Source organism: Myxocyprinus asiaticus, chromosome 38 (genome assembly GCF_019703515.2).
Source record: "Myxocyprinus asiaticus isolate MX2 ecotype Aquarium Trade chromosome 38, UBuf_Myxa_2, whole genome shotgun sequence".
NCBI classification, from domain to species: Eukaryota; Metazoa; Chordata; class Actinopteri; order Cypriniformes; family Catostomidae; genus Myxocyprinus; species Myxocyprinus asiaticus.
Window position 1 is genome coordinate 32,231,084 of NC_059381.1, and position 72,089 is coordinate 32,303,172.

Consider the following 72,089-nt stretch of genomic DNA (forward strand, 5'->3'; position numbering starts at 1 on the left):
CACAACCTCTCCCTCAACATCAGCAAGACAAAGGAGCTTGTGGTGGACTTCAGGAGAAGAGAAAGAGAACACAGCCCCATCACCATCAATGGAGCACCAGTGGAGAGAGTCAGCAGCTTCAAGTTCCTCGGTGTTCACATCACTGAGGAACTCACATGGTCTGTCCACACATTGTGAAGAAGGCTCATCAGCACCTCTTCTTCCTGAAACGGCTGAGGAAGTTTGGAATGAACCGCCACATCCTCACACGGTTCTACACCAGCACTGTAGAGAGCATCCTGACTGGCTGCATCACTGCCTGGTACGGCAATAGCACCGCCCACAACCGCAAAGCCCTGCAAAGGGTGGTGAGAACTGCCAGACGCATCATCGGAGGTGAGCTTCCCTCCCTCCAGGACATATACACCAGGCGGTGTGTGAAAAAAGCTCGGAGGATCATCAGAGACTCCAGCCACCCGAGCCATGGGCTGCTCTCACTGCTACCATCAGGCAGGTGGTATCGCAGCATCATGACCCGCACCAGCCGACTTCATGACAGCTTCTTCCCCCAAGCAATCAGACTTTTGAACTCTTGATCTCTCACGATCAAAATACATCAGCACTGCACTTTATTAATCTCACACTGGACTGTCATAAATTATATTCTCTTTTAAAAACACACTGGCAACTGACTATCAACCGACAGCCTGAATGTCAATACAGTACAATACAACCTACTGTACATTTTATATATACTATATATACTATTTTTTATTGTATAATGTGTATTCTATATTGTGTGTATTGTATACTGTACATTGTATGTTATTATTTGTATATTGTGTTGTGTGTAATTATGTGTATATTAGATATGTAAATTGTGATGTGTCAATCTAAAGTTTATTGTAAACTGGTATATGTCACATCACTGTCATGACTGCTATGTTGCTCGGAACTGCACCCAAGAATTTCACACACTATTGCACTTGTGTATATGGTTGTGTGACAATAAAAGTGATTTGATTTAATCCCTAATACTCCAGTGGTCAAATCAATATCTTCAGAAGTGATATGATAGGTGTGGGAGGGGAACAAAATTTAAGTCCTTTTTTACTATCAATTTCCACTTTCACTTTCAGATGTGAAAGTGAAACTACACAGGCACCACATGTGGCTTTCAGATGTGAAAGTGGAGATTTAGTGTAAAAAAAGTAAAAAAAAGAACTTACATTTTGTTAATCTGTTTCTCACCCACACCTATCATATCACTTCAGAAAACATGGATTTAACCACTGGAGTCATATGTATAACATTTATGTTTCCTTTATGTGGTTTTTGGAGTTTCAAAGTTCTGATCACCATTCACTTGCATTGTATGGACCAACAGAGCTGAAATATTCTTCTAAAAATCTTTGTTTGCGTTCAGCAGAAGAAATGAAGTCCTACAAATGGCATGAGGGTGAGTAAATGATGAGAAATTTTTCATTTTTGGGTGAACTATCCATAACTATCTCCTTTGAAAATTCATACTCTACATGGCTGACTGCATAGTGTATATTGGAAGTGCATAGTGTATAGTGCGTCATTTGGGACAAAGCTCCGCCTGCCGAATGAACTTACTTATAGAAAACTACATTACCCACAGAGCACAGCGCGTCTTCCGGCGGTGTTTCTTGACTGTGTCGTCAGGCGAGTGCGGTGCGTGGATCTTCTCCACGCTTTAGGAATTCCTGCTAAAGTTGCGATTATATCAGGATGACGGTAAATTTGACCTTCATTAATTTAATTGGATTTTTTGCAAAGTCACTTATTTTACTGCACTGCCAGTTTCATTAGATCAAATCATAAAAAACATTAAAGCTGTTGTGCAGCAGCATGGGTTATCTTTAGCTGCTAGCTTCATGAATGTATAGCTGCATTCATAGTCATAATGGGCTTATTACTCTTTTTCACTTGGTGCTCAGCAGAGAGTCAGAGCAAATCTGATCTACACAGTTAACAAACTACACACTTAGTAAATTGGTGTCAGGGTGACATGAGTAGAGAGGTGACAGCTGTCAATCACTGCTGCTGATGTGTCCTCTTTTATTGCTTGTATGATTACTGGTACTAAGGCATTGTTTAGCAAATAAACCAGCACATGTTCTGGTAGCACTTTTCAATAAGTTTAACTAATTAGTAAATAACAAAAATATAATGCTTAACAGATTACTAGTTTATGTACATGAATATATGTGGATTCAAGTGTCATCACATTTCTAACTATTGAAATATACTTGAATTTAAACATGTCTGTAAAGAATGAAATATAATATTGGTATGAAATGTAATGTAGTAATATTTTAGATATAAAATAGATATTTTGGTATGCTAGCGTTTAAATATTTTCTGTTTCATGAATTGTTTTGTTTCATAATTAATTATTATTATTTTTTTTTACTGTTTAAATTTAGCTGAAATAAAAGGTTCCACTGTGACAACTTACCCCATCACAAAAGGCCCATATAGTTGTCATAAAGTGTAACAGATAGTCTTCATATTCTTCCAAGTGTTGCACTTCTCTGTTTGTAGTCTTTCTATATGGAAATTTAGTTTAAAAGACTGATTATTCTTGTTTAATATTTTCCACGGGTGTTATTTGTCATCTCAGGAGCGTAAGGGAACAGCAAAGCTTGACTTTTTGAAAAAGATCGAGGAGGAGGTCCGGCAGAAATGGGAGAAGGAGAAAGTTTTTGAGAATGATGCTCCAACCCCCATTGGGGAAAGTTCAAAGTGAGTCTGTATTCATGTATTGAAGAATTATTCCTGATTGCTTCTGATTATTTTCATGACTAATTATTTATTATTCTCCGTCTGTCTAGTAAGAACAAGTACTTTGTTACGTTTCCCTACCCGTACATGAATGGGAGACTGCATCTTGGTCACACATTCTGCCTGTCTAAGTGTGAGGTGAGTCCTTCTAGGTTTTTCTTCAAAAGGAAATGAATACAGATGAATCTCACGAAACCTGTCAAGAAGAAGTCTGGGTCCTATTTCAATCCAAAATGAAAAGGGGAAAAAAAATAATAATACTTGGCTTAAAGAGAATGCTTATACAGGAGCCCTTAGAGGACAGGGCAGGAATATTTGTTCTGAAGTAGTTTTGCGTTCCCTTGCAATAAATGTACTATTATTTTCATATATTTTAACCATGATATTCATTGTGAAACCATAGTGATAATACAGGAAAACAAAAACTATGGTAATAAAAATGATAATTTTGTGGTTATGGTTTTACTATATAAATACCATAGTTTACTGATGGTTACTGTTGTAAAACCATGGTTTTACCATATGTAACCATGACAGTTCCATGTTTTTTTTTTTTTTTTTTTTTTTGCAGAAACATGTTTTTAGTATAGTAATACTCTAGTAATCGTGACTGTAGTAACTGTATTTTTTTTGGCGCCAACCTTGGTTTTACTATAGTAATATTGTAGACTGTAGTAACAATAGTTTTCAGGGTTCCCGCAGATCCTTAAAAAGTCTTAAAATGTCTTAAATTCAGTTTTCCACAATTTAAGGTCATAAAAAGTCTTAAATATCTTAAATGATACAACAAAAGTCTTAATTATCACTTAAAGAGGTCTTAAATTGGGGGCGGAACAACAGGAATCGTGATATGACCTAATGTGTTAAACTTTAAAAGAATACAGTTTAATTAAATAAATGCATGCGCTGCGTCCTTCAAAGTGAAAACGTGACTGTTGTATTTTCTCCAAGCATGTGGGGGCTTGTGAGTGTTTCCTGCTGTTGCAAAGCTGTTCACAATCACTAAGCCATATCTGAAATTTATGACAAGCTATCACTAAAGATCAACTGATGATGATGATGATGATGTAGTGTTGATGAAATATGACAGTGTTTACTTTTAATTGTTTATATTGTAATACGTTGTAGATTATTGTAGGGGTGCACATTTTATTTCCCTTATCTGTTTGAATGAGCAGCTAGAAGCAGTGAAGTGCATGCATTTCAAAATAAGAGTCCCCGGTGTATTTCAGCCTTTAAAGTTCCGCGCTATGAGTCAAATCTTTTATTTATTTATTTTTTATTTTTTATTGGTTATTGGTATATGTGTTGCACTATAAACTGCATCTGGAATTTAATTCAGTTTAGACTCTTGTAGTCTCTGTCTGGCCCTCCCCATCACAGGAAGGAAAGACTAAGAACATTTAATATAGGCTACCAATTTTAAAAACTATTGGCAGATTAATTGCCTTTGAACACATTGTCATATCAGAGAAATACAATACTGGTCGACCTCCTATTTGTATTTATTTATATAATGGTACATAAACCAACTTTAATGTGCCAGATGGGCTGGTTTGTGTATTTCTGTAACTGCTGATCTCCTGGGATTTTTACAAACAACAGTCTCTAGAATGATGCCAAAACAAAAAACATCCAATGAGCTACAGTTCTGTTGACGGAAATGCCTTGTTGATGAGAGAGGTCAACAGAGAATGGCCAGACTGGTTCAAACTGACAAAGTCTACAGTAACTCAGATAACCCCTCTGTACAACTGTGGTGAGAAGAATATCATCTCTGAATTCTATTCCGAGATGCGGGTTGGCGCTGTTTTGGCGGCACGAGGGGGACCTACACAATATTAGACAGGTGGTTTTAATGTTGTGGCTGATCGGTGTATGTGGACAACATGTCTTGAGTATTTTAAACTTGCATAAAGCCTACCCTGCTTTTCTGATAAGTAATGTTAAGGCCATGTTGAATGTGTGCCCCTGCCTGTTTAAGTAAGTGTCTGTGATACATGATTTATTCTTTGAGGTTGTGTTGGTTTGTTTTGGTATGGGGATATGGTATTAATTTATTTGTTCAGGTCTTAAAAAAGGTCTTAAAAGTCTTAAATTTGATTTTAGCAACTCTGCACGCCAAAGCAAAAGGTATTGCAAGGGAACGCGATACTTATTGAGAGGGAACACGGAATGTATTGCAAGGGAATGCAAAACTTATTGAGAGGGAACGCAAACTATAGCGAGGGAACGCAGAACTGTTTCAGGAAAAAAAATCCCGCCCTGTACTTTAAGGGGCTCTGTATGATTAAAAAGGGATCTTTAAGATTTATTTATTTTATTTATTTTTTCATTTATTATGATAGTTAAGCAGCCCCCCCCCATACTTATCATTGTAATTTAAATAAAAATAATAATAAAAAAACAACAATTAAATAAACAGTGTAACAATTTTTTTTTTTTTTTTTGTTCCTGGGTAGTAAGTGTTATTTCCTAATTGCTTATGCCTCAAAAGTATAGAAAATAGCTATTATTCCCCACAAACTTTGCTTTTGTGACCAGGACAGTGATATTTTGAAAGTGACCTATTTCCAATGAGAAAACGGGTGAATTTGTGTCTTTTTGTTCACAAAGTCAGAAAAAAACGACATATGAATCCAAATTAACATGTATTTATACTAAAGTAATATTCAAAGCCGTGCTGGTCCATAATGGTAACAAGTACCCATCTCTTTGCCTGGCTCACTCGGTGCACCTCAAAGAGGATTACAATAGCATCAAGACCTTGCTGGGCCTCTTGAAGTATGATAAGTACAGTTGGGAGGTCATAGGAGACTTCAAAATGTTGGCATTCCTGATGGGTCTCCAAGGCGGTTTTTCCAAGTTTCCCTGCTATCTTTGTCTTTGGGACAGCAGGGACACCAAGGCGCACTACCACAGGCGGGACTGGCCACAGCAGACCGAGTTCTCTGTGGGGAGGAACAACGTCAAGTGGGAGCCACTGTTGGACCCCCGGAAGTTGCTGATGCCACCACTGCACATCAAATTGGGCCTTATGAAACAATTTGTCAGAGCTCAAGATAAGGAGTCGGCAGCCTTCAAGTACCTTCAAGACTTCTTCCCTAAGCTGTCTGAGGCAAAGGTCAAAGCCTGTGTCTTCGTCGGCTCACTGATAAAGAAGGATTTTGGATTCATATGTTGTTTTTTTCTGACTTTGTGAACGAAAAGACATAAATTCGCCCATTTTCTCATTGGAAATAGGTCACTTTCAAAAATATCACTGTCCTGGTCACAAAAGCAAAGTTTGTGAGGAATAATAGCCATTTTCTGTACTTTTGAGGCATAAGCAATTAGGAAATAACACTTACTACCCAGGAACAAAAATTTTGTTACATAGTGATATTAATTAATTTGGAAAGCAATAATAGCATTACTTTTATCTCCTGCCTAATGCTGATTTAAAAAAAAAAAAAAAAAACCAGAAATGCACCATCTTATAATACAGTCAAAAATAAATTTCACAGTAAATGAAAATGAATTAAAAATTAAATATCTGAGCACATTACAGTAATAAGAATTTGGGGGGGAAATGTGCTTGATTGTCACGAATAATGTCACAATGCAAAAAATATTAATGGTCCTCCTAAATAGGCTTAATATTCTTGAAACAAAACATAATTTCACATTTCTTACCCTTAATTTGGGTAAAATATGACCCAGACATGTTTTCATGACATTCACCCATACAGTATCTTATATTTTAACTTCTGTGTGTTGCAGTTTGCAGTGGGTTACCAGCGGCTGAAAGGAAAACAATGTCTTTTTCCATTTGGACTGCACTGTACTGGAATGCCCATCAAAGTAAGTCATTTAAACTCCTCCCACACAATGAGTCGTGCACAATCAGATCCATACATGATTATTACTTGCGATATACTGCAGCAGTGAGGTAGTATGTCATTCCAAAAATAGCCATAATGTCCACAAATGCTTTGTGGCCATGTGTAACAGGCATGTGCAGACAAGCTGAAGAGAGAGATGGAGCTGTACGGTTACCCGCCCCAGTTCCCTGAGGAATATGAGGACGAGGAAGAGAAGCCAAAGACCACCGATGAGGTCATCATCAAGGACAAGGCAAAGGGCAAGAAGGTACAACTGCACTTTACAGCTACATTCTGGGCACCTGTTTAAGATATGAGCTAAACTTGAGTGTGAAGATCAAGGCATGCAACTGAAAGGTTGTAGGTTTGAACTCCCACCTCTCTTCCTACTGCCTTGAATCTCATGCAACTAATAGAGTAAAGCAGTGGCAAAGGCTGGCAGCTCCAAGTTCCAGTGGGACATCATGAGATCTCTGGGGCTGCGTGACGATGAGATCGTGAAGTTTGCTGAAGCAGAACATTGGCTGGATTATTTCCCTCCTCTTGCTATTGAAGACCTGAAGAAAATGGGCCTGAAGGTACAAGTGAAAGCTCACTAGAACTGTTTCTATTATAACCAATGCTGGTTAGAATGATTTGACATTATTAGAGTTTTGTTTCATGAATGTTGTAGGTTGATTGGCGTCGCTCCTTCATCACGACTGATGTAAACCCCTATTATGACTCCTTTGTAAGGTGGCAATACATCACTCTGAGAGAGAGAAAAAAGATCAAGTTTGGCAAGAGGTATGTCTTTTGATTAAACCATTTTAATAGGAGAATTCTGAATTCATGTGATGCAGGTCTGCTAATTAAAAATAAGATGATGATGATAATGATTTTTTTCCCCCATTAACTCTTTGACCCATTTTTAACACTTCTGACAGGTACTACATGCAAACCATGGCGTCAAAATAAGTAGCGTAGCCAGAAACTTTGTGTATTTGGTAGTGGTTGACCGATATATTGTGGAGGTTGATTAGTTTCTCAAGCCGCGAGCGTGCCCAGAATCACCTACTTGCATCTGAAGGAGCCATCTGAGACATGTAAATGACCAATCACAGTTCCTTTTTTTTGTTACTTGCCGTTGTGTTACAACAATTATAGACCACTTAATTTAAAGGGATCACTTCATTTGGGGTTCATTTGGGCAGGTCATCCCCGCCTCTTCAGACCTGGGAGGGTGACAAGGGGAGGGACAACAAAAAAAACAAGAGGGAAAGGCCAACACGGAGCGACAGCGGGAGAGAGAGAGAAAAAAAAAACGTACTCGCCGCTTCTCCGATACACCGTAGCTTGGTCCTTGGCCACTCCTCCACCGTCTAGTGGACGACAGCCGTGCTTCTCCGGGCGGATCGGAGGCAGTCCTCCGGCCCCTGGCGGACGGAACGCCCCACCGCGTTTTCGGTGGACGGAAGGGGTCTCCCCCACCCCTGGCAGTGGTCCTCCCGCTCCAGGCGGTCGGCCAGGATCCCCTCCTCCTCTCGCGGTTGGCGGCCATTCCTCCGCTCTCAGGCGGCTGGGCTCCTCCATCCCTGGGCAGATGGCCGTGGCTGCTCCATTGGGGTGGATGGTAGTGGCGAGGACTCTATTACGGCTCATCCCTCCTCCTTCCCGGGTTACGGCACCAATGTAACGAAGTTCAATGGAAAGGAGGAGGCCAGAACCGGCTTGACAATATAAATAATAGTTTAAGAATAAACTTAACCAAAAAGACACAAACATAAACAGGTGTCAGACAGCTGTCCGTAACACGCTCTCTGTCACACTGCTGTCACCGGTCGCCTTTATCCCTCTCGAGGGCTTGATTAGCCTGATTAGGGGCTGGGTGTGCAGCATCATGACCCGGCCCCGCCCTCCTCCCTCCCACACATGCACATCTTGGATGGCATCTTTTGGGTAAACTATCTCTTAAAACTGTCCTGCACATCAGAGCCGTGACAGACGTGCAGGAGATCATGATGTTTTAAGTGCTTGGGTGTTTCTTTCTCTTTTCAAAAGTTTCCTGTAACTTTTAAGTGTCTTGTCTAATGATACAAATATCAATAAAACTTCTACCAGTCTGCAAATATGTGGAGACCTATAACGGCCTGTCAGTCCAAGCAAAAAATAAATAAATAAAAAAACAGTAGTATACACTGTTCATTTGGACTCATTAGTGGAACATTTCTATAGTTAATGTGATGAACTCCACCTGTGGTTATTCTGCTATAACAACTGTGTGAACTGGAGGGGAACTGATTTCATACATCCACTAAAAATCAACTTTACACCAGTTGATTAAAAGTAATTGAAAAATGGTTCAGAAAAGTGAATTTAGTTCTGAGACATGGTTTAGCATTATTTGTTTGCAAATGTCACTAATAATCTGTCTATTTTGTGATCTAATGCACTGACGTTCATACATTTTTAAACGTGGTTTAAGTGTCCAAATACATTTTATGTATGCCACTTTATGTATTTTATGGTAAAATGATAGATTTTAGAATAATTTTTCTTCTTGGTATTTTACAGATATACCATTTACTCTCCCAAAGATGGGCAGCCCTGTATGGACCATGATAGACAGACGGGAGAGGTGGGCATGATTCTTAATTAATATTCCCCTTTTCTCATAAAATAGGACAAATAACTTTTCCTTAAAGTAATTATCGCTCTTTTACAGGGAGTCGGCCCTCAAGAGTACACCCTCATCAAAATGAAGATTGTTGAACCTTATCCAACAAAATTGAGGTAAAATCACTTACAAACAAATTCATATTTTGGTCCAAAGGTAACAGTTTTTTTTATTATTATTATTTTTCATGCAGCTTGCTGACCAGCTTATGACCATTTCAATTTATATTCATCAAGAGGCAACATGGAATATTTTTTATTTATGCATATTTATTTGTATTTATTTTTTTGTCACAATGCAAGGCCATTTCAAATGAACTAATTAAGCTAAAAAGATAAAATAAATAAATAAATAAATAAATAAATAAAGTGGTGACCAGTCAAAATATATGGCCTATTATAAAATACTTTACCTTATACAATCATACACATTTTTAACCTAAAGCCTAAAGTCCATGGACATGTTATGCATCAACTTACCCTGGTTTATAATGTTGATGTATGCATATCACACAAGTTTATGGTTTTCTAAATGTTTTCAGCACTCTTAAAGGCAAGAACGTCTTTCTGGTGGCTGCAACTCTGAGACCTGAAACCATGTTTGGTCAGACAAACTGCTGGATCCGTCCTGATATGAAGTACATTGTGTTTGAGGTGGCCAGCGGTGATCTGTTCATCAGTACACAGCGCTCAGCGAGAAACATGTCCTACCAGGGCTTTACCAAAGAGAACGGAGTGGTTCCTGTGATCATGCAGATTATGGGCCAGGTTTGTTTCTCTCCTACACGCACACACACACACACTGCACCTGTGCAGAAAACAATAAATCAAAGTGATAGTTCACCCAAAAATGCTAATTCTGTAATCATTTACTCACCTTCACGTTGTTACTAACCTGAACAACTTTATTTGTAATACAAAAGGACATGTTGGACATTATGTTAGCCTCGATCACTATTCACTTTCATTTATTGGGGAAAAAATACGTATTAAACTCTTTAAACTATGTGGACCGGCAGATCCAGTGGCCGTGGCCAGTAGTGTGTTATGTTTATGTTTAAATGTAAAAGTCCCTGGGTATGTAAATAGTCATATGTGGTGCCATTTAAAAGCTTAGAATCAGAAACTTTCACAGAACGCCATCATCTTTGCATTTTATGTTACATAAAATATATTAAATAAAAGCTCTCGTTCTCAGCAATGCGACTGTTATTTTGTTGTCATAACACCACAGTTCAAATGATTATCAAAAGAATCACAAAGTCAAATATGATCTCTCTAAGACAACAAAAACAAACGTATCATGTATTCTCCGATCACTTATTGCTTATGTCTCAAAATATGCAGTCCAGCAGAAAAAGTAATCTGCAAAATATGTTAATAATATGTTATATATTATTATGTGTCCTAAATTATTATATGTCTAATGATAAAATGATATCAATTATTTTATATATTATCATCACAAACCTGAGGATCTCAGCTTTCCAACAGAACACAGATTGAGCATCTAGTCCACTCAGAGGCCGAGATTTTTGACAAACAGTGTGAAATGTGTGTGGGATCACAAAATAGACTGAATGCTTATGGACGAGCACATGGCGAGTGCTCAGCTACATTAGAGCACCACCTGCATTTCAGATCTGTATATTGTGATGGAAGGTGATGGAGGAAGATTTATTTTTCTTAGTACTTGCTGCCATCTAGTGGAATGAAATAAGTATTTTTGCAGCAAACAGAGCCTGAACCACATGCTTACAAAGACATAGAAGAACATGCATAAAAAAAAATCTGTTTTTCTAAGATGTTAAACATAAGGTATATTTATGACTTATTGGAATCTTTTTTATTATTGTTATTATTTGGGGGTATTTGTGTAAAATTAGATATTTTGCAATTAGTCCAATGTTTGTGTGCAAGGTAAAGTTTCAAATTTGCGTATGAAAAATTGCAGGCGGAAGCCAAAATACAGTGCATCCGGAAAGTATTCACAGCACTTCACTTTTTCCACATTTTGTTATGTTACAGCCTTATTCCAAAATGGATTAAATTCATTATTTTCCTCAAAATTCTACAAGCAATACCCCATAATGACAACATGAAAGAAGTTTGTTTGAAATATTTGCAAATGTATTAAAAATAAAAAACGAATAAAATCACATGTACATAAGTTTTCACAGCCTTTGCCATGACACTCAAAATTGAGCTCAGGTGCATCCTGTTTCCACTGATCATCCTTGAGATGTTTCTACAACTTGATTGGAGTCCACCTGTGGTAAATTCAGTTGATTAGACATGATTTGGAAAGGCACACACCTGTCTATATAAGGTCCCACAGTTAACAGTGCATGTCAGAGCACAAACCAAGCCATGAAGTCCAAGGAATTGTCTGTAGACCTCCGAGACAGGATTGTATCGAGGCACAGATCTGGGGAAGGGTACAGAAAAATTCTGCAGCATTGAAGTTCCCAATGAGCACAGTGGCCTCCATCATCCGTAAATGGAATAAGTTTGGAACCACCAGGACTCTTCCTAGAGCTGACCGCCTGGCCAAACTGAGTGATCGTGGGAGAAGGGCCTTAGTCAGGGAGGTGACCAAGAACCCAATGGTCACTCTGACAGAGATCCAGCTTTTCTCTGTGGAGAGAGGAGAACCTTCCAGAAGAACAACCATCTCTGCAGCATTCCACCAATCAGGCCTGTATGGTAGAGTGGCCAGACGGAAGCCACTCCTCAGTAAAAGGCACATGACAGCCTGCCTGGAGTTTGCCAAAAGGCACCTGAAGGACTCTCAGGCCATGAGAAACAAAGTTTGAACTCTTTGGCCTGAATAGCAAGCGTCATGTCTGGAGGAAACCAGGCACCGCTCATCACCTGGCCAATACCATCCCTACAGTGAAGCATAGTGGTGGCAGCATCATGCTGTGGGGATGTTTTTCAGCGGCAGGAACTGGGAGACTAGTCAGGATCGAGGGAAAGATGAATGCAGCAATGTACAGAGACATCCTTGATGAAAACCTGCTCCAGAGCACTCTGGACCTCAGACTGGGGCGAAGGTTCATCTTCCAACAGGACAACGACCCTAAGCACACAGCCAAGATAACAAAGGAGTGGCTCCGGGACAACTCTGTGAATGTCCTTGAGTGGCCCAGCCAGAGCCCAGACTTGAACCCGATTGAACATCTCTGGAGAGATCTGAAAATGGTTGTGCACTGACGCTCCCCATCCAACCTGATGGAGCTTGAGAGGTCCTACAAAGAAGAATGGGAGAAACTGCCCAAAAATATGTGTGCCAAGCTTGTAGCATCATACTCAAAAAGACTTGAGGCTGTAATTGGTGCCAAAGGTGCTTCAACAAAGTATTGAGCAAAGGCTGTGAATACTTATGTACATGTGATTTTTTTTTTGTTTTTTTTTGTTTTTTATTTTTAATAAATTTTCAAAGATTTCAAAGAAACTTCTTTCACGTTGTCATTATGGGGTATTGTTTGTAGAATTTTGAGGAAAATAATGAATTTAATCCATTTTGGAATAAGGCTGTAACATAACATAAACTGTGGAAAAAGTGAAGCGCTGTGAATACTTTCTGGATGCACTGTATGCAGCAGAGTTTAAGAAGTTAATTAATCATAAGTTAATACTCATAAATATTCTCGTTAAAGCTCTGCGGATAAAAAATATGAAATCCAAAATAAAAATGAGAAACAATATAAGTAAAATAAGACGTTTTTGTTTCTCTCTCTCTCTCTCTCACCATTCCAGGACATCCTCGGCTGTGCGTTGAACGCCCCCCTCACATCATACAAAACCATCTACGCCCTGCCAATGCTCACCATTAAAGAAGACAAAGGTACCTGACACTGCCCTATAATATCATCTCATCACATTACCCTGCATAGACAAGACGCATCTCTTAACGGGCCCACGGGACAGTTTCTACGTTTGTAATGGCCAAAGTGAAAGCGGCGTTTGAAATGGAATATGGAAATGACTCATGTTAATAGATGTTCCACTCAGGCAGCGGGGGCCACATTACTGAACTGCTCGTCACTGGATGTGATTCGGCAATGTGAATTACTCTGTTTCTTTTGCCTTGGGCTCCCGTTTTCACAGTGAAAAGTGCCTTCACCAAATTGAATGTCAGAAATGTTAATATCGATCGTTGTTGCTCGCCTCAGCGGAGTTCCCACGATCCTGAAGTGCATGTGTTGGAACGTTGTTCTCTGAGAAATGTGCTGTTTCAAGTGCATTAACTCATTATGTAAGATTGCTGAAATCTAATTTGTCATTACAGGCACTGGAGTTGTCACCAGCGTGCCATCAGACGCGCCTGACGATATCGCTGCTCTCAGGGACATAAAAAAAAAACAGGTGTTGTATTTATTTTACGGCAGTTCATTTTTTTTCTTGTGGATTCAATTTTGTTTGTATTTTTTTTCATCAGCGAACTAGATTTCCAGAGAGATAACTGTATATCAGAGGATGAAGGTACCTTATACAAAAAGTCTTAATCTAGTCTGGGAAATGTGTTGTTTTAGGCTTTAAGAGAGAAGTATGGAATTCAAGATTATATGGTGCTGCCCTTTGAGCCGGTAAGAAGCTTTTCTGAACTCAAACACTTCTTTAACGAATCAATAATATAAAAATGTTTATTTGAGCAGCGTTCATTTTTTTTTTTTTTTATCATAATTTTTATCTTCTGATGAAAATGTCTTTTAAATTTAGTCAATATTTTGTCATGTCATATACAGTATCTTATTCAATTTGACTAATTTGACTAAAATGGCATGTAGTTTTAGTCGACAAAAATAACAAAAGTTACAAAAGGCTATCGGCCAGGGACCTTTGATAAGTTCTGCCCCAACTTTGTGTTTTAATTGGAAATAAAACTGCACCCATCAAGCCATTTCATTGGGTCTTTTAAGTCATCTCTCAGATGCTGTACATCTAAGGTGGTTCTGTTTTGTTCCAGGTGCCCATCATTGAAATTCCAGAATATGGGAACCTGTCAGCTCCTCGGGTTTGTGACGAGCTTAAGATCCAAAGCCAGAACGACAGAGAGAAACTGGCCGAGGCCAAGGAGAAGGTCTACCTCAAGGGCTTTTACGAAGGGGTGAGACCATCTGAACACCAACGTTCCTCAAATTCACCATTATATCTCCTTATATTGCTCTAAAGCGGATTGCATTTGGGACACTTAATGAAATATGCTCATTTTAAGCCAAACGAACACTACGAGACTAAAGTTTGTCACCCTAAGGACTATGTACAGTACATTACACAACTGATCGCAGACTATCTGCGTCAATTACGTGACTGTTGTCCTTACCGAATGTAGTTACGATCTCAAAATTCGTACATATCTGGACATCTGACCTGCGACTAAACATTCGTATCCGATTCTACTCGTATTTAAGACATTAAAATCCACTGAAACAGAATTTTCATTTAAATCTGTGCATGTATAACAACGTTCCTGTGGAGATACGAGATATCGAGCAGTTGTGAAAGATCAAGTACACATTGGCAGCGAGGAGACATTTCAAACATGAAAAGAGAGTGTAATTATTGTAAACGCAGTCAAAAAAATAAAAATGTTACAAATATGGATACTGATATGGTCAAAAGATTGAAGCTGTGAATTAAGACTTGCAGTGTAAATGACCGTTTACTATTAACTAGATATGCACATCTGATCAAGATTTGTTTTGATTTTGTTTTTGCTAGATCATGTTGGTTGAGGATTTCAAGGGGCAGAAGGTTCAGGATGTGAAGAAACCCATTCAGAAGATGATGGTGGAAAAAGTTGGTGGATTTTTTTTTTTTTTTTTTTCAGATCTCTTAGACTATGATCTGCCCTGTGACTGATGAGTTTGACTCAAATATACTCGGATTCAGAGAAAACTGAGTGAGACCATATTTGGCTGAACAGTCAGTTCAGTTTCAGTGTTGGAGTAGTTGATGTGTTTTGGCTTTGTACGGCAGTCTGTTTAAGATTGTAAATGTGTCTAACCCCAGTTTGTTGTGGTCTCCTTAGGGTGAAGCTCTGATCTACATGGAGCCAGAGAAGCATGTGTTGTCTCGCTCTGCAGACGAGTGTGTGGTGGCGCTGTGTGATCAATGGTTAGTGCAGAATTAACATGGTGCGTTCCATGAAATGGGTTAAAAAATAGGGCTTGAAACTCTTACAAATGTAGTTAAAAGTGAAAAGAATATGCTAAACCTTCAAATAAAATTCATGAAATAAAAAAAAAAAAAAATGCCAGACTGGGCAACAGGGTTACAGATTTAGCCTAAATTAAGCTAGGTAGGTGCTTGCTAGTTGGGGACCAAATGTTTGTTTGTTGTTATTGATAAATGCATTTCCCATAAATTAAAGAGAGACATTTGATCATTGTTCTTAAATAACTTTGGTAACAGGATTGAATGATTGAGAGTACAGTTAACACTGCAATGTACATTTTTTATTTCCCACCAAGGAACATCCAAATGATGTAACTTTCTGGGTGTTATAATTGTAAATGTTGAATTGTATTAATGGGGGAAAAATCATGCAAAAGACATTTGATGTGTTTTAAACGAGCTACTTTTCATGCTATGTGAATTTTAAGTTCGATAATAGTTTATCTAAAGCTTTGTTCACACATCATGACATCTTGCCACAGAGCTGGACTCACAAGAGAACATAAATGACAGTGGCATTACAGTAGTTACACATTTATGCAGATACTGTGTTTCATTCCCTACTTCACTATTCACTATGTAGTGAATGTTACACAGTTCACTAAATAACACAGTTACAGAAAACATTGCACACTGCACATTGCTATGGTGTTTTTTTTTACACATTGCAGTCTGAATGGTAGAAAAAAAACTACTTGAAGTTTTTTTTTTTTTTTTTTTTTTTTCCCTTTTTCTCCCAATTTGGAATGCCCAATTCCCAATGTGCTTTTAAGTCCTCGTGGTCGCGTAGTGATTCGCCTCAATCCGGGTGGCGGAGGACGAATCCCAGTTGCCTCCGTGTCTGAGGCCGTCAACCCACACATCTTATCACATGGCTTGTTGAGCGCATTGCCACCGAGACATAGCGCGTGTGGAGGCTTCATGCCATACACCACGGCAACCACGCTCAACTCACCACGCGCCCCACCGAGAACGAACCACATTATAGCGACCACGAGGAGGTTACCCCATGTGACTCTACCCTCCCTAGCAACCGGGCCAGTTTGGTTGCTTAGGAGACCTGGCTGGAGTCACTCAGCACGCCCTGGGATTTGAACTAGCGAACTCCAGGGGTGGTAGCCAGCGTATTTTACCACTGAGCTACCAAGGCCCCTCGAAAAAAAACAGTTTTTATTTGGTTGTAAAGCCACATATGCCAGTCTAACGTGTGTAAAAGTTTTCACTCCAAAGAACAGCTCTGGCTTTATTGCTTTTAAAAAAAATAAAATAAATGTGTACCCTATTTGTGGAAGGTGACTCTTATACTCTTCTCAAAATAAATGATAGCATCCAAGATTAGTGACCTACTGTCCTGTAGTATACTTCCTGTTCAATTAACTCACATCTTGTCCTTATTATTCTGTGGGGTTTGTCACTTGTCTTGTGCTGTCCCTAATCAATTTAACTTGTCAGACAGTGACTAGAGCTTCTATCTCACAGGTATCTGGATTACGGCAATGAGGAATGGAAAAAACAAGCCATGGGCGTCCTGGAGGATCTAGAGACGTAAATTTATCTCACTCACACTGTGGCAGAGGGGCGTCAGTCAAAGGCATGAACATTTTGTAAGAGAGCATGTGTGAATGTGAGAATGTTCATTGTATGCATTGCGCTTCAGGTTCTGCGATGAAACCAGGAAGAACTTTGAGGCAACTTTGAATTGGCTTCAGGAACATGCCTGCTCCAGAACATATGGGCTTGGTAAGATCAGAGCAATCTGTGAATCAGAGCAATTTTTGTTAACACGCTTTACCTGTGTCCTACTAGATTTTTCATTTTGGAGTAAATTGCTGCGTAATCATGCTTGGTATAGACAGAAGTTTTTGCACAACTTTTTGAATGCACCTTTGTGTAAAGCCTGTATTAATCAAAGGCATTAGGTGAGGACAAGGACCATCTTTATTTCTGTTTAATATTCTGTTGTTATTCTCCTCTCCTCCCTTGCCCCCAAACCACTCAGCGATACCATCAGCAATTTTCTTGTTGTTCCTTAGAGAGAACCTTTGATTTTGGACTTCTTTTATGTGTTTGGGTCCCATAGGAACCCGGTTGCCATGGGATGAGCAATGGCTCATTGAGTCCCTGTCGGACTCCACAATTTACATGGCCTTCTACACTGTAGCACATCTTCTGCAGGGAGGAACCCTCAATGGACAGGGACCCTCACCACTGGGAATCAGGTATTATTTGTGCTTTGGATCGACTCCTCCAGAAAGGCTAGAAAATGTAAAAACAGGAAACCATATAAAGGATAAAAGGAAATAGGGAATAAGAAATAAAAAATAAGAAAATCAGTCTAACATTTTGCATTTCATAAATCTATTGCAAGTTCACCTGAAAATTAACTTGCACTCATAGTTACATTTTCTTTCACCCCTTTCTTCTGTGGACCAATTTTTGTGTGAGCTATCCCTTTAAAGAATCTTGTAAAAATAATTAATTTTTTTTCTAAGAATACGAATATGTACAATTTAGTTTTAGGGGTGTAAAAAAATATCGTATTGTTTTGTATCGTACGATACAATGCTCTCCATTCAATATAATATGTATCGTATGATACATAAATAAATACCTAAGTGTGATTAAAACCAAGCAATGCAACATTGAGAGCTGTGAAACCGTCTCCTCCCTGGAGAGGCAACGCTGAGCGCTCACATGAAAACAGAGCAAATATTCTACATCGGCGAGCTGGCAAACGGCAAGTAGATTGTAGTGTTACAGCTTTTCGAATTTGCCAAACAATGGTGTCATGTCCTGGTGCTACAGTACATCAAATATGTCATTTTATTTACGCCGCCATCATCGCCCAAATCGGTGGATTTGTGAGGCAGAAACTGCAGCAGCAAGTTGCAATTAACAGTCACCCTTTCCCAGCTGACACTGAGCATGATCACATGCACAGCAAGGCGCTCATAACTATCAAAAACCAGCGTATTTTAAAAAAAAAAGAACAATGTAAATTAACAATTAGCAGGGGACAGGAAGTGCAAGTTGTACTGGCAGCAAATTGACGGCTTTTCAAAGGCACGATTAATTATATTAAAAAGAGATTATTAAAGATAAAGATAAAAAATAAAAAATGTATGCAGTTAAACATGCCTCCTGACTGTACGTACATTCCTTGATAAGGAATTTTCCAATCAACAGAGCTACGGATGTTAATGATTAATAAATAATCGATTAATCGTTTTTGAAAATTTGATCGATTAAGCTTATCGCTCATCGAATTATCAATTTCAGAAAAAATGTGTTCAGTAATCATGCTAACAGACAGTCTATACAGTCATCCGCCACTAGAGGGCGCACTGCCGCTTGTGAGTTGCATGTCAAGTCTTTTCCGCAACACAGAAAATAACCACACAGACGCACATCCATCACTTTTTCTCTAGTAAAGATGAAGCGAGCTCAATGTAATCAGTGTTGGGGCATTTTACCGTATTAGTGTGTTAAAGTACAACATGACAACAAGCACTGTTGATCTACCAGTCTCCTTGTTTTATCCCAACCTACAGTTACGTCAGTGATCGCCGGGGAAGTACAAAGGTACATTTACCTCACTATCACCAGAGAAGTGGTATGCTATGCACTCAGGGTTCCCATGGTCATGGAAAACCTGGAAATATCAGGGAATTCTAAAATTGTGATTTCCAGGCCTGGAAAAGTCATGGAAATTAATAAAATCTTCAAAATCATGGATTTTTTAAAAATGTATTATGCTCTGTCCTAAAATATTTAATCAAGGTGATACGTTGCACTGGATTGAAAATGCACGGTGAAGTGTTTAAAATATATCATGTTATTTAGAATTCCTGACAGTAAGGACTGCCTGATGCCCCGCACATTCCGCAGTTCACAATCACAGTGCACGAAATTCCCAATTTTTCCACTTTAATATGTTGTTGAAAATTAGCAATCCACACATTGGAACACGTGAAATCAATAGTTAATTTCTATAAGACTGTAAATCCATCTTTGTCCGTGCATTTCTCTCACATCTCTCCATGCAGCGGAGACTTTGTTTAACGTACACGTGCACTCGAACGGGACAGAGCGCAATTAATGTTCCCACAGTAAAAAAAAAAAAAAAAAAGCGCAGTTTCTCTCATTATTTCACGTTTAGAGATGAAGCCAGAATAATACCTAATAAACTTTGTTAAACCCCGATTATACATGTGGCTGGAAATCTGAGCTGCTCCAGTATCCAAAATACAAGTAGGCCCATACATTTAGGTAATGTTTTTCAAAATGTAAACATTAATTCAATGGCGTTTGATATGAACAGAAGCAAAATCACTGTGGTTATTATTATTTTTAGAGCTGTTCAGCTGCAGGGTGAAGATGACTATTTTAAAACAGTCTACTTCATTTCTTTCTCATAACACCTGTTACACTTCTAGTTTCTGGATTGTACAGATATTTTCTTTCTGTGCTTTGTGTATCAGTCAGTGTTGGTCTTGTTTGGGATTTAGTAGCAAGGTCTCCTCTTTCAGGGAATCATGTTTATAAAATTCAGCCAATAATCAAATCTTTAACTCAGTGACTAAATCTTTGATCCTGATTGTGAAAACTACACAGAGCTTTAAAGTTGACAGAATGACTAAACGGGTGACGGAAGACTCATCCTCTGCTCCACAGAACTCTTCACTTAAAAACATACGTAAATGGCTGGACGGCTGAGGTTAATATGATTAATTTATATCTGTAAACACTGATATGGGGTTACATAAGGTAGAAAAAATATCTTGCTAATTATAAATGTGATACAATTTTGGGGGAAATTGTCTTAAAAACGTAATATTTATTACAAAGAAATTAGCTTCAGACACATTTTTTAAAGCCATGATGGTAAAAACTAGAGGTCGACCGATAACTAAGTTGGGCAGTACCTGCTGATAACTGATTAATCAACCGATAGTTTTTTAAAATTGATACTGAATGAAAAAATAACACTCAAAGTAAAATAGTGCTGAACTTTATTACAAAAATAAACAGTACTAACTGAACCATGAAAATGTATTGTACTTTTTTAAATGAAATAAATATATAAATATTAATATAAATAAACTAATATTCGAATTTTAAAGTCAGCTGATTTTTAAATTGACGTTGTTTCCTTAGTTCACAAGAGGGCGCAGTAAATACATAAACCATACAGCACCGTTATATTATTGCATAGAACATTCCTATCCTGGCTGTAAAAAAATGAGAAATTCGTTTCAACTAAAGTTTTAGTCGGTCCATATTCTCAAATGTTACGTCAAAAGTAAAATGAGTGGGGAAAACGCTTCAATAGACAGTTCACAATGTGCTACACTTGCACTGATTCCTACTAATCCAGACTCAAGCTTCATAATAACAGTGAAATACCATATTGTTTTTTTTATTCGGTACAGTTGTATGTAGAGTAGCAATATTCACAGATAGCAGTGGTATTCGGCTGAACTCGGTGGTGAAGTGGCTCAGACTATGAGCCCAGGCCAGGGGCTGTTCAATCAGACGGAACACAACAGACTGGAACCGAACGCGAGGATCTCGAGACACACATTTCCAAGTTGAACATCTTTCCTGACAAATCTTTTAAACAACTCATTGCTTAATCTGAGAAACACTTATAAGAGAACAAGACGCAACAGCCAAAGACCTCCACCAACTGTAAGAGGCTGTTCACACCGAATGCTTTTGCAACCATCCATTTGTTTTTCTGTGTAAATGCGCGCTAGAGGAACATCTTTGTTTTCCTTTGTTTTTGTTTATTCAGCGTCTCGTGCAGGAGCACTGTTTTTTAGATGATGTATCTAATTAAAAAGATTTTTAAAAGCATATTGAGACACCTGTTTTCTGTTAAACTGTATTTGTTGCGGTGTGTCTTGCCTTTTTTAGCACAAGAATGTGATTTGATCTGAATTCATCGTATTACAGTGAGGATAATTTTTTTTTTAAATAGAAATCAGATGCGTTTCTGATTTGTTTATACGTTTCTCTCGGCTGCATGAAGATATTAATTTGCTTTCTCATGTCACTAGCTTTAAATATGCAACTTAGCTGGCTAACGAATGCATAAACTTGACCAGCTGGATATAAACTAATGCTAATAGATGGTAACAATCGTGACATTTAAACATTTGGGTAGGACTTGCGTGTATTTTTGTCACATTGTTCTAACCGCTTGAGGTTAGCTTTAATGTTAGCATCCCCTCAGCCTTGTCAGCAAACATACTGCTGTTCTCTACTAATGCAGCATCTAGTCAACAAATTATTTACTTTATAATGATACGACAACGTGTACTGTATATATACACCTTTTTGTTGTTGATGTTTTAAATCTGCATCTGAAGTGTTCCGTTCCATGCAGAGTGTAGTCTCACGTGTCAAAACAAACTCCACAAGGCATCAGTGAAGTGATAGTTTTTATTTCACCTCTAGAGGCCGCTCTCATACTGTATAATGACAGTGGACCCTTCCCAGCCATTCCAGCACCGGACGCAACAGGAAAAACTATCGGTGTGGATTTTTGCCGATAACTGATAGTTCCAGAAATCTGTTATCGGTGACGATTAATCGGCAAAACCGATATATCGGGCGACCTCTAGTAAATACAGCTATTTGTCATTTTTGTGTTGGGGCCAGCAAACATTTTGGCAGGGTAAGTGAAAATCTGAACCACTGGTCCAATCGGGCCAGTAGAAAAAAATCCTTAGTGTTGAGCCCTGCCTGACCATTTAGAGACAATGATGTGCGCTAATCCCCGCCCATTTTAGGATTCACACAATATGTTTGTGATGGATTAAATTTTAAATTAAATGTTTTAAGTTGAACTTTTGTAAAACAATGTTGTGGTTTTGTTTTTTACAAATTTGCAATTGTGATTTTGGTGCAATTTTCAAGATGAAAGGCTAAATGTTTGGGCATGGAAATTAGTTTTCAAGTCATGGAAAAGTCATGGAAAAATCTTGGAAATTCATTGGTTGAAAAGAGTGGGAACCCTCTGTAATGTGTTTACGCAGCGTCCTATGATTGGACTTATTTTGTTTTTATATGTAATTAAGTCAAAAGGTCTGAAATTTCCCATGTTCCACAATGTGGAAGTTTTAATGAACTGAAATATGTATCTTGTATTCAAGTTATTATTAGCAGTAATTCATTAACAGTGATTAGACAATTCACAAATTCAACATAGCCTAAATGTATTAAAATACACTGAACTAATATTTTAAGAGGAAAATGCCAATACTTGCATTTCTTAAGTGTATTAATGTAAATTCTATTTAAAAACAAGTCTACATGCACATATTATTTGGAGTTCTCCACGTGTGTTTTGTGGTATTAACGTTAATGATTAATTGATTCTTAATTTCCACGACAAATGATTATGAAAATGTAAGAAAATTGACGGTTTTTGCGAGTCGTTGTCAGCAGGGGGCAGTTGACGCAACTCCAGCTGTACAGGTAACGCGCAGTTGTAAAGGCAACAAACCAAAAGCTTTTCTAAGACAGCTGCATGCCCCACAACAGAATGCAGGGTTCTCAAAATGCTTTTTTAATAGTTTTAAACTACATTTCATGGCACGATACACTGAAAACCTGTGAAATGTGACACAACCATCTTGAGTAGCTTCAAAAGTGTCCCTCTGATGCATATGTACTTAGAACAACAAAATTAATGCAAATTAATTGGCATATCATGAAATGAATTGACAGCCCAATTGTGTTGAATTGACAGTAAAATCCCAATAGTGTTGATTAAGAATCAGATTGACATGGAAAATGAATGCTTAATGACCATCTGAATATACTCGCACACAAAATATAAAATGATACCAAAAACACTGTCTTCCTCCCTATAGACCTGAGCAGATGACAAGGGAAGTGTGGGATTACATCTTCTTCAAAACAGCACCTTTCCCAAAGACGAACATCCCAAAGGAGCACCTGCTGAGGCTCAGGAGGGAGTTTGAGTTCTGGTACCCGGTAGATGTGAGAGTGTCAGGAAAAGACTTAGTGCCAAACCATCTCTCATATTACCTCTACAGTCATGTAGCCATGTGGCCAAATGACAGGTACAATACACTTTACTAATGATAATCTGCAGATTATAGACTTAAAAAAAATAAAATAACCCCTGATTTTTTTTTTTTTTTACAGATTCACATACACTATATTGCCAAAAGTATTCGCTCATCTGCCTTTAGATGCATATGAACTTAAGTGACATCCCATTCTTAATCCATAGGGTTTAATATGACGTCGGCCCACCCTTTGCAGCTATAACAGCTTCAACTCTTCTGGGAAGGCTATCCAAAAGGTTTAGGAGTGTGTTTATGGGAATTTTTGACCATTCTTCCAGAAGCGCATTTGTGAGGTTAGACACTGATGTTGGACGAGAAGGCTTGGCTCGCAGTCTTCGCTCTAATTCATCCCAAAGGTGCTCTATCGAGTTGAGGTCAGGACTCTGTGCAGGCCAGTCAAGTTCTTCCACACCAAACTTGCTCATCCATGTCTTTATGGACCTTGCTTTGTGCACTGGTGCGCAGTCATGTTGGAACAGGAAGGGGCCATCCCCAAACCGTTCCCACAAAGTTGGGAGCATGGAATTGTCCAAAATCTCTTGGTATGCTGAAGCATTCAGAGTTCCTTTCACTGGAACTAAGGGGCCAAGCCCAGCTCCTGAAAAACAACCCCACACCATAATCCCCCCTACACCAAACTTCACAGTTGGCACAATGCAGACAGACAAGTACCGTTCTCCTGGCAACCGCCAAACCCAGACTCGTCCATCAGATTGCCAGATGGAGAAGCGTGATTCGTCACTCCAGAGAACGCGTCTCCACTGCTCTAGAGTCCAGTGGCGGCGTGCTTTACACCACTGCATCCGACGCTTTGCATTGCACTTGGTGATGTATGGCTTGGATGCAGCTGCTCGGCCATGGAAACCCATTCCATGAAGCTCTCTACGCACTGTTCTTGAGCTAATCTGAAGGCCACATGAACTTTGGAGGTCTGTAGCGATTGACTCTGCAGAAAGTTGGCGACCTCTGCGCACTATGCGCCTCAGCATCCGCTGACCCCGCTCTGTCATTTTACGAGTTGCTGTCATTCCCAATCGCTTCCACTTTGTTATAATACCACTGACAGTTGACTGTGGAATATTTAGTAGCGAGGAAATTTCACGACTGGACTTGCTGCACAGGTGGCATCCTATCACAGTACCACGCTGGAATTCACTGAGCTCCTGAGAGCGGCCCATTCTTTCACAAATGTTTGTAGAAGCAGTCTGCATACCTAGGTGCTTCATTTTATACACCTGTGGCCATGGAAGTGATTGGAACACCTGAATTCAATTATTTGGATGGGTGAGCGAATACTTTTGGCAATATAGTGTATGTAGAGGAAATATAATGGATTATATATTTCTTGTGTATCTGAACTTAACATTTTCTTCCCCTAATTACATATCATATAATTCATACTCACAATCATTAGTGCTGAATTTAAAGGTGAAGTGTGTAATTTTTTTGGATTGTAAAATAATTTCTTCTATCCCAGCTTACATCCCCAATTCTGAAAAAGCTGAGACACAATGAGAAATGCTAATAAAACCAAAAAGGAGTGATTTGTAAATTATATTCACCCTTTGCTATATTGAAAGCACTACATCTACACATTATATGATGTTTTACATTTTTTTTTGATGTACAGTAATTTCAAATCAGATGATTGCAACACGCTCCAAAAAAGTTGGGACAGTCAAGTGTTTACCACTGTGAAACATCACCATTTCTTCTAAAAACACTTAAGCATTTGGGCCCTGAAGACACAAGTTTAAGTTTAGAAAGTGGAATTTTCCCCATTCAAAAATGTATGGGGTCTTCATTGCCGTATGGTGCGCTTCATAGTGCGCCACGCATTCTCAATTGGAGACAGGTCAGGACTGCAGGCAGGCCAGTCTAGCACCCACACTCTCTGCTTACACAGCCATGCACTTGTAATCAGGGCAGTATGTGGTTTGAAGTTGGGAAATGCAGGAACACCCCTGGAAAAGATGGTGCTGGATGGCAGTATATGTTGCTCCAAAATTTGTACATATGTGTCTGAATTAAAGGTGCCCTCACAGATGTGCGAGTTACCCATGCCATGGGCACTAACACACCCCTGGCCCATACAGACACTGGCTTAACAGCTGATAACAGCTTAGATGGTCCTTTTTCTCTTTGGCCCAGAGAACATGTCGGCTGTGTTTTTATTTTCAAAAAACACGGTTCCACTGTTCTACTTTCCATCTAAGATGAGACCGAGCCCAGAGAAGTCGGCAGTGCTTCTGGACAGTGTTGATGTATGGCTTCTCCTTTACATAGTAAAGTCTTAACTTGCATCTGTGGATGCAGCGGTGTGTGGTGTTGACTAACAAAGGTTTACTAAAGTAATTCCAAGCCCATGTTCATGATATCCATCACAGATGAATGATATTTTTTAAGACAGTGATGTCTGAGGGATCAGAGATAATGCACATTCAGAAGTGGTTTTCGATTCCTCAAATCTTAAAAAAAAAATATATATATATATATATTGTGCACAAAATTCTTCAAATTTGTCTTTGGGGAACATTGTTCTTAAAGTGCTGGATTATTTGCTGAAGCATCTGTTGGCAAATTGACAAGTCTCAAATGATCCTTGCTCTTGAAAGACTAGGCTGTTTTTGGAGTCTCCTTATATATTGTGACACCATTGCCTCATCTGTTTAACATCTCCTGTTTCACATTGCCTTATTTCAACTCGTCAAATTGTTATTAGTCTTAATTTGCCCCTGTCTCAACTTTTTTGGAGTGTGTTGCAATCATCTGATTTGAAATTACTGTACATTTTCAAAAAACAATGAAATTCACAAGGAAAAAAACATCATATAATGTGTAGTTGTAGTGCTTTCAATATAGCAAAGGGTGAATATAATTTACAATCACTCCTTTTTGTTTTTATTAGCATTTTTCATACTGTCCCAAGTTTTTTGGAATAGGGGTTGTAATATATGCAGAGACAACTATAAAGTATCCATTATCAGACAAGTACAAACTTTAGGTTGATTTCCCCCGAAAAGTTTAAACACTGTTACTCTATATAACAGGTAAAGCTGGGCAAGGAGGCGGCGGGAACTGGCTGAACCATAAATGTAACTTTTTTTTTTTTTTTTTTTTAATGACAAGCTCAACTTAAAACAACATAAAACAAACAAACACACACACAGCGGCCACGTGTGTCTTTCTCTCTCTCTCGAACTGGTGTCTCCGGCTCCCCTTTATCTCGCTCTCCCGCTGATCAGTTGACTCAGCGCAGGCTGTGCACCATCACTGCCCGGCCATGCCCTCCTCCTCATCACACTCCATCTGTGGCGCTACCAAAACATTCTTCTCTTTGTTTGAGCATCCTGGCCAGCTGGATATAGCGACATTGGCTCAACCAATGGGACTATCTTTTTTTTTTCTTTCTTTTTTTTTCTTTTTGACCAATGGTGGACGGAGGGAGTACATGGAAAACCTAAGTCATTATTTTTGCAGTTCTGTTTTTTAGCTGCTAGGTTGCAAAAATTATATACTACTTCTTTAACTACAGAGAAAAGCACTGGTGAATGCTACTTAAATCCCACATATTTTCAAGTTTAGCACTTTAAAATTGTATTTTATTGTTGTTTTTTATTTCCCATGATAGTGGTAAATGGCCAAAAGCAGTACGAGCCAATGGTCATCTTCTGCTAAACTCTGAAAAGGTGACTTGATATTCCTCTTATTTTCTTGCCTGGACAAAAGTTTGTTTTCAAGACATATAGTGACTTTTCTCTGACCCTTGCATTGTCTGTCTGTTTAAGATCTGTCTTGGTATAATGTGTATGTGCTTGTTTCATTATACTTGGGGAAGATAGAGCCACATTTCTGAAAATTCTAGTCTAGTCAGACCTCTTTAAACTGTTTTGTGAGGATGGACTTCGCTAGAGAAAAAAGGTGTATACAGTATATGCGTAAAATGATCTCCATGTTAATTGAAAATGCCAAAAGTTAACAGTAAGGTCAGTAATAATGATCAGCTTTATTTAAGGATTATTGAAGTTAATGGGAGGTCCTCATAAGTATAGTTGCGTGTTGTGTGGTTGGTCCTCTTCATCCATATAATAAGTTGTGTTTGTATCCACCAGATGTCCAAATCCACTGGTAACTTCCTCACTTTAAGTCAAGCCATTGCCAAGTTTTCAGCAGATGGTGAGTCACACATAAACACTCACTCATTTGAGGAACAAACCTGTTAAAAATGATCAGACTCCTCAGCACAGCGGTCAGATTTACTATGTGCCAGCATCAGAAATGCATTTCATTCTACGTTTAATTAAAGGATTTATGTAGATCTTCACATGTGAGCTGTGTGTAATCATTTGTTTGTCTTGCTCATTTATATTAAATGAGAAACTTGAATGACTTTGTAATTCCACAATGCATTTGAGGTTACAAAAAGAAAAATATTGTCTTTTAAAAATCATCATTGTCATAAACTTGTTTAGGAGAAATACAATTCAACTAGGGTTGTCACAATACCAACATTTCAGTAATTGATACCAATGCCATTGAAATTTCATGATGTTCTGTACCATTTTGATACCCCCCATACAACAATATGCTATTGAGCACACTCCTTTATTTAAAAAAAATTACAATATAATTATTAACAAATTAAATGAAAACTGGCATTTTTTCTTTGAGTAAACTTTGTTTAATCTAAATAGCGTTGGTATCTAATAGCAGTATTAATAAGTAAAGTAAACATTCAAAACATTAGAAAAAAACAATACAAACATAAGCAGATAAAGCAAAATCAAAACATATCAATAATCAGTGCTAATCAATAAAGGATAACATTAGGAGTTTTTGTCTAAACCAGTAAGTACACATTAGCGTCTACATAACTGGCAAAGTTTAAAAATCTTGTTTAGGGCAGTGTTCGTTTGACAGGGGAGTGGGTAATGCTTCACTGCTCTATAGGAAATGTTTCTGACCCTGTTTGCACCTGTATTTAGCACTGACCACTTGTGATCGGATCGTTCAAAACTAGTGCTGACAGTTGATTAAAATATTTAATCACGATTAATCGCTTGATTTCTCATTGTTAATCGTAATTAAATGCAGATTTTGAAAGAGCTGAAATTTAGTGCTGGCCACTTGTGATCGGATCACTCAAAATTAATGCTGTCAGTTGATTAAAATATTAAATCTTGATTAATCGTTTGATTTCTCATTGTTAATCATGATTAAACGCAGATTTTGAAAGTGCTGAAATTATTTAGCACTGACCACTTGTGATCGGATCGTTCAAAACTAGTGCTGACAGTTGATTCAAATATTTAATCACGATTAATCGCTTGATTTCTAATTGTTAATCGTAATTAAATGCAGATTTTGAAAGAGCTGAAATTTAGTGCTGGCCACTTGTGATCGGATCACTCAAAATTAATGCTGTCAGTTGATTAAAATATTAAATCTCGATTAATCGTTTGATTTCTCATTGTTAATCATGATTAAACACAGATTTTGAAAGTGCTTAAATTTAGTGCTGACTACTTGTGATCGGATCACTCAAAACTAGTTCTGCCAGTTGATTAAAATATTAAATCTTGATTAATCGTTTGATTTCTCATTGTTAATCATGATTAAACACAGATTTTGAAAGTGCTGAAATTATTTAGTGTTGACTACTTGTGATCGGATCGTTCAAAACTAGTGCTGTCAGTTGATTAAAATATTTAATCGCTTGATTTCTCATTGTTAATCGTAATTATTCACAGATTTTGAAAGTGCTGAAATTATTTAGCACTAACCACTTGTGATCAGATTACTCAGAACTAGTGCTGTCAGTTGATTAAAATATTAAATTGCGATTAAATGCAGATTTTGATAGTGCTGAAATTATTTAGCACTGACCACTTGTGATCAGATCACACATAACTAGTTCTGTCAGTTGATTAAAATATTTAATCGTGATTAAACGCAGATTTTGAAAGTGCTGAAATTATTTAGCACCGACCACTTATGATCAGATCACTTAAAACTAGTGCTGTCAGTTGATGAAAATATTAAATTGTAATTAAATGCATGATTTCTCATTGTCAGTCGCGATTTAAACAGATTTTGGAAGTGCTGAAATTATTTAGCGCTGACAACTTGCGATTGAATCACTCAACTAGTGCTGTCGGTTGTTTATTATATTTAATCGCAATTTATCACATGATTTCCATCGATAATCATGATTAATTTTCCAAACAAAGTATTCCACAGTATAAAGACAGAAATGCACTAAAATAGCACAAATTCAAGTAACAGTATACGTTTTCCAAAAACTAAGTGGGAGGATGACTAATAGTCCCCGTAATTTGCTAATTGATTGAAATGGGCATTAAATCTCTTAAACCCTCATCCTCCACAATATTAATTGTGGCTATCTACTTTGTTAACAGCAATCATGAAGCTACATTTACATGATTCGCACTGCTTTGAACTTCACATGAATAGCTTTTGCAATCGTCTTATTTTGCTTTTAGGGCTGGCACTGCACATGTAAAAATACTTCATCTGAATTGTCCAGTATGACGGAAGGGCAGCGCGATGCAGGTCGTGTGAATCTGTCTATCACAAGTCCCATCTGAGTTTGTTTTTGTAAAAAAAAAAAAAATATATATATATATATATATATATATATATATATATATATATATATATATGATTAAGTAGTCCTTTCTCAATCAGTTGATCATTGACACGGAATCGCTGTCGTGTGTGTGTTTGTGGTGTGTGCGTAAGTGTAATGACCCCTGACAAGTTGCAAAGGTTCTGCCCTATTCCAACCAGTGTTCATCACTCACACGGAGCTGAATAAAACCACATAATCTAATGTCATCTTGGTAAATGCGTTAATCATGATAAACATTTTAAATTAGCATGTTAATGACATGACAGCTTTACTCAAAACGCATCTTAGTACCATGTGTAAACGGGGCCTATGTCTATTTGTTTATCTGTCTGTGTCTTAGGTATGCGGTTGGCCCTGGCTGACGCAGGGGACACAGTAGAGGATGCTAATTTTGTTGAAGCCATGGCAGATGCTGGAATCCTGCGTCTCTATACGTGGGTGGAGTGGGTAAAAGAGATGATCGCCAATCAGAACAACCTAAGGACCGGACCAGCAGACACATTTAATGACCGAGTCTTTATTAGGTAACGATTATGATATAGAATAGTTTAAGCCATTTGTAGGTTGCTTTATGATTGTCCCGTTAAATCATGATTTGAATCTGGAAAATCTAATGTCTTTCCTGCCTGAATTTCTGTCTGCAGTGAAATAAACTCCAGCATCATTAAAACAGAGCAGCACTATGAGAGGATGATGTATAAAGAGGCTTTGAAGAGCGGATTCTTTGAGTTCCAGGTAACACATGCACAATTACATACACCTGCCTTCACCGAAAAACACCAGTTTGATTTTTGATGAGTGGCAGCAGATGGCTAGCATCTGTTGTGCTGAGTAAACTTTGTGAGTGTTGGAAACTTGCAGAGTAATTACATTTGCACCTGTTATATTTATTGAATAGAGCAATGAAATGGCAGTAAAAGAGACTGCATGCAGAGGTTGCGCTACAAAAAATCATTATCCTTCTTCCATCACTTTGACGGACTGAGTTGTACATTTTGCTTCATGCTCTGATTTTGTCTTGATATTCCCAGTTTGGTTTCTCTTGCTTTTCTCTCTCATGTCTGTTTTCAACAGGGCACTTTAACTTTTGTTTTCTACCCTTTTCTTCTCTTCTTTGCCTATTAGCATCCTTTACTGTGGGAATGTTTTTAAAGTAGGCAGAAGCTGTAAACCAAATACTTTTTATTTGACAAAATGTCAGAAAGCATGTGGAATTGTCCGGCAATGTTTTTAAAATTCTAATTCTAAAACAAAATGTGTTAGCACAAACTCTGACTGCATGTAATTGCAATGTAAATATCATTCCATAATAGTTGGGTTTCCATCCACATAATGGTACGCAAATATTTGGGATATCGCACAAAACTTGCCACATTCGGAAAGATGCAAATAAAATTTCAAAAATCTGCCTTTAAAAAAACATACGATCGCTTGAGGTCGATTTAAAAAAATTTAATAAAATAATTATTCAGTAAGAGGACATATACTATGATGGAAACACATTTACAGAATAAATTCTTAGATGTGAGAGAGCCACAGTGGATTCAACTTCCATTTCTTTCTTTTTTTTTGTGCCAATTTCCCCAGAAGTGACGACTTTGTTTTCCTGAACACAAGGGATAGAAATGCTGCTTTATTCACAAATTCTTTTAGCAATTTTTCTGATTTTTCCCATTAGTTAATTTGGCAACTTGGACAGAAGCCTGACTAACATTTATCAAAAACATCTGTGGTTGTTTAAATGCTGCCAGGCTATACTTGCCTTCTGCCCTACATTTTTATCAACTTGAACATGATTTTTTTTTCTTTATAGGCTGCTAAGGATAAGTACAGGGAGTTGGCCATTGAGGGCATGCACCGAGATCTTGTGTTTCAGTTTATTGAGAACCAAACACTACTGCTGGCTCCCATCTGCCCACACCTGTGTGAACACACCTGGTCCCTGCTGGGGAAGGTGAGACCCCCTCTACACTGAAGGACAGGTGTCCTCTGAGGAATAGTCCACTTTTAAACCATAACATTTCACAGACAGTTAGTCTGTTGAGGAGCTACAGTGAATGTCAGCGACTTTTATTTAAATATATTTGCGATCATTTGGTGTTATTGGGAGGAATAGTGACCTCTTCTGATGTAAGGGCATCATATTGGCCCTTTTTTAGACAAATTAAACGATTTTCTACTTGTTTTTTCTTTATTCTGTCATTAAAGTTATGTGACCCACTTAATATTAGGTGTCTTGAACTAACATTACTAACATTAAAATACATTCATAACAATGTACTTCTCATAAGATTTACATTTACTGCTACTAAGGTAGAGGTACAGGAAGGTTTAGGGTTAGGGGTAAGGTTAACTGTGTAACTACAGATGTAATTAAATGCAGCTAGTTTGAATGTGAGTAAATGCAACAACACGTATACCGATCAGCCACAACATTAAAACCACCTGCCTAATATTGTGTAGGTCCCCCTCGTGCCACCAAAACAGCGTCAACCCGCATCTCAGAATAGTATTCTGAGATGATATTCTTCTCACCACAATTGTACAGAGCGGTTATCTGAGTTACCGTAGACTTTGTCAATTCGAACCAGTCTGGCCATTCTCTGTTGACCTCTCTCATCAACAAGGCGTTTCCGTCCACAGAACTGAAGCTCACTGGATGTTTTTGGCACCATTCAGAGTAAATTCTAGAGACTGTTGTGCATGAAAATCCCAGGAGATCAACAGTTACAGAAATACTCAAACCAGCCCATCTGGCACCAACAATCAGCACAACAGTCTCTAGAATTTACTCCGAATGGTGCCAAAAAAAAAAAAACATCCAGTGAGCGGCAGTTCTGTGGACAGAAACGCCTTGTTGATTTTAATGTTGTGGCTGATCGATGTATGCACACAATAAGTACATTGTATAAAATGCTCAAATACATAGTAGTTACAGACACCTAATATAAAGTGTGTCCAAGTTATGTCCTAAAATTAGATTGTAGTTTTTCGAGTAGTTTGCTGAAAATTGGGCAATAGATTCCAAAAAAACATTTTCTTAATCGGTATCTTTTTTTTTAAAATTATGAAAAAAAAAATTATGACAGCATTTTCATTTTTGGGTGAACTATTCCTTTAAAACAAGATAGATTTAGAGAAGAAGCAGTATTATACAAGATATTAAGTGTGGTTTTCAGAGATTGTAATATTTATATATTAAATTTAGTGAAGTTTATGCTTAAAACTCGGCCGTTTTGGGTAACATTCTCAGACTGTTTATCTTCATACAGAGCAGTTCTCTGATGAAGGCCAGCTGGCCTATAGCCGGTGCAGTGGACGAGGTCTTGATACGATCCTCACAATATCTGATGGACACGGCCCATGACCTCCGTCTTCGCCTGAAAGCTTACATGCAGCCAGCCAAGAGCAAGGTATGAACTATTCACAACTATGTATCAGAAATAATACGTAAGTTACAATACAATATGTATTTCAATATTTATCTTCAACTTCGGGCACTGTGGACTTCTAGAAAGTCTTTTTCTAGAAAGTATTGAAGTTTTTTCAAAGTCGAAATAAATTGAATTTGTCTACTAACAATGTCCAACAGTGAATGTATATGCATCACAAAATTTGTCTTTTTTTTTTTTTTTTTTTTTCATGTCATGAAAATTCCCACCACAGTGTCATTTCCTGCACAACTTAAATTCTGGGTCGTGTTTAAGAGAATTCTGTGCTGGAAATGACATTTTTAATGATTTTGAAATTAAATGTACGACTTCTTTGTTTTGCCAAAGCTCAGTTTCATTGCTAACATTTTATGTATCCTAAATACGTAAAAAAAAATTGGGCTGTGGGACAGCTGTCATTTTTAAAAAAATTGATAAAAATAATTTACACAGTAAATATTGAAATGGTTTGTTTAATTCACTCTGTTTAGTTTATCATAGTTTTAAACATGTAGTAATTTGTATATTTACAATTAATTTTCATAGTATAATATTGAAAGTGTTTATCAGGGACAAGGCTAAAACAATAAAAATCTATACATTAAAGGCATTTGAAAAGTATCAAATCTAAATGATGAAGGCCTGATAAAAAGTTTCCAAGTCAGTTTTAATGTGGTTTTCATATAAAAAAAGAAAAAAATTACACAGACCTGTTACCCACTTAATTTAGCTCAGAAAATACCTAAATGTTGAATGAATGCTTGGACGGCTTGGTTAATAGTTAATTACACGTGCCCAGAAATATATTTTTGTAAATTAATTTAGTAGCTTAATTTACTAAAGTCATTTTAAGGCCTCTATTCCCTCAACATTAGGTGCAGCCACACAAAGAGAATTCACATGAGCAGTCAGATGAGTTAAAGTGACAGCTGTCATGTAGAATGAGTTCAGTGCCGTCCAAACCTCCCCTGACAGAAGCGTGATGCATTATCCCTCAATTTTTACAGGGGCCTCTCTCTCTAAAGTCTGTATCTACCTATGCCGGCTCTTGCGTAACCTTTGCGAGCAGGGAGGCTTTTCTCAGTCCTGTTTCTATGAGCATGTGGTAATGGACGTCGCTTTGAATGGGGAGTTGCTGTGGTGATGTGCTTTAGTGGGTTTTAAGCCATGAAGTAAAAATAAACTGGTGTGACTATATAATAGAAAACAGGTTGAAATAAGTATCGCCAAATCTAAGATTATATTTATAGATTTTTAAGTAGGTTAAAGAAAACAAATATTTTATAAACTCTGGAAATGCCATTTACACACATACTGTACATTACCAATCAAACATTTTGGACACACCTACTCATTCTCTCATTCTTTATTAATACTATTGTCAACATTTTTGAAATTATGCTTATGATTAATTACGCTTAATAGGCTTACTTTTTTTAATGTAACACATGACTAGAATTCTTGTTACATTGTGGCGCCACGGATGGCCGCCTCAGTATGGAGCACTCCAGTTCATTTAGTGTTTTTGTTTGCTTGTCCTATGTTTAGTAATTTATTTCAGATCAGTTTTACCAGAGACGAACTGCTGAATATTCAGCAGCACACGCCAGACAATCTTTTACCGATTTTTGATTATTCAGACTTTTTGCTGGACATTTTAGTCGGAGGAGCAGCTGTGCTGTACAAGCGCATTAAGACGCAAACGTGGGAATCGAGCCAGCATGCTGGTTAAGCTCCGACAGCGTGGCTTTCGAACCGTGCTGCCAAGCATCCATCTAGAGATTCTCTGCTCTCTTCTTAACAAAACAGACAAATTACTTTTCACCTGAAAAAATAAGGACTTTGCAAATTGTGCTTCACGGAGACCTGGCTTAGTGAAGCCATTCCGGACAGCGCATTACATCTACCGGGCTTCCAGCTGTTCAGAGCATATCACACCGCGGAGTTAACGGGGAAAACGAGAGGCGGTGGAACGTGTTTTCACATCAATGAATGTTGGTGTACAGATGTAACAATGCTGAAGAAGGTGTGCTGTCCTAATTTAGAGGTGCTCTTCATAAACTGTAAGCCTTTCTGCTTGCCGCGGGAGTTTTCCTCGTGTATTCTTGTGTGTGTTTATATTCCTCCTCAAGCGAGTGTGAGCACAGCGCTGCAACAGCTGGCTGATCAGATCACAGAGATGGAACAACAATACCCGGACTCACTTATTATTTTTCTTGGTTTTTAACAAGGCAAACCGATACAAAATGTGACATCAAACCCTGCAGATAGCTGATTGGTCAGAGAAAATTGTCACTACCAGCGTCATTGCTATAAGCTAGATGGCAGGTTAGCTTACCCTCATGCATCGTCTTTGAGCTAACACAGTGATGTCCTCATCTGTGCTTTGGTGTATGATTTCCCAAACTCTCCTGTTTTTTTTTAGTGGTATTTTGTCTAGCTGCCGTCAGCCTCTTTTGAAACAAAGTTTGTCGTCTTGCTGTGAAAAACAGCCACATGCCGAGAATCAAGAACACCATTCCTTCGATATCCTCCATTGCTCCTTTGTGTGTTTGTATTACGTTTAAGATGATGTCACGGCAGTAGAGGCGGCGCAAATATGACGATCAGCCTATAATCCCACCCACGTTGAGGCTGCACTAAACTGCAGTGGAAAAGCAAGCTCAGAAAAGTAAAGTGAGCAGAGTCGAGTCGAACTGTAACGTGCAGTGGAAAAGTGCCATAAAAGAAGCTGTTCTGAAAAGCTGAAAAAAGTTTTCAGCTAACGACCCTGCATCAGTGTGGAGAGGCCAGAAAGACTTTACCAACTATAAGAAATCATCCCCCAACATTGTAGGGAATCAACAATTGGCTGACGACTTAAATGTGTTTTACTGTAGATTTGAAAAGCCCAGTCTCACACCACACCTGCTCTGACCTTCACAGCACACAAACATTTACACCTCCTGCAACCCCCCTCCTCATCTCTACTGCTACTCTATCTGCACTTGAGATCTGTGAAGAGGATGTGTGCGGGATCCTCTGGTAACAGAAGACATGAGAAGCACAGGTCCCAGACAATGTTTCACCAACTTGTCTAAAATTCTGTGCTGACCAGCTGGCCCCCATCTTCACACAGATCTTCAACAGATCACTGGAGCAGTGTGAAGTCCCCTGCTGCTTCAAACGCTCCACAATCATCCTGTCCCAAAGAAACACAAGATCAAAGGACTTGATGACTACAGACTTTACTCCTGCTCACCATTCTGAACAGCACTGTGGCAGCAATGGAGTCATTTCAGGTTCCTGGGCACTACCATCTCACAGGACCTGAAGTGGGAGACGCACATAGACTCAATTTTGAAAAAGGCCCAGCAGAGGTTGTACTTCCTTCGCCAGCTGAGGAAGTTCAACCTGCCACAGGCGCTGCTAATACAGTTCTACTCAGCAGTCATTGAGTCTGTCCTTTGCACTTCTATAACTGTCTGGTTTGGTTCAGCTACTAAGTCAGATATCAGAAGACTACAAAGGATAGTTCGGACTGCTGAGAGGATTATTGGCGCTCCCCTACCCACACTGCTAGAACTGTACACATCCAGATTGACGAAAAGGGCTGGTAAAATCACTCTTGACCTCATTCACCCAGCACACTTCCTTTTCGAACTGTTGCCCTCTGGCCGGCGCTACAGAGCACTGAGCACCAGAACAGCCAGGCACAGGAATGTTTTTGTCCCTCAGGCCATCCACCTCATGAACACTTTCCTTTTGTCAATACAACCATGTGCAATATTCAATCCATCCGTTCCTACTTGTATCCATATTTCATTTATATTCTTTAACATATCCTACCTCTTCTTCAGTACATCACCTGCACATAACTGTCTATCTGTGTATAAAATATTCGAACAACATTATTGCTCTATTGTATATTTCTCTTTTTTTCATCTGTTATATCTTATTTTTTTATTTTAATGTCACTATATGTTTAAATGTATATGTTTGTATGTATGTGTATACAGTTGCATTTGCACTGGAAGCTTCTGTCACCATGACAAATTCCTTGTGTGTGTGTAAGCATACTTGGCAATAAAGCTCATTCTGATTCTGATTTTTGTTTTATCCATTATCATTCACAGAAAGGGGACAACAAGCCTCCAGCCAAGCCCACACACTGCACCATCTATGTAGCAAAGACCTATCCACCCTGGCAGCACAACGCCCTCTCTCTGCTGGGCAAACATTACAAGGTACTTGTCTTTGTCTCAAAAAGTGCAAATCAATGTGATCGTAAGGTATTTATAATGCTCAAAAAACTTTAACATGATTTTTTTTACAGAGAAGAAATGGACCACGCTGTTTTTCTGTAAAAGGAGAAAATTAAGAGATATTGTACAGTCAATATGGCATAATAAATCCTAAAAATGTTGATCAAGACCCTGATGTGAAGTAGAAGGGTCTTGTATACCACTGAAAGGTTTAGTTTGCGATTTATCACCAGCTGTACATTATTCCACTTACTACACTTATCAAAAGAAGAAAAAAAAAAATTAACATGAAATATTGATTTGAGTTCAAATTATTGTACTATGTGAGAAGAGACCGCAGTGTAGAATGACAGATGTGAAACTAGCACTGCTTTTTAGGATACTGTTTGCCCCTGACAAAGGTTCATTGTATAGTTTAGCAGTCATTATTAGTGATGGACCTACGTATATATACAGTGGCAAGAAATAAAATGTGAAACCTTTGGAATTAGCTTTTTTTGCATTAATTGGTCATAAAATGTGATATCTTCATCAGTCACAAGTATAGACAAACACAATGCTTAAAGGTGCTGTAAGTGATTTTAGCCGTTCTACTTCCACGAGACTCAGCCATTGGATTAGCCACGCCCCCTCTTTCCAAAACCCAGAACTCCAAAGATACCAGATGAGCTTTATTGAGACTGACATCATGCAGAAACTGTTGTTAAAAACAACAGCAGCAAAATAGTGACCTCAACTGACAACTTTTATGAACAACATGGCTTAAAAATGGCAGTAATTCTCAATAATTTGCTGCAACTACAACACTATGAGAACGTGCAAAATTATTGACCAGTCAAAAGCTTCATTAAACTAGTTTCCATCCACTTTTCGTGCTGTTTTGTTATCGACAAGTTGAAAATGCATAAAAAAAAATGTTTATGAAATTTGCCATCTTCTGCCTGTTTCCATTCAAATGGTCTTTTATCGATAAAAACGGTCTGCGTGATGTCGTCATGCAAAAAAAAAAAAAAAAACACTTTGTCATATATGTTTTGGTTTATCACAAAAGGACTGTGCCCTTAAGCTGTTTCCATACAGGAATGTGTATATCGCTAATTGTGTACTTTTCGCCTCCCAGATGTCCCTAATTTTTTCCTCATTAAGTTTTGGTAAAATGGGGAGAGTATTGAGACAATTCATTGAAATTAGCCAGCTTACTGTCATTTTTAATTTCACAAATAAATGCAAGCAGAAAATGAGGAATTGCAGTCAAAAGGGAACAGCTGGCCTTCTGATAGGACAGTAATATTGGTCCTGATGTTGCGCCTATCGCAGGTTGCCACCGGTTCCGACCCGAAAGCGAATCATCATAGCCCTGCTCAAGCTGCCAACCTGCACCAAGTAGTGGGGGAAACTTTCGGTCTTAGTATAAGGACCATCCATCCATGTGTATATGCAGGGTTTATATATGATACATTCCTGATATTCAATAGGCTATTTTGAACAATCATCTAATCTAAAGCAATGCCATCGCAACTGCATTATGTCCCGCATATTTGTCCTGCATATATGTCCAGCAACTTTTAACGAACTACAGAACTTAATTGACATCTAAAAATAATTTTAGCGTCATAATGCAATTTATATTTTCTGAAGAAGCTCAGCAAATGCGATCCGAGGTAAAGAGGATTCATTTTAAAATATGTAAAGTTTTAAAATGTTCAAAAGCTAGTTTTCTGAAAATGAACTCAGCATTGGTCAAATAGATCTGATAGATTATAGTACTGAGAATGTCATTTAGACGACTTTTGTTTCTACAGAACAGGGTACGGCTAATTTAAGTGTGTGTAAAGAAAAGGCAAGTATATAGGCCTAACAATATTATCTTTTTCATTTGGGAATAATTTGTTTAAATGTAATTCTTTATTCATTTGGTAATTTATTTAATTTAATACAAGGAATTTTACAGGCATTTTTTCAAAAGTAAGCTAAACAATAATTTTAGAGAATTGGGCTATATGTTAGTGTTCCAAAAAACATATGTAAGCTTTTCTTCTAGTATTGTATATTTATTTTTAATTTAAAACATCTTTGTGCATAGAAATTATATGTTTTTTGTATTGTGGGCTAATTCCATGACTGCTGTCTATTATTTTGAATGGTGTGGAAAAGCAACTTTAATAAATAAACGGATGGTTACCGCGATTAATCGTAAAGAGTGGCCACTCATTTGTTCTCCGTGCACTGGTCGATGACAGGTGCATGATGCGAGTTATTTGTGTTGGCACTGCATCGGATCTGTGCAGGTATGCTGTTAAGACCAATCCATAACAGTGCGAGTAATGCTTCACATACAATAAACTGGCTTTCAAGGATGTTAACCTTGTCATGATTAACACAGGCTAATGATTGGCGTAAATTCTGTCATGTGACAATTTTCTCGACAAAGTGTTTCCAAACCAGTTTTTCACGACATTTGAAGTATCGGCATAGAGTTTATGTGCTAGAGTTAAACAGAAAAATATTATGTGGACACTTGTGAAAATTTAGCGAGAACTTGCGTTTCCATCAGCTATATCGGTAAACTAAAATTTTGATGCGCTACACATTTTGTCGCAAAAAAAAAAACCCTTGGATGGAAACATAGTTTAAGTCCGCGGTCCAGGGACTTATTTTTGTTTGCTGTTTACAGATTCTAGAGCTGTCACAGAGACAGGTGAGATATCTAACAACACTTATTTCAGTAATATCTCTCAGGGAGTAGGAACATTTTTTTGCGTACCTTTCCATGAAAAAATCGCTTGCAGCACCTTTAAGCCAACAACACACAAACAATTACAATCTTTCATGTATTTATTAAACACATCCCATTACATATTCACAGTGCTGTGGAAAAAGTAAGTGAACCCTTGGATTTAATAACTGGTCAATCGTCCTTTGGCAGCAATAATCTCAACCAAGCATTTCCGGTAGTTGCGGATTAGACCTGCACAACGTTCAGAATGCCTTTTGGACCATTCTTCCTTACAGAACTTCTTCAGCTCAGACATATTCTTAAGATGTCTGGTGTGAACGTCTCTCTTGAGGTCATTCCACAGCGTCTCTATTGGATTAAGGTCTGGGCTCTGACTGGGCCACTCCAAAAGGTGGATTTTCTTTTTTTGAAGCCATTCTGTAGTGAATTTACTTTAATGTTTAGGGTCATTGTCCTGCTGCATCTGAGTAGCCACAGTACTAAATCATCTCCATTTATAGACAATTTGTCTAACTGTGGACAGATGAATATCTAAGCTCTTCCAGATAACTTTGTAACCCTTTCCAGCTTCATGCAAAGCAACAATTCTTGATCGCAGGTCTTCTGTGATCCCTTTTTTTCATCAGCAGATGCTTCTTGTGAATAACAAACTCAAAATGTTTGAGTGCTTTTTATAAGTCAAAATAGATCTAACCCACACCTCCAATCTCGTTTCATTAATTGGATGCCAGGTTTGCCAACTCCTGACTCTTAATTAGCTTTTGTTGACGTCAGTCTTGAGACAAATGATGCATAATGCAGAATTGCTCAATCGGAATGAAGTTTTCCAGAGAGCCGTCTAATAATGGTGAATATTAGGTTTAGCATAAAAGAATACTGAAACACAGGGCCATGTCCAAGTTGCAAATGGCTTTATTATACAGCACAGGGATGTAGAGTGAGTGGCACATTATTGTACATCTCAGAACAATCCTCTGAATGTCAGTGCTGAATTTGAAATGTTTCAATCTTGATGAGCTGTCAATCAAACAGCTCTTTTTTTCCATTGTCATTTCCAGAGCAACAGTAGAACTCTGCCTGACAATAAGGTTATCGCCATGGAGCTGGGCGCCATGCCAGAGCTGAAGAAATACATGAAGCGAGTGATGCCATTTGTAGCTATGATAAAGGTAAAAGAAGACTTTGGTTCTTGAATTATTAAACGATCCTGACAAAAACGAAAACTGGATCTCAGATTTATGAGCTGGTCAGATACTAGTACCAATATGTGCTATGATCAGAATAGCATACTACGCAGCATGTATATGAGCATAATATGGGAATTTTCTGTTTGCATAGAATACTCAAATGACCTTAAAACAATTGATAAAATAAGTAGGACACAACACGGCACACTGGGTAAAATACTGTATCCCACAATACAGTGTGCTCGAATTGACCTTCCATTTCCAGTGTGATGACGTGACTCTACCCACCCTTGCAACCGTACCAATTGGTTGCTTTTGGAGCCTGGCTGGAGTCACTCAGCACACCCTGGATCCAAACTCGTTTGTTCACAACTTTTAATGTAAAATGTGTTATATGTAGAAATTAGGAAACTATTATAAGAAACTAACTTTCATTGCTGTCTTTGCAAAATTTTTGTTAATGAGAATTAATGTACATAATATTATGGACGGAAATGTGCTTCTTGCACTACGGATCTGCATTGAAGTTGGTCATATTTCTGTCTTTGTGTTTCCAGGATAACCTGGAGAAGAACGGGCCCAGGGTTCTTGATCTAGAACTGGAGTTTGAAGAGCGCACTGTCCTGCTGGAGAACATAGTTTATTTGACCAATTCAATTGAGGTAGCAGCACACAACTGTTCAAAGAACAACCTGAAACTCAATCTTTTTTGTTGACGTAACCAAGGGGGGTGGAGAAAATAATATTAACCAATAATATCACAACCCACTTTTCATAAACCAATCAAATCCCAATACGTAATATCCAGTCCCATCCTACATTATTTTCCACTGAATATTCTGTTTCAAGTCAAGTCATTTTTATAGCACTTTTCACAACACACATCGTTTCAAATCAGCTTTACAGGAAATCATGCATAAAAAAAAAATAAAAAATGAAAATGAAACTGTAATATCTATAATGTCTTACAGTGATCATTGTGTAGTTTGATTAAATATGACTGTAAAATGTGTATAGAAATTAAATAATAATAATTGTATTTAGAACCCCTGTGAGCAAGCCGAAGGCAACTGTGGCAAGGAACGCAAAACTCCATAAGATGTTGGTTAATGGAGAAAAATAACCTTGGGAGAAACCAGGCTCACTGTGGGGGCCAGTTCCCCTCTGGCTAAACAACATGAATATAATGCCAATATTACTTATTTATGTGCAGTGCAAGTCATGGTTTAAAATGTGTAAATGAAGTAAGCTTTAAGGGCCAGTGTTTTAAAAATAAAAATAAAATATTTTTAATGAACTTTAAGATTAAAGACTAATGTCTTTGAAGTCCATCCTGGATTAACTGCATTACACTTGTCTAAAAATGTGTCGAAGCACTCTCATTTTGTTCCAAACCCATTTGTTAGGCAGAACGTTGACCAAAGTCACCATTCACTTTCATTGCATCTTTTTTTTCTTCTTTCATACAATGAAAGTGAATGGTGACTGAGGCTATCAGTCTGTGTATATGCCTTGTGTTTCTCATAAGAAGGTCATATGGGTTTGAAGCAACATGAAGTTTTCACTTTTGGCCTTGAATAACAGATTTTGTCTGTTTTCTTTTGTAAAAACAAATCAAACTACAGTGCTTAATGCAGAAAGGACAGTAATGTGTTGACTCTGTTAGATCTGAGCTCACTTAATACTTCTTTCAGTCAGTAGCTAAATGGTTATCCAGTCTCTCTCTCTCCTCCGTCAGCTGGATCAGATAGACGTGGTGTTCGCCTCTGAGGCTGATGAAAAAGTAAAGGAGGACTGTTGCCCTGGGAAACCGTTCTGTGTCTTCAGATCTGAGGTGAAACCGGCAGCCCACTGAGGCCTTGTCATAGCTGCAGTGCGCGCTCAAAAGCCTCTGCCTATTGTTTTGCTTTTTTTATGGTTGATCTGCCCTGCGTTACATGCAGCTACAGGCAAGCTAATTTTAGAAGCACTTTGGTCATTGGTAATGCTGGTAAGATTCATTTCACAATGGTACAGTGTAGGTGTACAGCATTCATCCGGTGTTTTTGAATTATTACCAGGCTTTTGGTTGACTTTGAATAATTTTCTGAAATTGTATTTACTAAATCTGATTCATAAATGGCTTCCTTAAATTCATTTTTACAAAATAAAATGAATATACACTACTCAGTCAAAAGATTAGACACACTTGACTGAATTTATGTTTTTGGTATGTTTATGTTTTGGTCTAAGGACGAATGCGGGGACCTCGAGACTTATAGGACCTCAAAGTTTCAACAACTTTTACGGGTCCTATAAGTCCTATAATTAATCGACATGTTGATCAAATATTCTTTGATTGACAGCCCTAGTTGTTTAATAGTTTTGATAACTTTACTGTTTTTCAAAAATGTGGAAAATAATTATAAATGAATATTCACAAGTTACTATTAAATATGACATTAAAGTTGGTACACACTCAATGATAATACAAATAAAAGGTTGCCAGTGTTTTAATCTCTGTGACATTATCTATAAATACAGCATCATTAGCTGTGACCTCTGTGTGTCTCATAGCCTGGAGTATCAGTCTCGGTGGTGAATCCACAGCCATCCAACGGTCTGTTCTCCACTTGGATTGACATTCGACAGGGAGACAGCAAAGACAGCATCATCCGCAGACTATCCCGTGTCAACAAAGGCATCAAGGGTAAGCCTTTTAGTGCTGGCATTTGAAAACTATTTGAGCGAAGTCTAATAGTAAGATTTAATAAGGTTTTAAAGAAACTATTAGTACTTAAAATTTACATTTAGAAGCCTACAGATGCCCCAAAATCTATGTGGACACTTAAAGGCATAGTTCACCAAAAAAAAATGAAAATTCTCTTATCATTTACTCACCCTCATGCCGTCCCAGATGTGTATGACATTCTTTCTTCTGCAGAACACAATTTAAGATTTTTAGAAGAAAATTTCAGCTCTGTTGGTCCATACAATGCAAGTGAATAGTGGCCAGAACTTTGAAGCTCCAAAAAGCATATAAAGGCAGCATAAAAGTAATCCATTAGACTCCAGTGGTTAAATCTATATCTTCAGAAGTGATATGATAGGTGTGGGTGAGAAACCGATCAAAGTCCTTTTTTACTGTAAGTCTCTACTATCGCATTCTTCTTTTGTTTCTGGCAATTCACATTCTTCGTGCATATCGCCACCTACTGAGCAGAGAAAATTTATAGTAAACATGGACTTAAACACCTAAACTGTTTCTCACCCACACCTATCATATCGCTTCTATAGACATGGATTAAACCACTGGAGTCTTATTAATTACTTTTATGCTGCCTTTATGTGATTTTTGGAGCGTCAAAATTTTGGCACCCATTCACTTGCATTGTATGAACCTACAGAGCTGAAATATACTTCTAAAAATATTTGTTTGTGTTCTGCAGAAGATAGAAAGTCATACACATGTGGGCTGGCATGAGGGTGAGTAAATGATGAGAGAATTTTTCATTTTTGGGTGAACTATCCCTTTAAGGCACACTCAAAGGTTTCTGAATGGCGTTGTATTTTATAACAAATAAAAAAAAATTCACTGTTGTTGTTGTTTATGAATAACCCTGTTGTAAAAATTTCAGATTTATCTAAAGTGAAGTTGATGCGTTTTGAAGACCCTCTGCTTGGACCTAGAAGAATCCCTGTTTTGGGAAAGGAAGAGGAGGGTAAACTTCCTATCTCAAACAGTTCAATCTTCCACATCAACCTGGACCAAAGCAAAGTTCATATGAGCGATAATGGCCTGAAAATGGACATTGGGGACACTCTAGTCTATCTGGTCCAGTGACATTTTCTATATACAAATATACATTCTATATACATGTTTTTCTCCTTTGCCTCTTTACATGCATCTACAAACAATCTCCTTTTTTATCTGTATCAGTTGCTTGAGGCGTTAGTTAATTTATCATTTAGCCTCAGTGCAACATGTTTAAGGGATAGTTTACCCAAAAAAGGAAAATTCTGACATAATTTACTCAGCCTCATGTTGCTACAGACCTGTAGTTTTCTCTCTCTCTCTGTGGAACACAAAAGGAGTCTAACAATAAGATACACAAAAATAAATTTTGCAGCCGAATGTTCTAACTGCTCTTCTATTTTGTGGGGGGCTTTACTCACAAAACGTTTACTTTATATTCATTCAGATTAATATGAATTAGACTGGAAATATTTCAAGTTTTTTGCTAAATTGTTTTTTTATGTGGCCCCTATACATAACTTACAGGTATTGCTGTACTTTCATACATCTGTGCTGTATTGTAAACCCAGTCTACATATGTAAACTACAGTAGTCCAACAAAGGATATGTGAAAAGACCTGATGTGTTGGGCATTCAACTGTGAACTTGTACAACCTACAGTATGTTGTCTGGGTGCAATAATTCCTGTATTTCTCTCACTATAAAACTCCAGGCAGAAAGGATTATTTTTCTTTCTTGGTCCTCATTCTGTCAAATGACATTCAGTGAACATTTAATAAATAAATGCTAATAAAATTTACATCTGTTTCTATGATTGTCTTTTGAAAATGCCACCTCTAATTATATTAGGGAGGTTACTGGCTCTTTCTCAGGAAATTGTCATTTGTTTCCCCATGACATGTTGCTACTGATATAATTAACAAGAAGAATCACAGATTGCAATATTTGATAGTGGCAAGAAAAAGTATGTGAACCCTTTGGAATTACCTGCATTTATGGATAAATTGGTCTTAAAATCTTGTTTGATCTTCATGTAAGTTACAGTAATGAACAAACACAATCTGTTTTAACTAATGACACAAATGATTGTATTGTTCTTGTACATATTGAATACATCATTCAAACATTCATAGTGTAGGTTGGAAAAAGTATGTGAACACTTAGGCTAATGATGTCAACAAAAGCTAATTATAGTCAGGAGTTGGTAAACCTGGCATCCAATTAATGAAACGAGATTGGAGGTGTGGGTTAGAGATACTCTAACTTATAAAAAAAAAACACAAACATTTTAAGTTTGCTATTCACAAGAAGCATCTTCTGAAGTGGACCATGTTTTGCAAAAAAGAGATAGAAGACCTACGATCAAGAATTGTCGCTTTGCATGAAGCTGGAATGTGTTACAAAGTTATGTCAAAGAGCTTAGATATTCATCTCTCCACAGTTAGACACATTGTCTATAAATGGAGATGATTTAGTACTGTGGCTACTCTCTCTAGAAGTGGGTGTCCAGCAGGACAATAACCCTAAACATTGAAGTAAATCCATTACAGAATGGCTTCATAAAAAAGAAAATCCACCTTTTGGAGTGGCCCAGTCAGAACTCAGACCTTAACCCAACAGAGATGCTGTGGAATGACCTCAAGAGAGGCATTCACACCAGATATTCTAAGAATATGTCTGAGCTGAAGAAGTTCTGTAAGGAAGAATGATTAAAAATTCTTTATGAACGTTGTGCAGGTCTAATCCGCAGCTACCGGAAATGCTTGGTTGAGGTTATTGCTGCCAAAAGAGGATCGATCAGTTATTAAATCCAATGTTTCACTTACATTTTCCACAGCACTCAATAAAGATAGAAAGATTATAAATGTGTGTTGTTAGCTTAAGCACATTGTGTTTGTCTATAATTGTGAATTTGATGAAGATGAGATCGCATTTTATGACCAGCTAATGCTTTAAACCAGCTTTTTCTAAAGGGTTCACACATTTTTCTTGCCACTGTAGATTCTACTTTAAGTGTGTAATGTAAAATAAATTTTTAATAAAATGTAATTTTTAAATGTTTTTAATGTACCTATTTATCACCATTCAATTTTAATGCAACCTTAAGCTTTTATTGAAAATAAAATATGCTTTATGATATTCTTTATGTAGGTTTTTTTAGATTTTATATGTGCGGGGTACTCGCAGGTCCTTAAAAAGTCTTAAATTTCATTCCTTTTGCGTGGTTCATAGTCGTGGATTATCCCTTATTTATCATCACCTCATTCTGTTTAAACCTATATTGACTTTGGCGAGCTCAATATTTCAAGTTAATGCCTACAATCATAATGCCATTTATCATTATGCTGATGGCAGATCAGTTTTGATCTGAGTGACCAGTTGTTGTTTTCTTTTGTCGGCACAAAGTACAAAAATGTTGACTGAATGTTGTGGTGTGGTGCAATGATATTTACTAGTTATGTCCATTATTAGCCATTTTTGTACTGACTTTCCTCCCTTAAAGATTTCAAATATAACTGGGTTGCTGTGCAAAAATGTTTTAAAAGAGAAATGTCATGGGCTGTTAATTGTTTTGTAATTATAATGTGTTATCTATTACAAAGCACACGGAAACCGACTAATCCTACCATTAATGGAGTAGCAAAATCCAGTTACTATCTTCATCTAATGAACAATGCAAAAGGCAATAGCAAGCTAACTTGGAAAAACGTAAATACACTTTTATGGAAGGAACCAAATTTTATAGGAGATTTTAAGCTAATTGAAGACGATTATGCCATTGCTATTACTTTTAATAGTTTTTTTTTTTTTTATTAATACTGTTAATGAATTAGGGGAAAAATTTGCAATAAGGGAAATAAATATTCTTCCAATTGATGATGTGAGTCAAGGTTCAAGGACTAATGAAATGCAAGTTAACAAAGTTATTAGCTCATTAAAAAATTCTAAATGTAGAGATGCTCATCAATTTGACACTATGTTTGTAAATACTCACAAAGATATTTTAACCCCTGTCATTACTCATTTAATTAATTTGTCATTTGAATATAGTGTTTTTCCTATTGCATGGAAACAAGCCATTGTTACTCCTATTTTTAAATCTGGAGATCATTATGTAGTTAGTAATTATAGACCCATAAGCATACTGCCAGTACTCTCAAAGGTTGTGGAGAAGATCGTTTTTGAACAACTGACATCCTATCTTAATACAGTTAAGTTTGGTTTACATTGTATGCAGTTTGGTTTTAGAGTAAATTATTCTACTGAAACAGCTACTTTACATTTAATAGAGCAAATAAAATCTAGACTTGACAAAGGAGGATTAGTTGGTGCTATATTTTTAGATTTGCGTAAAGCCTTTGATACAGTTAATCACAAAGTTCTTCTTTCTAAACTCTCTAAGTTTCAGTTTTCATCTGGAGCTTTAGCGTGGATATCCTAATATTTATCAAACAGAGAACAATGTGTAAAAATGAAAGGGGTTCAGTCCTGTAACTTACATTATACAATGGGTGTACCCCAAGGATCAGTGTTAGGTCCCTTATTATTTAGTCTGTATATTAATGATCTCCCACAACAGTGTGAAGGGATACAAGTGCAAATGTATGCTGATGATACTGTTATTTTTACACATGCGAGAACAGCAGAGTTAGCAGCGGAGAAGTTAAAAGCTGCTATGAAAAGGATTACACAGTGGCTGGAGCAATCGTGTCTTAGCCTGAACATTGGTAAAACAAAGGGGATGTTCTTCTCTAAAACAAATGTTCATTCCCCCAATGTTGATATTTTTATTAATGGTGAAAAGATAGAAATAGTTACTGAGTTAAATTATCTCGCCGTAATATTGGACTCAAATCTTAGTTTTACAAAACATGTAAAGGAAATGGTGAGGACTATTAAATATAACTTGGCACATTTTAGACAATTTAGACAATGTCTCTCTGTTGATGTAGCTAAAACTTTCATGCACGCTACGATCCTTTCTCATATGTCATACTGTCTGACATGTTGGGGTCAAGCTGGTAAAACTGTGATTAAACCCTTAAAATCCCTATATAAACAGACTTTAAAAATTTTAGATAAAAAACCAAACCATTATCATCATTTTAGGATCTTTAAGTTTTGACAATTTTAGACTTTTTTCAAATTTGTGTATGGTATATAACATTTTTAATGGTTTGGCTCCTTCTGTACTCTGTGATTTTGTTCATTTTCATTCTAAAAACTCTGTGAGATCTACTAGATTATTATCCATAAGTGATTGTGATGTTCCTTTTCGTCATTCTGCTTTTGGACTATCGTCTTTCTCAGTGAAAGCTACTACTCATTGGAATGCCTTATCAGAGGATATAAAAGGGTGTACATCTATTGGTCTTTTTAAATTGAAGCTAAAATCTTTTTTTAAAATCGACCCAACTCTGTGAAAATTGACATGGTTGCAGTTAAACTGACTCCTTAATAATTGTTTCATTTGTTTATTTTTTTGGCCCTGATAGGATGTGTGTGTGTGTGTGTGTGTGTGTGTATGTTTTAATGTATGTAGGAACTGTTTGTGTTATTTTATCATTTAAGTTAGTGATGACCTGCCAGGGGACTGTGGATGAAAATTAGCCTTTGGCTAAATCCGGTACAATGCATGAAATGGAAACATTTATGTTAAAATTTGTACATGGTCCCTTTAAAAAAAAAAAAAAAAAATACTAATCAAATTCTAATATCTAATCAAATTCTAAGTAAATTAACTTATTGTGAAAGGATTGACATGATGTAAAGATTTAGGGTTAGAAATTACAAATAGCTTGGTATTTTTTACCCCATATTTAGGATTGTGAGTTTAAGTTTAAGAATACATTTTAAAACCCACATTTGTTGACCACAAATCTGAATAATGAGGCTACGTATGCCTTTATGATGGCCCTTCACTAATTATGGTGCTTATGGTCCTGCTGCTTTGAGCCTGAGGTGGAATAATATAATTTCTCAAAAGTTCAGCTGAAGCTTTTCAAATAAAATTATAAATAAACTGTCCTAATAAGAAAAGCTGAAGGGATATTACTCTATTTTCCTGACAAGCAGGCTATTGCAGATAAGAAGAGAATTCATTTTTACAGTCGGATGCAGCTAGAGACAAGATCAGCCATGCATACTGTAAGTGTGTTCAGATAGACATTTACATGCACTTGAACAGACTTGACTGCCAAATATATAACCGAGCCATTCTACATATGACAACTCCATGCAATGTTTCATTAGTTGACGTGACCCAGTTTGATTCATGTCAGTTGCTCTGCAGAAGGAAGTGATGCGAGACATAAACCTCAAAAGGACGTGCAGTTCTGCATTGCCTGTATTTATGCTCTTGGGGTGCATTTGTGAAGCATCACACACAGGCTGGATCACTGATAAGCTCTTTCTGCATGTTTGTGGTGATATTTGAAAAGTTTTTTGTATATGTGTTTGTATGGATCGTAGACACCAGCAGGATATGTACTGTAAATGTTGTCTCAGTCTCAATAGTGCATGATTATAAGTTTTATAATTGTAGTGTGTAAAGGAGATGGATATTTGTTATATTTGTATGACTTTAATGTACAGTTTGACTTAATGCATTTTGAGCACAGGTTGACGTTTATTGAAACTAACAGATTTCAGCTTTTTCTTTTTTAAATGTAGGTTACATTAAAACTGTCTTGGGAACTTTTTACCATGCCTTCATCTATTTTGGCTACTTTTAAAATAATTTTTATGTATACATTTGTATTATTTTACCAAACCCAGACATTTACTCTTAAAATATAAAACTCCATCACAAAAAAAATAAATAAAAAATAATCAGTACATTTTAAATATTTACTGTGAAAATTATTTATAATTTTTTTGTACACAAAATATGACAGTTGTGGTGTCATTTCCACCACAACCAACAATTTTGTCACTAATAAAGTCAGTAAACTTAACGGAGGAAACAATGTCAGTGAAGAGAGCATGGTTGAGTGATTATCTCATTGTGAAACACTATTTCATGTTAAGCTAGTATCTCATTATTTTGAGATATCTCATTATTTTGAGTTAGTTTCTCATTATTTTGAGTTAGTATCATTATTTTGAGATATTATCACATTATTACGAGATATCTCGTTTTTATTATCTCTTTAAAATATTTCATTATTTTGAGATATTATCTCATTTTTTAAACATTATTTCATTATTTTGAGTTAGTATCATTATTCTGAGATATTATCAAATTATTTTGAGATATCTTGTTTTTATTATCTCATTTTGAGTATCTCATTATTTTGAGATATCTCATTTTTGAGTTAGTTTCTTATTATGAAATATCTCATTTTTGAGTTGGTCTAATTTTTTGTATCTCATTATTCTGTGATTATATCATTTATTGAGATATCTCATTATTTAGATGGAATATCTCATTATTTTGAGTTATCTTGTTTTTGATTATCTCGTTTTGAGATATTATCTCATTACTTTGAGATATAATCTAAGTTTTGAAACATTATTTCATTGTTTTAAGTTAGTATCTCATTATTTTGTGATCTAATTTATTGAGGTATCTCATTATTTTGAGTTAATATCTCGTTATTTTGAGTTAGTATCTCATTTTGAGATATCTCATTTTTGAGTTAGTATCTCATTATTTTGAGATATGGCATTTTTGAATTAGTATCTCATTTTTTGTATCTCTTTATTGTGAGATTATCTCATTTTGAGACATAATTTCATTATTTTAAATTAGAATTATAGTTTATTATTTTGTGATCTCATTTAATGAGGGATCTCATGATTAATTGTTTTATTTATTTATTTTTTTATCTCCTTTTCTCCCCAATTTGGAATGCCCAATTCCCACTACTTAGTAGGTCCTCGTGGTGGCACGGTTACTCACCTCAATCCGGGTGGCGGAGGACAAATCTCAGTTGCCTCCGCTTCTGAGACAGTCAATCAGTGCATTTTATCACGTGGCTCTTTGTGCATGACACCACGGAGACTCCTAGCATGTGGAGGCTCATGCTACTCTCCGCGATCTACGCACAACTTGCCACTTACCAGCAAGTACCACTAATCTGGACCACGAGGAGGTTACCCCATGTGACTCTACTCTCCCTAGCAACCGGGCCAATTTGGTTGCTTAGGAGACCTGGCTGGAGTCACTCAGCACACCCTGGATTTCGAACTCACAACTCCAGGGGTGGTAGTCAGCATCAATTCTCGCTGAGCTATCCAGGCCCGAGGTATCTCATTATTGAGTTAATATCTCGTTATTTTGAGTTAGTATCTCATTTTGAGACATCATTTCATTATTTTACATTAGTATCTCATTATATTGAGGTATCTCATTATTTTGATGTAATATCTCTTATTTTGAGGATCTCATTATTTTAAGATATTATCACATTATTTTGAAATATCTAATTTTCGATTATCTCATTTTGAGTTAGTATCTCATTATTTTGAGATATTATCTATTTTTTTAATATCTCGTTATTTTTTGTATCTCATTATTTTGAGATTATCTCATTATATTTATTTTGTATTTCAAATGAATGAGATATTCAAAATAATGACTTGTGTGCTGTTTTTTATTGTGTGAAGAAAAAATGACAAATCATGGTAAATATGGCTTGTAAACAAAAATATTAAGATGTAATTTTTTCAATTTCTTGGACAAAAATGACAAAATTCTCCTATGATTTAAATTTTACAACTCTTCATTTTCTAATCCAAATAGTTTCAAAAGCTGATCACCTAGAAGACTGAAACCACTCTCATCTTGACCAATCTGATTTGTGAATGTTTTCACAGCAGTTTGTTTTCCTGCCAACTGTTTTTAAGTCCATGAGTCGGGAAGGTGAATAATAAGCACTCTTCACTTTTAATGGCTATTTCCAGTAAACACGCAATCTGGGTTCATGCAAATTCACTTGTTTTAGATAGAGCCTGATTTGTGAAACCTTTCACAATCACATTTGGTCACATTTGATTATGTCTTACTGCTCTACCCCCATTGCCTTGTGTTATAATTACAATATAGCCTGTGTCAATGGATAAATCTATCAGAGAAATCAGCTTATAATTCTAAAAACTGACAACCTAGATGGGTCACAGTAAGCTAAAAAAAAAAAACCTTCATGATTTGTGAATTTTTTCGCAGATCAGGTTTCATCTCTTAACCATTTTTTGAGTTCTGTAGTCAACAGTTTACCTGAAAAATCTGTGTTGTAGGCTTTGAGAGGTCACATTTTGCAAACACATGATAATAATGATAGAAAAACACTATCACAAATCACACAAGAATCACATGCAACATTATTTACATGTCTACAACAGCGCAAAGCGGATTTACATCCAATCGAATTCTGAATTTCAGACCGCAAACTATCTTTACCGCGGTATCTTTACAGGGCTGTGTGAACCTCCACAGTCTTTTCACTGACTGTTTGATTCATACATTACCATATCCAAATCTGATTGGCTGGATTTATCCAACTTCTGTGAGTGTGCTGGATTACACTACAAGTTTTTAACACCAATTTTAGCCCCAATTTTCAGTCGGGCAGAGCCTGTGCTAATCTACGCTAATTGATGCTAGTTGGCTCAAGCCGGGGCCAGTAAGAGTTGATGCGGGTCTATTTTTCTGGTATAATCAATTTGAGATAAACCCACCTTACAATGGCACATAAAAATGAAAATGAACTGTGTTTTATCACATTACGAACATACCAACAAACATATTATGTCAGTCAGATGGTTCCCCCTGTGTAAGTGGGGGTGGGTCTTCTGCCATTTAGTCAAACGCCTGGCTATGCATGATGATGTGAATGATCTTGGTTTGAAACTATCTTTCTCCTCAGCACAAAATGAACTCGTCAGATGGTCGAGACGTTGAACATAACGCAACAGGAAGTGAGAAGATGGAACTTTCTGTTTTGACTCAACCTGGTTTCAGGGTGACCACGACAACAGTGACCACAATCAGTCAGACAGGTGGAGACTGGAGCACAGGGATGTTTGATGTGTGTGGTGACACCAGCACATGTAAGAGGAGGGGCTTGTGAGAAACAGCACCTTGTGGTCAAAAATAGCACCATGTATATAGACAGGTAGACAAGAGCTAAATGTTCTACTTTCTGCATTTTTGACATTTAACCTTGATATTTTGGAGATATTTTGAAATGAAAGGACACTTATCCCCACTTAAAATGTCTGAATGTCATTGCATTATAAACCAAACATTTACTCTTTGTATTTGCAGGCTAACAGTCACTGACAAGGATAACTGTGCATTCTTACCATTATTAAAGTTATTCAGAGATATATATTTTCCAGAATAGTTGCTTTTTCTTGTTAGTGTACTACATACTGTAATTTATAATCTTCTGGGTCAAACTTTTCGAACAGATGTACAGGGCCTTAGTATTTTCTCGGGTATGCATTAGTATGAATTTATTATGAGCATGGTTTGTTTACCATCTCACAATCATTAAAAGTTAATGATATTCCTTAATGATTATAAATTGTTAAGGATTTTCCATTAATTTAAAGTAAACCTGGACATAAATCAAAGTTATGTTTTTTCCAAGAACATTGAATTGTCCATTTCTACCCATTCGATTGCCAGAGCCATATTCATTATGCTGTTTGAGGATCAGTTTTGAATTTAATCCTCATTTATTTATTTTTTGATTTAATTTTTTAATTTTCTCCCCTTTTCTCCCCAATTTGGAATGCCCAATTCCTAATGTGCTCTAAGTCCTCGTGGAGGTGTAGTAACTTGCCTCAATCCGTGTGGTGGAGGACAAATCTCAGTTGCCTCTGCGTCTGAGACCGTCAATCTACGCATCTTATCACGTGGCTTGTTGAGCGCGTTACAGTGGAGACCTAGTGCATGTGGGGGCTTCACACTATTCTCTGCAGCATCCACCCACAACTCACCACGTGCCCCACCGAGAGCGAGAACCACACATTATAGTGACCATGAGGAGGTTACCCCATGTGACTCTACCCTCCCTAGCAACCAGGCCAATTTGGTTGCTTAGAAGAACTGACTGGAGTCACTCAGCACGCCCAGGATTCGAACTCGCGACTCCAGGGGTGGTAGTCGGCGTCAGTACTCGCTGAGCTACCCAGGCTCCCGACTAATCCTCATTTATAAACATAAGCAGCATTAAACTTATTCTAGATATGCATTTGATTTTATTTGTATTTTTACAGATACTAGTCTATGTTTTAAAGCATCTCTTGTCTCTTCTGTGCAGTTCTGATGGGCGCATTTGTGCCATGCTGTTTGGACCTGAGTGTGGCTCATAAGTATGGAGAATGCGTGTCTGCCGCTGCTGCCCGGCTCCACGTTTGCCATGAGAGTGGGCATCAGAGAGCGCTTTAAGATCAGGGTAAGGATTCAACATATAAATAATGTAGAATAATTTTATTAGTCACAGAAAATCAAAATTATTACAAAATGTTATCATGATGAATACAGCTGGGTCATTCTCAGGAAAATGTACCAATTGTAAACTACTGATATATTTGGTAACACTTTGGAATCAGGTTGTATTTGTTAACAATAGTAATAAAGTAAATACATTAGGTATCATATACTAATAATGAACAATATTTTTAAAGCATTTATTCATCTTGGTTAATGTTAATTTATGAAAACCACAACTGTTCATTTTTATTTATTTTTTTTTTTTTTAGTTCATAATGCATTAACTTATGTTAATACAACTTTTGATTTTAAAAATATTTTACTATATGTTAAAATTAACATTAACAAAGATTAGTAAGTGTTGAAAAAGTATTGTTCATCATTAATTCATGTTAACTAATGTGTACTTAACTAGTGTAAACACATTATTTGATAGATTTAGTGTGCAATGCACACTAACATATAAAATAACACATGGGCTACATTTGGTTTTTATATGCTTGTTTTACATATGAATATCATCCAGTTTGCATGTCCCCATTCATTGCCATTATATTTGAATACATTTTATTGTATATGGGTTATATACAGTATATAATGTGTCTAACAATAACATTTTCAAAACCCTTTTAAGCTGAAACAATGAACTTAAAACTATTTACTTCTACTTTTGATCCTTAATATCAGTTAATTTAATACTTATACTTAAGTATTTTCCTCATTAGCTACTCTAACCTTTACTTACAAAAGTTAGAGTAGTACAGTAATTGAATATTTAACAATTCACTGACGTTCCAGCTTAACTATGAATTATTGGGACTTGTTTTGATACTTGAACTTGATTTTTTTTTTTTTTAACTAAACAGTTACAATGCAATATCTCTAGGAATGGAGATTTATATTGTCACAACTCCCTTGTGTAAAGAGGTAAAGAGATCTAGTATTTGACTGTTAGATGAAAATTCCTTAATTTCAACTAGATATTTTTATAGGGACTTGATCGAGGGGTGTTAAATCAGTTTAAGGGAAAGGTATCCTTACTTTACAGCTCTTAGAAATCTACAAAACCTAATTTGTCCAGCTATATCAAATTAAAAATACATTCCAGTTGCTCTACAATTAATGTGTGTGTGTGTTTGTAGGGCAGTGTGCATGAGGACTGGACTATAGTATATTGCTGCTACCCTCTAGCCCTCTGTCAGATGATCAGAGAGATGGAGAAGAGGCTGAAGACGCAGATCTACACTGTTTCCACCATGCTGGAGAGCTCATGAGACACTCTGTGTATGGGGTCAGGACATTTGGTCCCAACAATGTAGGCAAAACCTGAATCACCTATACAAAATGGGGATCATCCAACAATCCACATGAGGAAAATGGCTTTTAATGGTTTTAATGACAATCTATAATGGAAAGGTTCAGGGGTAGTGAAATGTAGAAAATGTCTTTTGCTAAGTATAAAAATAATGGAAGTCATTGGAAAGTCCCCACTATGATGAAAAAACAAATTGTGTGTGTGTGTGTGTGTGTGTGTGTGCAGTCAGCTTAGATTGTCTTCTCGTCAGTGTTTTTGGTGATGGTAAAGACTCTCAGCTGTCAGAATGTTTATTACCCAGGGTCCTGAAGTTCATGCAGGGTTAGATATATCAGTAGCTTGAAGATTGATGTGTCTGACATTTCAAACTGATGGAGAGATAGAGAGACAGATGGGTAGAGAGACGCATGAGTGGAGGTGTACATTTTGATTTTATACTGCTGTCTCACAGTTCATGTAGGGGAGACTGGGGTTGGTCGGCTACAGGGGGTTGGTGTAACACCTAAATGTTCACTTTCTTGACCTACACTGATTGATTCTGTCAGAGCATCTGTTATTGTGAAGACAACGATTCATTTTATCTAGGTCAAAACAAAAAATTGAACTCATCTGCTAAAAATCTTAATCTTAAATCTTTAAAAAATGTATTAATTTTAGTTAAAACTGTGGGGTTTCAGCTATATTTTGATATAAGATTGGTCAGCCTGTGACAAGCTATGCTAGCTGGCTAACATCATTTATCATTTATAAAAAGAGTGTAAGAGGGGTTGGTTGGCACATTGGTATTTGGGTGGGTTATTACACTGGGTATAAAAAAAAAGATTATATACTAATTCATAACCTTCATACACACTATTTAACACCTTAATACCTCTAAATACACACACATTTAACATAAAATAATTGTATAGTATAGTATAATAATAATCTTTTTCTTTCGGCTGCTCCTGTTAGGGGTTGCCACAGCGGACCATCCGTGATCCACATATTTGACTTGGCACAGGTTTTATGCCGGATGCCCTTCCTGACACAACCCTCAGTGGCTGGGGGACTCTCACTCAATTTAGTCTCCAAATCAATTAATCTGCATGTTTTTGGACTTGTGGGGGAAACCGGAGCACCTGGAGGAAACCCACTTGAACACGGGGAGAACATGCAAACTCCACACAGAAAGGCCCAGATGGGCTGGGACTCAAACCCGGGACCTTCATGAGATGACAGAGCTTACCACTGAGCAAGCAGCGATGATGGGCCCAAGCACCATGGTCCATTTCCACACGGTGGCTTTCAGAAAACAATGCAAGGTGGACACATTATTCTAAACAATTTTTAAGCAATTTGGGTAAACACAAGCGTATTGATATCGCAATTGATAGCGCTATGACCGTGACCCATAGTAGCCGCATAAATGTGATCAGCCCCATTGCCAAACATACAGCTAAATTTTCATAAAAATCATACAATGCACACAGAAGATATAAGGAATTTCCTGTTTTACATTTTTAGCTATAAATGTATTGCTGCGCCATGGCGACACCGTTCAAAATATCAAAAATTCGTTCACAATTTAACATCTACAATGTCTTGGCATGATGTTGCACAAATTTGGTGCCAGTCACATGAATCCCCTAGGAGGAGTATTTAAAAGTTCAGAGCTTGCGATTTTCAGAAAATCCAAAATGGCCGACTTCCTGTTGGGTTTGGTGAGAAACAAACTGAAATCAAATGTATTACTTATTGAAAATCTTCACCGACCGTTGCTCTTCTGTGCGCATTCATGAGAGTGCACGAGCAGCAGAATACACAGCCTCTTTTGCGAGATGGGCCGTTCAGGCGAAATCTTGTTTTGTTTATCTAAAAACAGGTCCGCCACGGCAATAGTAACAACAGAACACAACACAGCTGCACACATACAGAAATTACAAAACATGTCTGAAGAGTTTGATGTCGACGAGGAGATGCATTTCTATGCCCAGCCGTATTTGTTTGAAATGGAGTCCTCGGAAATCAAACTGAGAATGATTTAAGGCGTGCAGTCGAAGAAGACATTTTCACTAAATAATACATATGATTTTGGTTTGTTTCTCACCAAACCTTATCGTATGCCTTCAGAACAAGGCATGAGTCACAATAATTTATTAGACTTCTGAATCATACTTCTGTGTCCTTTTGAAGCTTGAAAAGGTGGTCACCGTAAACTGCCAATGTATGACATCGCTGAGCACAACATTTTTTAAAACTGTTCCTTTGTGTTAAGAAAAAGCAAGAAAGTCATATGGGTTTATAACAACACAGGAGTGAGTAAATAATGGCTGAATTTTCATTTTTGGGTGAACTATCCCTTTAAAGTTTGTTCCACCAGAAATATTCAACAAAGTATGAAAAATGTACCAACCAACCCTGGTGCCCCCTACACATGCAGTCTTACTATGTATTAAAACTAAAGTGTATAATTTATGCGCCACTACCATCACCAAACAGAACTGCAAAAATAATGACAGTTGATAATGAATGTAATGAATGTCAAAAAGGTTTTCTGAACATTCCATCTGTCAATGTTTGCCCATTTTTTTTTTTTTGTAATTGTATTTAAAAATCTGAGGACATGTAAAAGCTGATTTGAGATCACGCTTATAGGGTGCCGCAAAGTGTTAAAAAAACTTTAAATAAAGGCCTATTTAAGATTAAGATTTAGTTTAAACATTTACTTTTAGAACCCCAACTTACAGTTGACAGCTCATAATAATTAGTTTATGATGGCGAAATCATGAGATATCTACCTTGGCTCATATGTTAAAGTAAGACTTTTATTCCCATAGAGACCAACCAATCAACAAACAGAATTTCAAATCGATACAATACAGGCATCAGATTTTAGCTAGCCTCCTATCCAACACTTTATTCAAGAAAGGACACGTCTGTGAATAAATTTCATTACTCATTCTATATTTATTTATGCAATACAAATGAATGATGTATGTCAATAACGTAATATGCTTCCATCATTTCGTTAGGAGTTAAACTTAGGTAAAATCATCACACTCTCTTTATTTACTTAATTAACCTTTATTAAATCTTTATTTTTTTATTAAGATCCATAATGGTACCCCCCCCCCCAATAATCAAGACTAGCAAGTACAACCCCCCCACTGCCACAGTTGTGGCATCATTTCAACCACCTCAAACAATTTAGCACCTAATATCTTTTTTCTAATGTTAATGTACCTGTTAATCAAGTTGACAGAATTGTCAGAGAAGAGCATGCTTGAGATGAAATATTAGTGATGCTCGAAGAAAACAAAGAAAATATACAGTATGTTACATTATATTTCCTAGTTCAATTTCTGTAGAGGGCACTGTTGTCACACACACTTTCCCTCATCCATGAAGTAATGAGAGTGTGTATGTGTGTGTGAGACTGCAAATGTACAGCTGCTTTCAAGGGTTTTCTGTGGGGCCCCTGGGGGACAGGAGACCGCTGGAGCCCTAAGCACTACAGATACAAAACCACAGAGGTGAATAATGAGGACAGGGACGATTTTGACACAAGATCAAGGTACGTTTCAAACAGTCCTGCTTTTCTATCACACACACACACTTTCCTGGCTCAGATACAACTGAGCACCAATCTTTACCTATCTTTAAATGGCTTATATGGAGCATTAACCATGTTTTTTCCTCTTGAATGCTGTCAAGATCAGTTGATCGTGAGGTCAAGAATTTGTCTTAAATGAAAGATATGATGCCCTTAGGTTATTTTAAAATGATAGTATTTACGACATGAGTGCACATGAAGGGAACCTCATTGTCATATTTACCCGTGGGGAAACACTTTTCCCTTTGAAGCCATATTTTGAGGGGGTATCAAATAATAATGGAAGCAACATGGTATTGATCATTAAAGCAATAAGCCACGAGAGGCCATGCATTAGTGATTTTACCACATGTAAGGAAAGTTCTTCTTCTTATGTTTTTATTGGCCGTTGGCAAACCAGCTTATAGGTGCTTTACCGCCACCTACTGGACAGGAGTGTGGATCAGAAGATTTGGCAGGATGTGGGGAAGGTGGAGGGAAAAAAAATAAAATAAATAAAAATAATAATTAACCATATCTTTTTATACTCGCTCCATCAGGCCTATTTCTTTCAAAAATGTAATTAACTGTGTATATATTTTCCTCAATGCTGCTCCAAGGATGTTTTTTTAAAGTGAAGTTTAGTTTCAATTTTTCGGGTATTTCTTTTAATTCCTTTCTTTCCTTTACATATGCATTACAATCCATCATCATGTGTTGATTGCAATGTAAACACATTCCATTTGAATGTCTACCTATTAAATGAAGTGCCTTGTTGAGCCCTGTGTGTCCAATTCTGAGCCGAGTGATAACCATTTCTTCACTTTGATTTTTTTCCCATCTCTCTTTTCATGCCAACAGAGCTTTGAATATTATACAAATGTCTTCCGGTGTCATTAATGTCCCAATATTCCTGCCATATTTTTTGAGTTTGATCTTTTATGATTGCTTTAGCTTCAGCTTTACTTTATGCAATCTGTAAATCTACTGTTGGTAACATATCCACTTCTTCATTTCCTTTCACACCAACATGTGCAGGAACCCAAACAAACCATACATTCAAACCTTTATTATGTAATCTGTTTATTGTTTGATATATTTCATTTAGCATAGCAAGTCTGCATGATTTCCCTGATTTTATACTTATGAGTGCAGACAAACTATCAGATGCAACTAAAACATTTTTTTTGGTTATTTTCTTCTACCCAGTGTAATCCTAATATAGTGGCTACTGTATAAACTGAAAGATGATCTGTTGTTCTTTTCTTGATAGATTTTCCACATTGTGGGATGTACACTACAGCACCTGTGTGTCCATTTTTAGGGTTCTTTGAACCATCTGTGAATATCATTATTTTATTGGTAAAATTCTTTTCTAAGTAGCTTTGGACAATAAACCAGACAGGTATTTGTTTCGATTTATCTTTTATTTCCTCATGTATTTGTAAATCAATAAATGGCATTATAAACATCCAAGGAGGGATATCTGAGTATGGGACAGTAGGACAATACTGTATACTATGCAAACCTATTTTCCTTGCTTTCACATTCACAATCCATCCAAAACTCCTGAAATCTGATTTACTATGTTTCCAACACTCCTGTACAATAGTATTTGCAGGGTGTGATTCATTATGTCCTTGCAGGTTAACCCAATATGAGAGCATAAGTTTAATTCTTCTAATACACAACGGCATCTCTCCCATTTCAACCTGTATTGCCGCAACTGGAGATGTTTTAAAAGCCCCACTGCATATTCTTAGGGCTTGAGCTTGTTCTGTATCTAATTTTTTAAGATTAGTTTCTGCTGCTGACATATAAGCTATACAACCGTAATCAAAAGTTAGATCTCATAAGGGCCCAGTATATACTTCGCAATGAAGACCTAGATGCTCCCCAATCTCGTCCTGATAAGCAACGCAAGATATTTTGGATTTTCTTGCATTTTGTTTTCATTTTATCTCTGTGTTGTCTCCATGTAAGCTTTTCATCAAATAAAACTCCAAGAAATCTAATCACCCTAACTTGCTCAAGTTTTTTACCATATAATTTCAATGAAATTTGTTTATGTCGCTTAGAGAAGCAAATGATCTGGGATTTGATTGTAGATAATTTGAAACCTCATTTATATGACCATTGTTCTACCGCCTTAACTGCTGTCTGCATTTTCTTTTGCATGTATTCTAGATTTCTGCCCCTAATCCAAAGGGCCCCATCATCCTCATATAGCGATTTCCCTTTACCATGTTCAGCTTGTTCAAAAATCGAATTTATCATTATATTAAATATCAGCGGACTACATACGCTACCTTGCGGTGTTCCATTTTCTACAAAGTGCAAACTAGAATACTCCTTCCCTACCTTCATTTCTATTGTTCTACCAAACAGGAAGTCTAACACCCAATTGTATAGTCTACCCCTTATACCTAATTTATTTAGTTTAATAAGGAGTCCTTCTTTCCAAAGCATATCATATGCCTTTTCGATGTCAAAAAAGACAGCTACTACCATTTCTTTATTTGTCTGGGCTTTCCTAATCTCTGATTCTAGATATAATATAGAATCCATAGTATTTCTTCCTTTGCGGAATCCACTTTGATATGGTGAGAGTAAACCTTTACTTTCTAGAACATATGCAAGTCTCTCAGTTACCATCCTTTCCATTGTATTCCCTAACTGAGAGGTTAAGGCTATTGGCCTATAGTTTGATGGGTCTGACGAATCTTTCCCAGGTTTTAGAATTGGTACAATAACTGATTGTTTCCATGCTGATGGGATCCCGTTTCCCATACTCTGTTAAATAACCTTAGAACTTCAGCCAGTGAGCTATCTTCCATATGAGCTAACACTGTATAGCAGATATTATCTTTGAGACTTTGCCGTGCATTTAAAAAGGCTTTCTTTAATTCAAACATATTAAAAGGTAAATCTGTGTTATCCCCTATAATAATTCTTTTGATTGCTACATGTGGATTTATTTCAAGTATATTGTTCCTTTCTTGTTTAGCTTTGTCTGATAAATTTTCAGAGCTTTGAATCTTCACTAGCACTTGCGCTATCGTCTCTGCCTTATCTATATTACTAATTGCCTTTTTACTATTTTGACATAATACTGGTATTTCATGCTTTCTTTTTATGCCACTCTTCTGATCATTCCCCAAACATCTGATAATTGAGTCTCTCTTCCTATACTATTGCAATAATTCCTCCAATATTCACGTTTTACTGTTCTATATATTTTTCCAAACTATTGCTTGTACTCTTTTATATTGTATTAATGTGTCTAATGAATGATGTTTCTTTAATTGTCTAAATGCTTTATTTCTATTTTTGACAGCTTTCCTACAGTTTCCATCCCACCAGGAAACACTCTTTTTCCCCTTACCCTCTTTACTGTTTGGAATTGTTTCCTCTGCTTTCTGTATAATTGTGGAGACCAGTTTTTCATTAAACTCATCCACATTTGTTGGATGCTTCCTAAAAAGTTCTTCACATCTACTTTTATTTATTATTTGAAATTTGTCCCAGTCAGCTTTATTAAAATTCAATTTGGATGTTTTTGTTGACTCATCCTGATACACTTCTATTCCAACTCTAATCATAATTGGATAATGATCACTGCCAATTAAAGTTTTATTAAGCACATCCCATTTTGTAATACCTGCTATCTCACTTGACGTCAGAGTCAAGTCAATTGTACATTCTTTATTTTGAGTACTATTATATCTAATGCCACTCCCATCGTTTATACACACTAATCTTTTCTCATCTATAAACTCTTCTATATTTGAACCATTTACATCAGTATACCTTCTTCCCCACAGTGTACTATGCGAATTAAAATCTCCACACCATATTATTTTACCCTGTATTTGTCCACCAATAGTGCTCAGTATATCACGATTAAGCCTTTTACATGGGTTATAATAATTAATGATTGTTATGTCCTCTTGCCCTGCCCAAATCCTTACTGTTATTGATTCTTGCTCTTTCCCTATATTAACTATATTTTATTTTATTTCGCTCTGCAAAAATATTGCCACACCTCCACCTTTTCCATCCTTCCTATCATTTCTTAATTTATTATATCCAAATACGACAAAATCCCATTCTGGCTTCAACCAAGTTTCTTGAACATACATAACATGAGGTTTATCTTGTAAATTGGATATGAAATGTTTAAACTCCTGACCATTAGCAATGAGACTTCTTGCATTCCATTGCAGTATATTTAATGTATTACAGTATCGCCATCCCATGTTTGAGAACTGGTAGCTCCCCCACTTAACATTTTCTCAACTGAATCACTTCCTAGGCCTTTGATCCCTAGATATTTCTCTGCTGATTTCACTATTATCTTGATCTTCTCAGTTTTCTTATCTGTTTGCGCTGTACAGTTGATCACATCTACCATGAATAGGACAAAATCGCTTTTGCATACAATCAGTGTATCCTCTTTTATATTGACACATCCATCACATGATTTTGTTTTCCTACCTTCTGTAACTTTTTCCTTTGGTTTCTCTGTCTGAATGTTCTGAACAGGTACTCTTCTCACTGCTTCAGCATATGAAATCCCTTGTGAGACTTTCACTTCCTGTACTTCTGCTACTCTCTTACTGGCTTCACATCCCCGATATGCTGAGCTATGCTCTCCTCTACAGTTACAACATTTTAACTTGGCTCCATCTTCACACTTTCCATACTCGTGTTCACCTGCACACCTTCTACATCTTTGTTTCCCTCTACATATTGCCGCCACATGTCCGTATTTTTGACACTTAAAACATCTCAATGGTGGGAGAACGTAGGGCCTGACTTCATAGCTCATATAGCCAATGTATACTCTCATAGGTAGTTTTTCATTATCGATTTTAATCATTACTGCTAGACTGTAACTCACATTTCTCTCCATTTATTGTTGTTTTTAGATGTTTTGCCTCAATCATGTTAGCTCCAACATCATTATCTTTTATTTGTTCAATTGTTACAGCTTTGGGTACCCCAGAATTTACTCCTTGAACAAATTTCCTGTTCTCAACCACTGTAGCTAGTACTTTTTTCCCCTCAGTTTTATTTATTTCAATAGCCTTGCCTTGTTGTGTACTATCCTTGCACTCAAACAACATTGCTCCATTTCGCATAATTCTGGCACTTTTGATCTCTCCTATCATTTTATTTATTGACCTGGTAAGTTGTATCGGGTTCCACTCACCAAACGACGACCCTTCTTGTGCTAATTTAAGTAGCACTTTGTATTCTTCCCTTTGTTTCCCTATTTCTGCTTCGTTTCCTCCCATGCTGTGATCACTATCAGTTTCTTCACTATTTGAAATTGCCTTTACCTGCCTATGGCGTCTGCGTTTTCGATTATTCTTTACTCCTACTGTATTCCAGTCTTAATTTTTCCCGCTACCTACATCCATTCTTCCTGATCCACTGTCAAATCCGTCACTTCCTTCAGCCATCTCCTGTCCATTCACAGTCCAGTTGTTGCCAACCGCCCACCTCCTTTTCCGGTCCACCCAAAAAAAACAGTCTAAGGAAAGTTCTTTCCGCATTAATCACTTTCATAAAATGGCGGTAAAAAAAAAAAAAAAAAAAAAAAAAAAAAAAGACACAAAAGTTCAATAAATAGTTCAATGTCATATATTAATAATCAAATTAAACAATTCTTCCATGAAGTAACATTCTTTATAAGCCTAACATTAAACACCTTGGTGCATTAAAATATAATTTGCTTCACAGGTATCTGCAAAAAATTTAATTGTCGAGGCCTGTTCACACCAAACCCGTTTTTTCGGTACGAATGTTCGTTCTGAATGAGCTTTTGTACGGTAACAATGGATTCTGATGCCGCTATATTCATTCGTTCAGTCCGACAAATCGTCCGCTGACAATCCAATGTTTTTTTGTTTTTTTATGGAGAGTGTTCCGATTTTTTTTTTCCGGACTGCAATGAAAACTGACTGACCAATGAGATAAGAGATATTTGTTTGTCGCTGCAGCTGCTAAATCCAGTGTGTTGGTGGCGCTAATCAACTGGCAAACACCGGTGTTGTACCGAAATTGGAATCCCTGCCAGAATCTGACTGCCCCTCACGTGCACACGCATGACGTCAGTTGATGAGACAGCAGTGCAGCGACTGAGCGAGTTTAGAACACTTCCGTCTACAAAGCTGTTTGTAATCAATCTTTTCCACACAATTAATGCCAAGGTAAAGTAGGAATTTGTTAATTAAATGCATGAAAGTGTGAATTAAAAAGAATGAAGTATATTAATTTGGATAAAGCAACAATGGAAGCAGAGATGTAGCCTACACTTTTTATTCTGAAACTGAGCAGACGCTTCGACAGTGCAAGCATTACAGGACAGTTTGTGCACTTCTCATTGATTTGGTCTTTTGTCAAACTCAGAGTGTTTTACATTTCCATGTAATTTAACTTTTTTTTTTTTTTTTGATTTTCCCCCTTTTTCACCCAATTTGGAATGCCCAGTTCCCAGTGCACTTTTAAGTCCTCATGGTCGCGTAGTGATTCGCCTCAATCGGGGTGGCAGAGGATAAATCCCAGTTGCCTCCGCATCTGAGACCATCAACCCGTGCATCTTATCACGTGGCTTGTTGAGCACATTGCCATGGAGACATAGCGCGTGTGGAGGCTTCAAGCCATCCACCGTGGCATGCGCGCTCAACTCACCATGTGCCCCACCGACATCGAACCACATTATAGCGACCACGAGGAGGTTACCTCATGTGACTCTACCCTCCCTAGCAACCGGGCCAATTTGGTTGCTTAGGAGACCTGGCTGGAGTCACTCAGCATGCCCTGGGATTCTAACTAGCATACTAGGTGGCTGGGTGGTAGCCAGCGTCTTTTACCACTGAGCTACCCAGGCCCCCCCATGTAATTGAACTTAAATGTCCAGCGGCCTCAGTGTTTGTGATGTTGGATGTGTAGAAGTACACCATATTGCTAGCGCTGCAGTTGTGGATAAGCTGTTTGTGTAATGTGCATTGTTATATGTACATTATGTCAAATGTGTACATTATGCTAAATAGTGTAATATGTAAATATGATGTATAAGAGGACTGCACTTTGTTGGAACAAGCATTCAAGAAATTTCACTCCTTTCACAGATAAAACAAAGTAGAACTGAACTGCATTGACATGCTATTCATGTAGGTTATGGCGTCATTCTAATCATTTTATATGTAATATTGACTATATGAACTCTTATCATTGGACCTAAATATGAACATCATAAAAATGTATATTAATTCATCTGTATCATTATGGTTTAAACATAACATTTCAATAAACATACTAAACTACATTAATAAAACTTGTGTATATACAACGAGACCGTACATAAGAGAATAAGTAACATATTGTTATAGATAGTAAGGCACACAGACAAATCTGACAATGGAAGTGAACATATGAGGGCAAGTTAAATAAGTGAGCCAGTATATTTGTGGATGGCATACTCACATTTTCACCAAAGGGGAAATGTATATCCCAAAATTGCTGTATTTGTAATATACTTAAACATTTATTCCTACAGTGCAAGTATTATTTACGCTGGTTACAGGCACGTGCACACATAGACATCAAAGGGGGCTTGAGCACCTGCCTTTTTTCGTCCTCGAGAGAAAGTGCGCTTTTTTCTGGGGTACTTTATTTATTTATTTTTTTTAATAAATGAATTATGAAATGAAAATCTCTCCCTCCGCTTCTCCGCGCAGCAGTGCAGCACACATTGGCACATCAGACACACAGACATGTAGACAGGCAGGCAGCAGCCCCTCCCAGCTCCTATCCCAGTTGTGTTTTTCTTGGCTTGTGTGGAGGTGAGTGGTGATGAACAAAAGACTAAGCTACCAGTGCCTCGACTTTACAGCTAATTAGCCAAAAGCCAAAAGCCAAATATAGTTAACTTGTGTCTTGCTAACATGCATGACTCATGAGCTACTAGCTAATGTAATAAGTTAGCTAATGTTTAGCTAAGGCAATATATCATGGCCATACAGGCTAATGTACTGTACTTAATGGAGACACTACAGGTGAATACAGTAAAATTTGTGTCTAATAACGTCATCACAATCGCCACATTGATATGCAAATTAGGTGTTAACTAATTAAAATGCGCTAATTTGCTTACATTTGACAAGGCACTGCAGGTGAATAGGATAAACGTTGTGGTTACTTGTGTAACCTCCGTTCCCTGATGGAGGGAACGAGACGTCGTGTCGATGTAGTGACACTAGGGGTCACTCTTGGGAGCCCGAGACACCTCTGTTCTTTGATAAATGGCCAATGAAAATTGGCGAGTGGTATTTGCATGCCACTCCCCCGGACATACGGGTATAAAAGAAGCTGGTATGCAACCACTCATTCAGGTTTTATGCTGAGGAGCCTGAGTTTTATCAAAGACCAGAGGTGTCTCGGGCTCCCAAGAGTGACCCCTAGTGTCACTACATCGACACAACGTCGAGTGAGTGACAGATAGGGAACAAAATAACTAAAGCATATCACCACAGAACTTCCCCAGTTAATGACTTACATCAAGAGTCTTTTCCCCTGAAATGTTATGTTTAAATATGCAGATTAGCTTGTTTTGGTTAATTTAGAAGAAATCTACAGATGCAAACAGACGGAGGGTAGTAGGCTTAAAACAAATACCATCTAAATGTGTATTTTGGAAGTTTTCTTTTCATTAGAGTAAAAGAAGATATGGAAGCAAAAGAGACCAAAATCTCAAAATTGACCACTACATGAAAAAAGTGTCCTGCCTTAAACAGTAACTTCATAATTTTGATCGTAGGCTCCTCATCTAATAACTATCCATTCTATTAGTTTGTTGTATGCTGATTGATCTTTACATGATACAGTGGTCCAATAACACCAAAATAATTAAAAAGATTTATTGCCTTGTGCAAAATAAACAAATTATTAGTGAAACTATGTCCCTCTCCTTGGTACAGTCATTTATTCTAAATATATACTTGAAACTAGTAGCATAGAAAACATGCACATTGTGGCATAGTTTCCTTTGCTGTTGCCTGCTCTTGTGATAAACTTAGTGAATATTAAAGAAGACCATGGTCTCTGTGTGAACTGATTATTTTGTAGAAATCTGCTGAGTATGAAACAATTGCGTGAGTGTGAGGGAATTAAAATAAATTGGTAAGGAAGTCAGAGTTGTGTTAATATATTTAACATTTTGTTTAAAATTTTTTTTTTAAATAAATAATTATGAGAAGTGCCCTTTTTTCCACTTGAGCCCCTGCCCCCCAAAATGTCTGTGCACGTCCCTGTCCACAACTGCAACGCTAGCAATATGGTGTACTTCTACACATCCAACATCACAAATGCTGAGGCCGCTGGACATTTAAGTTAAATTACATGGAAATGTAAAGCACACTGAGTTTGGCAAAAGACCAAATCAATGAGAAGTGCACAAACTGTCCTGTAATGCTTGCACTGTTGAAGCCTCTGCTCAGTTTCAGAATAAAAAGCGTAGGCTACATCTCTGCTTTCATTGTTGCTTTATCCAAATTAATATGCTTAATTCTTTTTAATTCACACTTTCATGCATTTAATTAACAAATTCCTACTTTGCCTTAGCGTTAATTGTGTGGAAAAGATTGACTCGCTGCACCGCTGTGAATAAAAATAAATAGTTGCAGTTCTGCAAACATAAACCCATTCTGTTTTTGAAAGTCTGCTTATGGTGTTTTGCCTTAATGTGCATTATTTAATATGTACAGTATATCACTGTGCCTGTTATATTCTCATGGCATTAAAAAATAGCAGCGAGGTCCGGCAATTTGTTTGCACTAAACTCGTAGTAAAATATACCATATTACATTCAATGATTTAGATAAATGAATTGCAGAATCACACTGCTATTTTTATTGCAAGTACAATATAACAAAGTATTGCAATACTTTAAATAAAGGCAGTGAGCCAGTATTTTCATTTACATTATTTTTAATAGGCTATATACATCCTATTTTATACTAAACTGTTATTCTTAATGTACATTATTCCACGTGTATTTATATCACTGCACCTTGTTTTATATTATCAAGCATTATAAAAAAGTTGGGTTCTGGAGTTGTTTGGAAAATAGGCCTACTTATCAATAAATACATGTGCAAAAATAAATAGGACATATATTTATGCAACAGTGCTCTTTACTCATTTCACTCGCGTTTAAAAACAAAGATTATATACTCCTCAATGCATCAACACCACGGAAAGAAGAAAATGAAAAAGCTTTAACAGCATTCATTATATTAATCTCTAACAGCTGAAGGTGTGGGCAGGAGACTTGTATAACAAAAGCGCCACCTACTGTACAGGAGTGAAATAGTATTTCATTTCATGTTTTTACAGACTCAGTGTGAATAGACCTTCCGTCAGGGGTTTGTCACAGATTTGATGTGAACAGGCCTTCACTTAGAACTATATGTTTATAAAATTGCATTTGAATTGCGAATGCCTGCTGCATTATTAAGGTTCTGTGCAATTTGTGTACTGTTGATGAAGAGTCAACACGATCACACAGTAAATCATCATGCTGCTTCCGATTGTTCATGTACCTGAAATAGACCCCATTCTGCTGAATTACTGACAAGGGCCATCCCCATCAGGCATTCTGTGCATCAATTCAAATGTGTTCACCTTTCGCTGTGTGGCTACTGATTGTGTGTTGCGTGAGCAATCTTCGAGACACGGGTTCTGGACTCAAGGAAACCAGGAAGTAATTCCGTTCTTTCTGAGACTTGGGTTCAGGCCCCATAGAAACCAGGAAGTAATTCTGTTCATTCCGAGACATAGGTTCTGGTCCCATGGAAACCAGGAAGTAATTCCGTTCTGTCCAAGACACGGGTTCTGGTCCCATGGAAACCAGAAAGTAATTCCGTTCACTCTGAGACACGGGTTCTGGTTCCATGGAAACCAGGAAGTAATCACAATTACTCTGAAACATGGGTTCTGGACCCATCAAAACCAGAAAGTTTGGTCCCATGAAACCTGGTCCCATGGAAACCAGAAAGTAAGCATGTTCATAGGGGTTCTTGTCTGATGGAAACATGGAAGTAATCACAATTACTCTGAAACATGGGTTCTGGTCCCATGGAAACCAAAAAGTTTGGTCCCA

The 72,089-nt window shown here is 37.2% G+C and overlaps 1 protein-coding gene and 1 pseudogene across 1 annotated transcript; both read left to right on the forward strand.

Annotated features, from left to right (window-relative positions):
- The first annotated feature begins 1,644 nt into the window (after positions 1-1,644).
- LOC127429331 (leucine--tRNA ligase, cytoplasmic-like) lies at positions 1,645-46,382 on the forward strand. The gene is made up of 32 exons (XM_051678297.1): positions 1,645-1,740; positions 2,630-2,751; positions 2,841-2,928; positions 6,553-6,633; positions 6,784-6,921; positions 7,070-7,231; positions 7,327-7,439; positions 9,207-9,270; positions 9,358-9,425; positions 9,851-10,076; positions 13,071-13,158; positions 13,603-13,679; positions 13,847-13,900; positions 14,281-14,421; positions 15,036-15,113; positions 15,346-15,431; positions 16,971-17,036; positions 17,149-17,231; positions 17,572-17,710; positions 23,375-23,587; positions 27,228-27,285; positions 27,709-27,772; positions 30,589-30,772; positions 30,893-30,983; positions 32,062-32,202; positions 33,521-33,661; positions 37,795-37,905; positions 41,719-41,829; positions 42,405-42,509; positions 43,586-43,681; positions 44,404-44,536; positions 45,465-46,382. The coding sequence occupies exons 1-32, from the start codon at positions 1,735-1,737 to the stop codon at positions 45,668-45,670; spliced, it is 3,534 nt and encodes a 1,177-aa protein (XP_051534257.1). The 5' UTR covers positions 1,645-1,734; the 3' UTR covers positions 45,671-46,382.
- A 7,035-nt stretch (positions 46,383-53,417) lies between these two features.
- On the forward strand, positions 53,418-57,304 carry LOC127429376 (PLAC8-like protein 1; annotated as a pseudogene).
- Positions 57,305-72,089: the final 14,785 nt, after the last annotated feature.

Excerpts from the sequence above, each read along its gene's own strand:
- LOC127429331 (XM_051678297.1), top strand. Across the intron at positions 37,906-41,718 it reads TGCTGGGCAAACATTACAAG|AGCAACAGTAGAACTCTGCC; the intron begins GTACTTGTCTTT and ends TGTCATTTCCAG. Across the intron at positions 44,537-45,464 it reads TGTCAACAAAGGCATCAAGG|ATTTATCTAAAGTGAAGTTG; the intron begins GTAAGCCTTTTA and ends TAAAAATTTCAG.